Here is a 72,089-nt window from a genome sequence, read left to right as displayed (position 1 = left end):
AAACAAAAAACAACTCCATCATTAAAACAGAAGTGATCAGTAGACGACAAGGATAATAGCACACAAACTAAAATCTTATTCTCCCTCATTGTCTCTCATGGAGACAGAAGCTTTGGCAGTTCTTTCGTTTAGTTTTATCAGACATCATTTACCCACTTCTTAGTGTGGACACTTATAGAACAAACGAGCCATCTGTTAGTCAGAGAAAGATGTGGGTTGAAAAAAGACCTTGATTTATCTAAGAATCTTTACAAATGAAGTGTAAAATTCCAGCTTTTGCATATCGTTATGCAGAGTGGTGTTCCACGGAGCACACTGTCAGTCAACTCATTGGACTTGAAGGATAGTCACTCTTTGACAATTCTGCCATATATAATATGGTTTATGGGCGCTATATCTACATTATGCTGATGCTTAGAACAACATGGGTTTCACATGACAGAAAGATGGACCAAGATTCCCTACCACATATGTGGGGCGAAAATACTGAAGGTCCTTTTATATTCCTTCTCTTGAAATGTAATCTTCTGGGCTTTTAAAATGTATACAGTAAAATGGACAGCATTTTGTTATGGAAAGCTGCTAATGAATTTTTAATTTATAGGAAAGCGGTGCAGCTTTTCCTACATGACACTAGGGGAAGTGAGTCACTGGAAGTTTATTTAGCATTTTAATGTATGGGGACTGTTTGGAATCTTTCCCTTCACACAGCAAATTAACAAGGGCTAAAATTAAAACTCTGCAGAGTCAGCCTCATTTTTAAAAGATTCTGGGCGATAAATAATTGAGTGTGTTACTACCCAGACATCTGTTATTTATGAGACAAAATGACAGGTTTAATTTGATTCTTCATTTGCAGGTTACCTCATACACACTACGGGACACAATACAAAGGGCTAATGTTGCACGTCATTTCCAGCTGAGTTTAGTGCTACTGTATGTTATGGTCAAATATACTGACCTGACATGTTTACTGTCAGAATAATATTCCCATCCCCTTTTTCCTGCTTCACTTCCTGCAGTGTTGAACATGTCAATGATTTTAAATGTGTGTTTTAGATTCATCGTCCATCCCCCTCCCCCCATTTTCCACTCAACTAGTTTACAGAAAAAAGAATAACAAACACTGACCATTTCTCCATTCTTAATCTGGATGCCTACCCTGCTCTGAGGCTTAATCTGAACTCATTGTAGCAAACATAGTCAAGTTAAGAAAATAAAATGTTATTTCATGTTTGCTGTGTATTGTGTTTTGCTTCTGTTAAGAAACACAACAGAACAACATAAGAGTTTACCAGGAGTTGTTGGATGCCAACTCCCCAGAAAAAGGCTTTGAACCTCACTCTCTTTTTATAAGGTAAATCCTTTAAATCTTCAATGCACTGTAAATTTGTGATCTCCCTACAGTGCCCCTGTGTCTTTTTCATTTATCTTTAAACACTCCACACAGTCTATTCCACAAATGAAGAATCTCTAAATAATTTCACATCTGTGTTTTTTGTTTTACTGCTTTATATATTCTTTATTGTTAAGCTGCAGAATGTTTTCTGAATGTTATATGAGAAAGCGATTTGTTAACACTACCCTACATACCTATTTTGCCTAGCTGTTACAGGATAGTGAGTGTTTGCCTATTGATACTTGCAGCCTTATGTGAACTCTAGGGGTTTGTTCAACAGACCCTGGTTAGCACAAGTCTTGGATTAATCATAGTTATTTTAGCCAGGGTATTGCCCGACTGGTACTAATCGGAGGTCTGTGACACCAGCTGCCCATCTGCAGACCACAGAGATGAAGATTGGTTTAAAATGTGGGCTTTACGACCCTGTAGACATTTTCAGAGTGTACTTAAAGTTCTTCTTTTTGTTCTTGTTTTGCCAGGCCTTAAACCCTTTAGGAGCGTTCACAGTATAATTTAAATGATTCCAGCTGTTTACTGTGTAGTAAAACATTGTTGTAATTTTTACCGTGGACTTAAATGTGCTTTTAGAACTCCGCTGGGCCTTAAGATTTTATTGCCAGAGTGGGAGAGTGAAAATTGATTCCTTTCTAACAGGAATCCTGCTGAGGGAAACAATGGAGGAGCTAAGGGTGCATGGGGGAGGAACAGGAGCTCCCAAAAGGAAAATGGGGGTGGAGGCCTGAGCTGTTTTTGTCACAGAACAAACTGTTGTTAGTGAAACAGAATGTGAAATCAATGCAAAAAAGTTTGTAACAGTTGGTGCAAGTCCCATTGATGTCAAATCCCCAGCTTTGGAAACATAATATTAATGAAAATTCTTCATATATAATTACTCATTTGTGTCCTGGTTTGTACCACAGCAGGAACCTGCTGTTTAAAGAGGGTGAAAACTTTCAGCTTTATCTAAATGATTACCCCCCGCCCCAATACTAAGTCAATCCTCTGTACAGGTTTTCTTGGTCTTTGGGGTCTGGCTCTGATAAAGGCCATTTCAAGACATATGTTCTTCTTCTCTGTTTTCCTTTTTTTTCCTTTTTATTTATTTACATTTTTTCATATTAAATAACAGTTGAATAAAGCCTGCATTTCACTCCAAGAATATCCTATGGGACATTGTAAGCTTAACAGAAATTCTGTAAAAAGCACTTACTTTTTGTCTCATGAGATGTATGGCTCATATTCTAAAGTATTAATTGACTGACCTACATCTTTTTGTTAATATGAAGCTTTTAAATGATAAAACCAGTCTTTAGCTCCCATATCACAATAATTTGCCTGACAACAATAAGTGGCAGACCAGGTGGAGCCGTATTCCCAATGCACAGTAGTAAACATTGTGTGTTTCTTGTCTCTTCACAGCAAATAAATAATTTCACTCACACTTGCAGGTGTTTTAAATTTTAAAAAAATCTTAAAAAACAGTAAAACATTGTGTGTCTACATTCCTGTTGTGAAAGAGTAATTTACAGTATTGACTTAGTAAGTGTTTTATGAGGGTCTCTGAGTATGAATACTGTGCCTAATAAAAGAGCTGTATAACTCTACTCTGGTCTTGTTTTCCTCACTTTACTGCAGTTGCTATCCACAATGGCGTTTTATTGTGATTAAGTACTCTATGATGATATGTGGTCAAATTAAAATAATAATACAAAAAGATCCTTCCACACTCATAGCTTCACATTGCATTTTTTAATGTAAACCCCCCCCCCACCCAATAGGGACATCCATAATAAAGCCTGTTGCATACATAATACTTAGTCAAAGCTTTCTACTGAGACAGATTGGTCAGTCCTCCTACTGGTAAGTGCACCAGAATTAAGCATACTTTGCAGCAAATGAGAGAACCGCTTAATTTTTGAGAGTGAGCTGGCCGATTGGTTCAGGTGGTGTCTTTCGCATCCTCACTCTCTGTGGAGGAGAGGTCAGGTGTGGGTGTCATTTAACCGGAGACAGGTTCGTGAGTGATGGGGGGTAACGTGCTTCTGCCCAGTCCCACACAGCTGAAAGACTCGGCAGCACTTCGGCACTCTTGCACTTTTACAGGGCCTAAGTGCCGGCAGCACCCATCTGCTTCCCATCAGGCCTAATTTAGTTTAACATGTACCACTTCCCTCTTGGTTTCCCATGAAGCTTAGTTTGCCCAGACATTGCATGATGATAATTACTCTAAAGGAGTGAATCACAGCCATTGTGGGGAGTACTCTCTACCATTCTGTCCCTTTTTCCATGGTGGAGTACTGGGGTTTTCAATTAATGTATTAAAGCTTTTAAGTTGTTATCTAGGAAAAATGTTAGGTGCCTGCTAAGTACTACCAAGCTGATGAAGCAGATGGGGGAAGAGAACGTCTGTCCCATTCCATGCTAGGAACTGTTCTGACCTCTGCTTGAATCTCTACTGAAGAAGTGTGAGACTGTGATCCTCAAGGCGGGCTAATCCAGGATATTGGAGCACAGGAAATGTGTGGCTTGGTGTTAAAGGAATATCTATATAACGCATGCTTACTCAGGCAATGTTTTTATATATGTATACATATAACATTTGTTTGTAAAGCAGAAAGAACTGTATTGCAGCAGTCCTGCAAATATTACCTCTGGGCATCTTTGTGCCTATAAGGGAAAGCATTTATAAATCATATATGTGTATGAATGCCAGGACTGTGGGTTTTACTGTAACATGACTATTTTTTCTATGCTAAATAAATGATCGATACCGGGTAAGAAAGTTTGTAGGACTTGCAAAAAGAGAAACTGTACTTCATATATCACAAATCTAAATGTGTATGTGTACAAATCATCCTTGTAGTGGATAATTAGTAATAGATTACAGAATGTAATCAGAATGTCACTCACTATATCTAAGCAGATGGGTCAGTTACATAACAGAAGGGAAGGCATTTCAATGCAGGGAGAAAAGTGACATTTCCACTTGAAAGAAACAGCCTGCATCTTGGAAAGGGTACTTCCTTAGCATTAATTGATTTTTATAAAACGCTGAGTGGGGAGTTCCAAACACATTTTTGGTTTAGCACGATCACTGGCAGTCTTGAGGAGGGAATCACATTTAAGTCTTCACTCTCTCTCAGGATACTAGATACAATAGATGTGTGTGTTTACAAACATTTTCAAATGAATCATGAAAAGCTAAATTAATCCATTCAACTATATATATATATATATATATATATATATATATATATATATATATATATATAAATGACCATTTAATCACATGCCTAGGGATCCAAAGGCCTAGGCAGAGTTATAAACTTTGCCCTGTTTGGTAGGCTTTGATCAATCATTTATCATCGGTGCTCCACTATTTAAACCTTCAGATTCTCTCAGGTTACGACTTTGGCCTTGACTTGGTATATTTGAATAGACAGTATTAAGAATGCATTAAAGGATGCACCGAAGATCAACGTGTTATGTGCAGTTAACCTAAGATTATTATTTTATGAAAGGACATCATGCGCGTAGATTGAATTTCTAAAGCCACATCAGCTTTCATAAAAAATAGAGAGAATTATTTAAATCCTCTAAGATAAGATTTAAAGATGGACTCTGTAAAGCAGAATTGTCCAAAATTAACATTTGGCAGCTTATGCCAAGTTTCTTTGCCGTGTGTTTAGAAGCTGTTCTGAATCATGCTGGTGTTCTGTTTAGCGTGTAATTGGGTTTAAAAATGTGTTTTTTGAGTAACACAAGAGCATGTTATTTGAGAGGCACTGTTCCCATTTTGATTGTCCTATATAAGGAGAATCTGGCTCTTGGGAGCATTAGACACTTCAGTTAGATGGTACAATTATTCATACCATCCCCATACTTAACATTTCCTGTCCCATACTTATGGTTTCCCAGTGTATGTGAAATGCCAGTTTTACGTTATGGATCAAATTTGTGCTGAAATGTAGTTACATTGTATATTTCATCTGCTTTTTCCTTCCAAGAATATATATATATATTGAGCAAGTTCAGAAGTGTTTTCCATACCTGCAGTCCCATATCTTATACAGTAGAGCAGTGTTATTCTAAATGAATCTCAAGAGCCTTTCCCGCCAGTGGAGTTTAAGGTGTTGAAATGCACTAATCTTGTGAAGATGTGTTAAGAATTTGATACAGCTAACAAAGCAAAGCTCTCCACAAAGGCTTTTCAGATCACCATGGACACATTGGACTGATTTACTGTCACAATTTAGGGAAGGAACTTGCTGGATTTGTTTCCTTGTGTGAAATTAGTAATGCCGATGTAATAAATGGGGTAGCATAAAATCTATATTTGTCTGCTGCCCACACCAGGGAATATTTTGTTCAGAAATTATGCAGAAAGACAAAATGTTACAGCACGCCTTTCAAAACAAATCTGAGTCATAAAGCTTCAGAGCAGACAGTAATTGCTGGAAACATGAAAGAGCAATGTCAATTGTTTATTAATGTGGTAATTAGTAAATGGATGTAGCACATTACCAGCTGTCCTTTTTTTGTAAGTAATCTAACACTTCTTTAGACAAGATACCAAAGCACGGTACATATTTTGTTCTGGCAGATTCAATCATTGTGCTGAGCTGAACTGATTATGAAAAATAAAAATAAAAAATGCCTTATTTTGTTTTTATTGACCCCAGCAATGATTCCTATAAAGACCTGATATTAGTTTTGAAGCCATAGAAAACCTTCTTGATTTTGTTGGAAAATGTTAGAGAGAAAATGCTCAGTCCCTATTCTTTTTAAATCAGAAATTGCCTCATTGTATATCAATTCTGCATCTGTAGAGAGTTTATTCTGTTCATTACTTGAGCACTGAATTCATATTGATTGAAAGCTCATTTTTGACCTCCATCAGTGTGTTGATACTGAGCTGCATAATGTTTACTAAACTCTCTCTCTCTCTCTTTCTCATTTGCATTACTTAAAAACATTTATCCTTTCTTGGCCTTGTAATAAAAATGATTGGTAATCTAAGTTTAATAATACAAATAATTATAACATCTATACTAATAAACATCAAAACCATGAAAAGCTTCCTTCCTCACAAACCTGGTACAATAATATCTACTGGGTCCTGAAAAATAAGACTCCAGCCTTACTAAACAAACAAACAAATAAACAAACACTTTTGCCTAAAGTGGGAAAGGTTTCTAAAGGAAAGGTATCAACAGGGACTACCAAGTCTTTCACCTTATTTGTGTTTGTTTTCTGCTTTTCTTCTCTTCACCATAAACAGTTCAGCAAGCAGATAGTTGACAGTAGCCCAGTGCTGGATATCTGCACGACCTACTAATTTCTTTGGTCATTGACTTTATTAATTTAATTTCATTCATGTAATAACTGAATAGTGTGACTTGACTGCAGCATCCAGCAATTGGATGTATTGGCAATTTGTGAAACATTTGTCATGTATAAATACTAAAGTAGCTGAATGTATTTATATATATATATATATTCCTGTGAAACAACATCGTCAAAAAGTTTGACTCACCTGCTTGGGTGAGTATACCCAAAAAGGATATACATTCAGGAGTACTTCGACAAATAATTGCTGCAGGGTAGCGTTTCTGAAAAGCCGTTCCACACAAAAGTATGTCAATACCACATTTAGTGTTTGAAAAACTCCACAGAGAGATAGTTCAGCCTATGGAAGGCCAGATTAATAATAGATGAGAGTGTGTAGGCCTAATATTAATGTGCCAATGGAAATTATACTTCTCTCTAGTGCTTCTGACCCACTGCACTCCAGCTTACCCTTTCTACTACAGCACTCCCAAACCACTGACCCCAGATAGAGACAGAATCTGCTGGTGAGATTTCGCTGTATGAGAGACAGTGTCTTCACATACTGTGAGGGGCCTTACTGCTTGTCATGTTACATTTCACTCACATTGTTTTTGTCTTATTTTATTGAGCTTCAGCCACAGAATGGTGTTTGTTTTTTAGATTCGGAAGAGAATGTTGATATGATCTTCCCAGCCTGCCTCAGAATGCAGGAGCCAGTTGGCAACACTAACAAAATTTCAATGTTTATATTGTTCCGATTTACCTTACCCATTTGGCACTATACATTTAACAGCTTGACTTTAATTTCACGGGGAATGGAGAGTGGAATACATAAACATGTAATACATAACTATTATGACTGTATATCAAACATGCTGAAAATGTGCTACTTTCCCACTTTGGGCTAGATAAAATCAAAACGGGTAGGTCAAAGTTTTAATTTGGTCTTGCCCTTAGTCAGTGCAGACCGACTTGGGATTTGAACTATCCTGTTCCTTTTTTTGGGGGGGGTCATCTAAAATAATATAGCAGTATATTTCAAAAAAAGTGAACTCCCAGTTGATGTTATTATTTTAGAATCAAACCTAACCTGTAACCTGTTCTTTCCAAATGCGTTCTCATTATCAAAGGGGGGGCGTGACATTATTTTATGGAATAAATTGTATTTAATTTAAGGATTGGTGAGGTTAATTAAAACCTGCTTCTGTCAGGATTTGCTTGATAGGATTTCTGAGTGGCTAGTGATGATGTAATTTAATAAAATAAAGCACGAACAATACTGATACATCATGCCCTAATTACACAGGGGGGGAAGATAATGACTGAGCTGCAGCACCAAGTTTATTACCAGCCTAATTACAATCACAGAACAGAGCACAGGCCCAGGCAATAACTTGTTATACTCGTATTGTACAGCAAATAGTTATTCCAAATTATAACCTTCTGCTGACACCATATTCTGAAAGTCTAAGAAAAAGAAGGGTTCAGGAAATCTGAAGCTCGCACATATTTTCCACAGGCTGTTGAATTTTGAAGGAAGGGAATTGGACGATGTCACCAGAGCAGGAGACAAGGACCTATCACAGCCGCTGCCAGAAACACACAGCTGGCATCAGAGATGTCTGTTCAAGGTCAGGGATTATGATGCTGTCTTCTGGAAAAGGACCAACCCAGGGTAACAAAGCAGAAGAAAGGCATTCTAATTGATGCACAGAGTGGGAGGCACAATAGTCTGACTTTCATTTTTTTCTAAAAGTCACTGTAAATTAGGCCTGAAGCTTATTTCTCATGTTTTTTTTTATTGTTAGTTGCTGTTAAAGTCTGTATTTATTGTACACACAGTACTTATTTACCAGAATGTAAATATAATTGCAGCACTATTAAATGTAGTTACATATATGTTTGTTTGCATCAGTTCCAACATACATTAGTGCTTGTAAAGGGTTAGGAAAAACTATGTTTTTCAACCCAGATGTTTATAATTTTTTACACATTACTTTATTTAATATACATCAATGTCCCTGATTCACAGATTTCACCTAATGCTGATTGACTCTGAAATGCTCCCTGCAAGTAGCAAGTAGCACAGAGTTCAATGTCTCAATACATACATTTTAGGGGAAGAGAGGCTAAACCCCTTTTCCCTAAGGCCAATGGCACAATTGACTGATTGACAAAGATATGGAAGTTCATTGGTAGAGCTTACTGCAATCAAGGTCATAGAGAAGTCTGGTGTACCCAGCTGATTGGAAAGGTTAATGAAAACAATGCCGTCAGAAATGCTGACTTTAGTTTGACAAGCCTTCTTGGACATCTGTGCACAGATGTTGCAGCTAATATGGCTCCAATTTTCTAAATCTGCTTTAACTTTGCATTGCAATTGACATTGCATGTTTCATATTATTCAGTTTTGTGACATAGTGAATAATGTAGATTTAAGGTAGTTGCTTAATTGTCACTTGTATGGTCAAAAGCCTCACAAATCCCTTCTTTGCAGCTTAGACATCCTGCCTGATAAATAGTCAGATGATCACACAGTAAAAAGGTGGAAATTATAAATATTTAAATTTAGAGAGTGATTAGTACCAGAAAATCCTACAAAATACAATGTCATCCTTAAGTTAGTAAGTAAAGAGCCATGTGTGAATGGAAGCTATACAATGTGTTGTGTGTTCAATTCAAAATGAATGACTTTTAATAATTGGTTCAAATCACATTCTTTTGGCAATGAAACTCATGGGATGTATGCAATATTATATTGTGGAATAAACAAACACGTAAATAGTTCAGATGTTGTTAACAATATTTACTTCTAAATCTCTGCCTCAGAGCTTAGATTCAGACATTATTCAAGAACAGCAGGTCCATTATTGGGTTAATACTGTCACTATAATTTAGTTCATTATGATTTAGCAGTGGTAAGCTCTCCAAAGATGCACTTCCAAGAGAAGACATTAAGTAGAATTACAATTTCACATCTAAGACATGATCTTCTAAAGTGTAGTGAAGCTGGATGCCTAACAAATGCTCCTGCAACTGGGAGCCAGCTATGATTATATGATTACTATAAAGGTACAATAAAACATATGCAATTCAAATGAAAGGGTAGAGGAGCCAAAACCTAAATTGTCAAACAAATGGTCTCCATCACAACGTTTTGACAATCTGTGGTTTCTCCTGTGGTTGCTGTGAAGTTGCCGGCAATGGAAACAAAAAAAATAATCCGTCCAGAAAGAGAGGTCTAATTAGAGGAGAGAGAGAGAGAGAGAGAGAGAGAGAGAGAGAGAGAGAGAGAAGGAAAGCAAAGGAGAGGAGCAACATCTAGTGTTCAATTTAGTGAATACATCCTAAGGAAAGCTCTTGTGAGCTATTAGGACGCCGGGTCCCCCTGTTGATCTATCCAAGATACGGCATGTCTGTTTTCAAACTAAAAAATAACTATGACTAACAAACATCCCTCCTGTGGCCTTAATGTACACCCCCACTTCACTGGGTTTCTTGGCACAGGGGGGATTTTGCCTGAATAAGCGTGTCTCATGTGGTCAGTTATACAGCCATGCTCCTTCTTGAGCCCTTTCTTATTTAATGAGGTTGTTCTGTTGTGGATTTATTTTTGTGTGTTTGTTTTCCTTGATGATCCTGATTGTGGAAGGCATTTCTTCAGAGGTATATATACTGATCGGTGAACTATTGCCCTGTCTAACTCTGTGTGGCTGATTAGAGCCCTTTTCCCCTTTCTGTTGCAATTCATTTGAATAATGCCTGCTATTTAATTACACTGACTATAATAATAGTGGGCTCAACTTTGCCTTCAGTACTTTAAGTGAACAAATATGAATGGCAATCACATTAACATATTATCAGCATGTTGTCCTTTTGACTTGTTTTGCTTTGAAAAAGTGGCTCAAGTTGTGCTCATGAATAGCACAAAGCCGGACCATTATTTGGGTAATGTTCTAGAATGCAGCCAATTTACTAATTTCCTTTCTCTGAGCTGTCTTCCACAGGCTGCCCCAGAATCTTTTCCATTTGTTCTGCCTTTTGTTGTCATTGCACCCTTTGTCTTGCTGAGAAAGATGTCTTGAGAAATCAGCCAGAAGATTTAAAGTTTTTGAAATCAAGTCAATATCACACATCAGGTCTTTTATTGTTGGTGATTAAATTCCACACTAGACCACTACTTTTATGGCTCTGCATTACTCGTCGCAGCTGAACAAGACACATGCACCTCACGAATAACAGCCTTTTCTTTATTTTTTATCCCTCTAATCAGCATGGATCGTTTGCATTTCTTTGATTTGCAAAACACAAAGAAACTTTGAGAAATGCATTATAAATGGTCCTACTGTTTTACATTCTTTAACTTAGTACCCCAATGAAGAACAAAGCATACACTTCCATTTATCCTGCAATTGATGGAGACCTGAAGACTAATTAGTTATATCTGTACTGCTATTATCTACAGGGACACTTTTTCCACTGACATTTCATGCACAGATAGTTCTTTCCACGTCACGGTTTCCTTTTCTTTGTTGCAGTTAATTTTGATAATCTTTCACTTCAAGAATGAATTAAAAACTGTGGCACTTGGAAAAAAAAAAAAAAACAGAATGATGCACAACATATGGCACCATTACTTCTCATGTCACTGTGGGCTGCTCCAGTCTGCCTTCAAGAATTCCTCCCTGTAGAGTCGTACCAAAAACATGACAACAACAAGCTGCTGCCACCGCCTCATTGTTCTTTATTAATTCAAACGCAGAGATAATTTTCCTCTGAGGGAAATTACAATGAGAGGGAGGAACTTTTTGGGCTCCTGCTTTGCATTTGCGAAGATGGGGACCACTTAGTCTCAGAGGGTTTGCAGACTACATGCCACCCACTGCAGAGCTTCAGCAGACATCTCACAGCCAGATCGTAATTGCCCAGCCCACATTAAACTGAGGATATACCCCTGTGATCTGGGGGAGGCTGGGAAAACTACCTCTGGCAGTTTGTCTGTTGCAAAATCCCCAGTCTCAAGCTGTTGAGTTACTTACATCACGAAATGGAAGAAGAATCAATCAAAAGGCCAGGAAATGTTTATTTTAAATGAATGATTTTGACTTTTTGAAGAAGACTTTAACCTTCTTACGTCTGATTTAACTTTACTTTGGGATGGGATAAATCAAAACTTTGACCCACCTGCTAATAGAAAACTACAGAACTGTACTCAGTTGTGGCTTCATTTTTAGTAAGATAACACTTTCTTCTAATCATAAATGTAAACGCCATGATGTATAGGTTTGTAGTTTGCTATTAGTGGGTGGGTCAAGGTTTTGATTTAATATGGCCCTTTTTTGTTTCTCTTTTCCACTTTCAGCATTTTAAATTAAGTCAACTATGTTTAATTAAATCAATGTTACAGTATTGTGTTTTCAATATTATAGTTGAATGAATCTTATGATACTGCCATCAAGTTTTGATGATTTTATATCATTTGAACATTTATTTTTCCTTGATCGTGATTGTACAGGACCCCTTTTAGACCTCCAACAGGAATTCTGCAGGCTGGTAAGTTTCTCTTTATTCATGAAGTGCAGAAAAAAATAAAATGCCAACATAATAATAAATACTTACAAATTAGAAGTGAAAGGCTGTGAAGGCATGAATTGAACTGAAAGATACATGTGTGCCACCTACTGGTCACAGGATAGAACAGTTACAAAAACACATTTACCACTCTATTTTTTGAGTCTATTTCAACATGAATGAATTTGAATGAATGAACCAACGAATAGATGGATACCTAGATGATACATGACTTGACAGTTATTTTATGGAGTGTGCCAGCTGAGGGAAAGACTACAGATTGGTTACAGCAAATATATATATATATATATATATTCATTTTTGATGCATTGGATGAAGGTCGACATTTTTTATTTTTTTGGTTTGTTTTTTTATGGTTCTGACGGATGAAATTGTAGAAGAAAATATGTTTGCTAGTAAACTTGTTCCAGTGTGCAAATTAAACTCAAAATTCATTCACTGCCTTGGTAATATGGAGTTACTACTCCAGTTATTTGAATTTAGTCATTTATATATATATATATATATATATATATATATATATATATATATATATATATATATATATATATATATATATATATATATACATACATACCATATTGAAATCCATGTTCATTATCTTATAGAACTTTTGTGTTTTTTGTTGTCTTTATATTTAGTTTATATTTTGTTGGATGACGCTGCAGAGTTATTTAGTTGCCTATTAGAAATGCAGGTTTTTATGTCTTAACTCTTCTTAAGATCCTCTGATCACTACAACATTTTTATTTGTATTCTAGCTGATTTTATAATTCGTAATTGTATAACCTACTAAAGCCTGGAAAAGTATATAAATGATTTAATAAAGGTGTCGCAGTAGGAGCCTATCAGTTTAAAGAAGCAGTTGCCATTTTGTGGGGGTGGACAGAATGGGACCCATCAGGTGGGTGAAGGTGGGTGGAGGATGTGACAATAAAATGAACTGTTTATGAAATGCATTATATAAACAGGACCCACAGATGAACAGATGAACTGTTTATGAAATTCATTATATAAACAGGACCCACAGATGTCCTTGCAGTTTAGTTTTTGTTTATCATTTTTGTAAAGGTGTCATTAAAATGCAGAATGTATGGAGTATCTTTTTGCTTCAGTTTGAACTTGTGAGACATTACCATGTGAGAAGTTGCATAGACCAATCGAGTTAATGCATAATTTTGAAAGAAATAAAACCGCATTGGATGGTTTGTGGAAGAGTTATACTTTTCACAGGAATATTTGTGTATCCATTTGTGTAGAATGTACAGGCTAACGTGAGCCAAGCAGTGGCTCCGACTAATCACTCTCTTACAGCACATGCTGTTTCACTTCCTGTTATCCATTTACAATAGGGTTCTTGGAGATAACAAAACAAATAACAGATCAATCTCATGCGGATTTTGCACCTTCCAGTCATATGTCATAGCTCTCAGCACTAGATCATTTTACAATACAGCTCACTGACAACAGATTAGGTGATAAAAAAAAGCAATCATGAAAATTATAAAGTAACAGCGCTTTCAGCCATGTGGAAATGGGATTTGAGCACTGATAGGCAGATATGTGATGTTTCGCTGATGCTAAAGCATCTTTGTGCGATGTTGTTTTCACTTTGTGGACTACACTTAGCCAAGAGAGATACACGTGTTAGTAGAAGTCTAAGAATGGATCATTTGGGTGATAAGCTGCTGTGACTAAAACATGCTGTCCCTAAATGTTCCTATGAATGTAGTTTTATAGTAGATATAGTACTGCACAAAGTGCATTGATTAATTTTAATGAATCGGGGAATGGAAGGGAGGATAACAAATTATTTTGATCAGATACACCACCCTGATGTTTGAGTATTTCTATTGAAAAATTAGGATTGCCGTATTTATTAGGTACAGTACAAGGACTAGGGACTCCATTTTATCTTGGACATGGACATGGATTTAAAGGGCATGTTGGGTGGTGTCACACAGCTTAAGTCAACAAAGGCCAAGTAGGGGAGGGTAAATAGAGCTGAAGCAGTCAAAGTAGTCGTGTTGGGGTCGGAGTCCAATAAAAACTGTCCTTTAGTGCTGTGGCTTTTCACATAGAACTGGAATGTACTTGTTTATACCATGTTAAAAGACTGTGTTTGCAGAGATGTGGCGGATAGACTTGTGCCCTTAGTATACAAACCCCAGGAGGAAACTGCCTTTGATTTAGTTCTAGCTCGGGGAAAGGACCCCTTCTGCCTGGTTGTAAATAACTGTGAATAGAAAACCTCCGGCGTTCCCCGGGTTTGTTTATTGCCAAACCTCATTGTTATGTTTTCTCTGTTCTCCTTCTCAATAGTAACCCTCCAGGCATCTGGAAATATTCTTTTCAATAATATTTTCTCCTTGTGTGTATCAATATAAATTTGCGCAATGTGTTGCCTAAGCTTACACTGCTGCTTACCTTTTTGTTTTCTTTCTTTTATATATATATATATATATATATATATATATATATATATATATATATATATATTATGTGTGATTCTTTTATGTGGTCTTGGTAATCTGGGTTTATATATCATCACTGTTCTTTTAAAATAAAATTTATGAATTACACCGTTTACACATTCTATTTTATGTGACTTTGGATATTCTACACCTGTCAGTTTTTGGATTGAAAGGGTGAGTTACAAATTCATTAAGATTAACTGTTTTCAGAAAGGGTATTATTCATTGTTTTAAGTCATATATATAAATATGTAAAACAATCTATTGTATGCAGAAGTAATTAAGGGGAGAATGTACTCTAAGCTCTTGATTAAGATACATTTCTTGTGTGTAACAAATTATTCTGATTCAGATTTTTGAATACAAAAATACATAGCACTCAACCTCTTTGCTATATTAGATTTTGTATTATAGTATTGATCAACACCAGAAATTAAGTTTTAAGCCCTGTATGAAGCTCTCACAGCAATGTTGTCTCCCCTAAGCAAATCCCTCAGCTGTGAGCTCTGTGGAGCAGTGACACACATTAATCACTGGTTTACTCACAGCACTGAGCTACTGCTCTGCATTTAAAAGAATAGCTACATTTTTGTTGTGACAATATGTTGAATGTATGATGCAGCAAATCCACAGGAGATCTAGGCACACACAGGTTTTTGCGAATGTGACCCAGTAACCTGTTGAGATGAAGCAGGGATTATGGGATCTTGGATTTTTTTGTCCCAGTGGCAAAAATCCAACACCTTGATCTCTTCTCATCATTGCCGCTTCAGGAATTTGTACTGTGGTGGTTTTCCCCCCTCTCACCATCTGTGCCTATCCACAGAGATTTTCAGCAGATGAACAAGATGAACAAGATTTAGCCCTGCACACATGGAGGTTGATGTGTAGCCGTTATGAATTAAAAAAAAGAAAGAAAAATAAGTCAGCATATAATGTTATGAAATGAACCTGATAATCTAGGAGTAAAACAGAGGAAGGACAAAATAATCATGAATGAATAATGAGAGCTAAAGGATGCACTGTGATATTGAGGTATAAGCTCTGATATTAAAATTTCTATAACTCACAGATAAACAATTTAGTGACACCTGAAATTGGGCATGATTTATTACCAAAGAAGTGATAAGATATTGCCTCTTTGGGGTATGTAAAATGTCTTTTCTGAAGGAATCTCTATTAAAGGTCCTGGTAATATAATCAGTGTCAAGTTGAATTGTAGTGTCATGTTCAGTTCAAATTGTATGGGTAATAAAAGTGGCTGTTATGAGTTCTGACTTTATGGAAAGCAAGATGCAGAAGAGAAAAAAATGCAGCATACAGCAAGGCATCTGTTCTGAATTGCAGCTCTTTCTGCAACATTATTATTATTATTATTATTATTATTATTATTATTATTATTATCATCATCATCATCAGTAGTGGTATTGGTAGTGTTAGTAATAATATCAATACCCACCCAAAAGCTTTCTGGTTTAAAATGTAATAATTACACAGATATGCAAATAAGCAATATTATCTTTCTGATGAGTTCATATTATCAAATCACAGTGCTAGCAAACAGGCACTAGGATAATGAGTAGGCTGAGATCACAGTCCAGTAATTCATTTTAAAGGATTGAGATGCAGGGAAATTGAAATAAATTGTTGAAATGAAGAGATATAGAGCTGCAAGGAAGAGCTTGTGGTTTTACTAAATGTCAGACCAAGCTGGACTATGAAATAAGAAATCAACATAAAAAATGTTTTTAGTTTGGAATAAGTATTTGGATGCCTTTACAGAGAGAAAAAAATATATGAGCCTGTTGATGGATGCACTTGCTTAAGAAGGATAAGGGAGACTGAAAGTTTTCAACAGCAAGAGTGAGAGATACAATATATCCAGAAGGGGAAGAGACTCTTAGAAATGCATACCATAAATCTCCCAAATGCACAAGAGACAAATAGATTACCAGGCATGTGGGTTGAATTAGACAGGAAAATGTGGCAATGGAAAAACAGAAGACCAATGAATACTTAAAATATATATATTGATGAAAAAGAGCTACATATAACGGCTCCAAATAATAAATGATACCTTTGGAATGCAGCATATCAACTCAAACCCGAGCAGAAGTAGATACTGGGGATTCAGTTAAAATGAATAAAGATCCAATTAAATCTATAAATGTGTAGAATACAACAGACAAGAGACCATATGCAAACTTTAGATATGTCTAGGGAGAGGTATTTGTCAAGATTATGCTCTTCAGCGAATAAATGTACCGGCATTGCTGCATTAAGAAGGCAATGCTCAAGACTGATAAATGACAGTACTGATAACATTACCACTCAAGGTGTCTCTTTGAGAACAGGTGCAACACATAGTCTTAGAGAATAATAAAGCAATTGTAATAGGGGGGGAAAGGTTTATTTTATTGTCTGTTTTGAGAAGTAACTCTGAATGTCCACACACACAAACAATCTGTTAACACTGACCAGTCAGTAACAAATGATGATACAAATGTTTAACCTAGGCTGCTAACCAACACAGTATACTAACTTTTGTGACATCATGCACCATTCCCTGAAGACCAACAACTCTTCACTGTACCTGAGCTCTTGTCTACCTGATTAAATTAATTATTTGAACAGATGATGAGTTTTAAAGGGACATTTGTGAACTGGCTGCAGGACACTTGGCACACTAGGATAGCTGCACTTGAGCTACCTGCCATATGTTGAAATGAAAGCAAAAAAAAGGAAAGCCCAGTACCTTAACCCAAGAATGTCTAGGCAGCCTCAAAACAACAGAACTCTACTAATTAAATTAGGGAAATATCACAAGTTTCTGGGGTAGGCTAACTTATTGTTGTTTTTTTATATTTCTATGCATCACCCTTGGTTTTTAGGTTAGCCTATTTACATTTTAGATTTGATGTTTTTCCATCTGTAGATCCAGTGGATGGTCCCATGCCTCTTTGTAAAGATATCAAGAGACTTTCAATGATCCTCTTGCAGCTGTCACACTAAATGCACATATTCAAAGAGCCCCTTCAGAACTGAACAATATCCATCCCATTGACCCTGCATTAGGATGATCACCATTATAATTCCATTAAATTTTATCATCATTGTAATCAGAGCACTGAAAACCAAAGGCCTTATCCATGACGCTTTTCACACTATGAAATAGATTGACTTCATTTATTCAGAAGGTGAGGGCAAGTTAGCGTGAAAAGCTGTGATAAAGTACTCTATCCCAGCTTTATAGTTTAGATTATCACTGTCTCACCCAGGTAATTCTGTGTATAATATATTAGGAGCCAGTGTGGGAATACGTTTTGTGCCTAATAAATAATATGTTAAGTAGTGGGATACACAAAGGGAATTTTACATTAAAATACCTTTATTTTGTTTTTTCACATTCTGTGCCATTCTATGACATGTTCACCAACTACACTATTGCACAGTAAACATAAACAAATATGCCTACATTTACATTTACACTAATAAAGGAGTGATGTTTGAAGGTGTATGTGTTCGTCTGGTAACCACTGCAAATATATCAAGCTGTAGCCATGACAATTAAATAAAGAGCATGAACAAATAAACATCTACAGTATTTATAGAACACTGCTGTCCAGAGGAGATATGAGGAGTAAAATGTAAAGAATCTGAAAAACCAAAATATTATAATAACATTAAATGAAACACTAAATTGTACATTATATCTAGGGCTTTTTTTATGTAATGCCCTGAAATCAAAATGAGTTACAGGCAGTGCAGGAAAGGGTATTTGAGATTGCCCAGGGCTGTCTGTAATACAACATGCAGACAGTTATCATTTATTGCTTAGTAAAGGTGAGACATGTGAAACTGCCTACAGGTGCCAGGAGGGACTGGACAGTTATGGTTGATGGCTATATATGTGCACTGGCATTCTACACAGCACTGAGATCTCTGGGGAACTTGCTAATTAGCCAGAGTTCATTTGCATGACATGAAAAATCTGTTCTCACATTATACTATAATGTCTAAAAGTCAAATTACATTGTAAGAAAATCACATAGTACTGTGTGATCTGCTGCAGCAGTTTCTTATCTGCAGCCGATCTGTGAACAGGAAGTACTGCAAACGCAATACAGTATTACTGCAGGTGTCCATTGAGCTATCACAGACAACATGGGGAAATTCAGCATGTTCAATATATGGTTAAATAACAGAAAGGCATGAAAATAATCAGGAAGTTATTGTTTTTTTAATTTATTTTTTGGTTCCTTTTTTGGTAAAGCTGTCTGATGCAGCTTCTAATCTCCATTTTATGTGTAGCTAGTATAGGCTACTGTACATTTCAGATTACATAATACAAACTCCTGTAGTAATAATAATAACAATAATATACTATGTAAGATAAAAAATAGTATTTACATATATTAGGAATTTATACAAGGCAGGTTGTAATATTCCCTGGCAGAGCTGTCATTACATCTTTTGAAAAGGTATTGAAATATTTGGGCCTCACTAATCATTTCAGACAGACTCATACTAATGGTTTATTTACAGTTTCCTGCACAGCATAAAGTGTTAGTGATGAAACTAAAAGAGCCTTCTTATTGCTTTGAGAGTTGAAGCAATCCCCGAAGAATTACTTATTTTAGCAGCGTCTTCAATTATTTACTCATAATACATATTTATGAAGCTCAGCCTTGGAAGTGTGTTCAAGCTGCTGAGGACTTTCATTTACTTCAAGCACAGGGCTACTTTTCAGTGTTTATATATCTGTGTAGTTAAATGTTATTTATACTGTGATTGCAGGATTGGTCATTAATAAGGACGTATTGATTATTAGGCTTGGCCTGTGAAAGCTCTTCAATGCACAAGCCTATATTGCTTTATTTCTGCAACAGTGAAACAAACATGTATACAAACAGGATCCATAGTATTGACTAACAGTTTTTCAATTAAGAAACTATAGGGAATGACTTTGAGGTGAAATTGAAAAACAAAAAACAAAACAAAAAGACAAATCATGTATTATAGAGAGGGGGTTATGTTGGGCTTCCCCAAAATTTCAAATGCAATGGGAGTATTTTGTGCTATGAAAACCATATGTGAAAGTGAAAACCCTGATCTTGCATACATTTGTGGTTCTCTCTCACACACACTTTGCTTCTGGTGTTAATAAACATGTGATGGGTGGTGTGAAAAGACTACACAGGGCGATGCTAGAAACAAAGCCTTGCTACATTTCTGCAATATCCACATCAGATTCCAACTCAGTGTTTACTTCCCTGACCTTTCAGGAAATCATTGCGCAGAATCTGCTTGTTCTATGCAGAATTTATGTGTAATTTATGTAATTTACTAGTGTTTATATATGTGTGTGGGTGTGCATACAAGGGAGATGTTCTGCATTTCTGTGTTTTTTGTTTGTTTGTTTGTTTGTTTGCTGTACAATATAAGATTAAAATGCCAATCTCAGAGGACCTGGAGCAATGACTATAGGACAGTAAGTGATAATTACAATTAGTCTTTCTCTCACCCAAAGATGAACCCCTGCAGTGGAACACAAAAAAAGAAACAAGAAGAAGAAAGAAATTCAACATAGTCCTTTTAAATATTCATATTTTTAACAGGGTAAAATAAATAATTTTAAGGTTTATATAAGCACTGGAGTGCTGTTACTACGGCGGATTAAATGTGACAGAATCCAGGCGGCAATGGCAATGTTAACTACTCTTAAATAAGACTAATTATGTTATTACTTGGGTAACTAGAAACAACTGGAATCCAAACATTGTTGGAGTGCAATTCTTTGATGGTACAATATACTTCACTGCTATAAAAGCACAAATGCTCATTAAATTGAGGCTTTATTGGATTAGTGTCAGATAAGAGCTGTGAGGGAAAAGGCAATCCAGCAAGTCAGTCCTTATTATGAATGACCTTTTTAATTTAATTTGTGCACAAAGCAAGGAAAGCAAATATCATTATTTTTTTAGAAGCTGAAAGCCTCTTGGCATGAATGTAAGTGGAAATACAATAGAAAAATATTGGTAAATACTATTTTGGAAACAGGAGGAGTTTTATTTTATAATCTATTACCATATTTGAAATATTGTACATGTATATGATTTTTGTTTAAGATGTTTTTCATTATTTGTAACCCCAGTCAAAGAGATAAACTAATACTATCTAATTTATTCCAATGTAGATCTCTTGTAAAACCACCTCCTTAAATATACAAAATACCAAAATGAATCATCTTTCAGTATCTATCATTTTAACATGCCAGTCATGCCACAGTCTTGCATTAGGGCAGAAGGGCTTGTGGGTATCTTTGCCTCTCTGGATTTTCTCACTGGTTAATAAATTGACTGCATATAAACATGAAGGGTATTTCTTCTTTGGAATGCAAAAATGTGTTAATCTGAACATTGTGGCACCATGTGGGGATGGGCATGTTGCTGGAGCTCAACATGTACGCTCAGTCTAGGAAACAGGCACACACAAAGGCAGGGATACAGTGAAAGCAGGTGATATATATTATTATACAGGTGCTGGTGTAGTCACAACAAAGAGACATACACAAACTGACAACAGCCTAGCTCCTTTCCAGCCTACACACCTTCCTTCCTTTCTTCCTCCCTCTAAGGGGGGGCCATGGGGCCAGTGCCCCCGTGAGAGCAAGCTTGACCCCCCTATGGCCCCCCCAACAAGTACTGCAGACAAAACACTGTCAGCACAACCCCCCTGCTATAACCGCAGACAAAACACAGTCAGCCACCCCCCCCACCCCCAACACACACTAAACACCCCTCTACTCCAACACCGCAGAGAAATTGATGGCCCCCCTAATATTACAACTGGTCCCAGCCAGGCCCCCCCAGCTGAAATGGTCTAGAACCAACACTGCCATTGATGTACTTGCAGTGTACTAGGTCATAAGAGATAAACTATCATTCTTATTCTAACTTATATTTGTTTTTCTGTAAGGCTGATGTGTTGTAGTATTTTTCAAGATTCCAAATAAATAGTAGCATACCAGTTGTTTGCTGTATAGGCTTGGGAAGTGAAGCATTTTGAGTTGAATTCATAGAGGCAGTGAATATCAGACTGCCTTCTGTGCAAACAAGCTGGGACACCCAGGTCACATGTATTTTAGCTCACAGCAAGTTCAGCACATCTGCTAGGCAGGGAAGTGGGTAGGCTGTTTATTGGCTCTTTTTGGCTTTAGGTGATTTCTCTCAGGCTCAAACTGAAATATTGTTGGCTAGGGTCTTGGTAAACTGCACATCATTTGAAGACAAACTTGCATATGGATATTTTCCATGTACATAGTTTATGCAAGTATTTCACTGTGTGTGTTTGTTTGTTTGTTTGTTCTACTTATAAAAGCATGGAAACCTTACATTAAAAAAAAATAATACTCCAAACATAAAATATTGAAACTGAAAAGGTGATCACTGAGGCCCACTGGCTGTAGATGGGAATTTGCAAAACTTCTGAAGATAAAAAACACTTTTGTGTTTTCCCCCAGATCTAAATGTCTTTGGTGTATTATTGCTTCCTCACAGCCTTGGCATTCTAAAACATATTTCATAATTTTATGAAGCATTTTCCTCTAATTTCAGTATTAACCTGATTATTGTTACTTTTTTACATAGTATGTCCTGTTAATTTGACTTACAGCTCACTTGTATACACCCTGTGTGGAAGATGAGTGAGAAGATCAATATGAAAGACAGAACTTAAATAATAAATCAGTATCACTGAATCTCTGCCATCCTTGAAGGAGTTAATATTGTCTCAATTCTAAAATAACAGGTCAGGACAGACTGTAAATGTTATTGCTTTTATTAGTGCAGCTAATGCATATGAGATAGCTTAGAGTACCCTGAAGCCAAAAATGATCCATGAGGAGAAAACAATCTATACATCACATGCAGTAAACTTTTCCAGCTCCAAATCTATGCCTTACTGTTACCAGAAAACAATTTCAGCTGGGAAGTTTCCTAAATGCACCATGACATTGCTACCTTTATATATAATTATAATTATAATTATAATAATAATAATTATTATTATTATTATTATTTATATTATTTGTTTTAGTTTTATGTATTATTATAAACCTTTTTACTTGCTGTCTTTAAATGTTATAGGTTCTGTTATAAAGTTAATCATTCTGAACCCCATAAGAATGAACTCAATTGAATTGAAGTTCTTCTAGAAATAATAAATAATCCTTAAACCAAAGTCACTTTTAATTAACTTCTTTCTCAGAATTGCAATTAATTCAATTGCATTTTGATCATCCCCAGTGTATACTTAAGACACTCCATGGATTAATACATTTCCTTGAAATACAACTCACTTAATTTGGACAATAAAAACAATCAAGATGAGAAATCTTTGTGTTTAATTAATTGAACTCAATATGACTGTTCCACGTTTCCAATTAGGTTTCTCTGCTTATAGAGAAATTTAACTATTTGGTAAAAAGTCATGCAACTTCTTGTTTAATAGATAGCAGAAAATAAACAAAAAATCATGAGTTTTAAAGTTTTGAGCTGTGAATTGTTCTTTTTTTTCAAAAGGTTAAAATGTGTTAAAAAAAGGATTGCAACTGTTTTCTTCATTAAATGAATTCCCATGATGCTTTGTTTGTTCTAAATATTCCATGACAGTTTGTGGTCAAATTGTACAGTTGTCGTGAATTAAAAGAGGTGTTATTTTATATTGTCTGCCTTTCAAGTACTGAAGAATACTATTTGGGCTTAATCAGCAATGTAGCTTTGCTTTTCTAATCAAGCAAAGTTACTCATATTGTGTCTGGCCAAGAACTACATTAAGAAATAATGTGTGAGTCATCCAGTGTGTTATACTGTAACCTTGTAATGCACCTAATTTGAAAATATCATTTAAGTAGTATTCTGTTTTCCTAAAACATTTATTTTCCCAATTTAATTATTATAGTGGTTGTTTTATTACAAGAAAACCGCAGGGGAACAACATATAGTATTCAGGTGTCGTTTACAGCACAATTAAAGCACTTCATGTGAACTGATTGACACAAATACACTAAAATACTGGAAATGCTGTAATTTGCAACATGTTAATCATTTTTAACCAGAACATGAGATTGTCATTCAAAGTGCCTTTAAGTCCTAGTAAGGAACAGAGAGGCGTTTTACAATGTCACTGAATGCTTTGGATATTTGGAAATTACGTGCTGTTTGCGTTGCAATATTGCCTTGAGCTCAGAGTGTAGAATGCAGTTTAGCTTTTGCAAATCAATTGCCTGGATATTTTGTAGGCTATTGTTGTCTGCAACATAATCTTAAGCATGACAAACTGTCTCAACATTAGACTAACCAAGCTTCTGACATATTAAGCCTATCTCATCCTGCTTGCAGGCCATAGCCTCCTGCTCCAGTTCTGTGGTCTTGTGACACTCTGGTCCCTTTCCATTAGACTCTCCTCTTAAGCTGACTCATATCCTGAAAACTTCACTGAAAAACAAAACAGAATGATGTCCTAAAACTACAGCTTATTTATTTATAAAGTAAAACATATTTCTATGGGACCTGCATCACACACTGAACATGATTAAGCAGCTCAGGTTTTACTGACATTAAACTACAAAACAACAAAGAGAATGAATGCCTTTATTTCAAATATATATACATAACAGGCAGTCATCATATACTTCACTTCTCTCCACTCCTTATAAAGTAATGGTTACCCCCCCACTCCATCTCCTGCAAGGGTGTTGAAGTACAGTAGCTAATACAGACCAAGCCCTGTTCATGCCTGCTATTCTTACTGTAGTCTGGAAAGGTTGAGGTCTGATAGTGTCTTTGTGCAAAAAGCAGATGCCGGCATACACACAACCACACATGTTGACCAACAAATTAACATACAAAGACCAGTGGTGTAGTGTGTAAATAAACATTTTTGCTATATGTCCCCTATGACACTTTGTGCCCTGAAGCAACGCCTGCCTAATGCACTGACTCGCTGCTTGTTTTGCATGCTGGGTTGGTGTGAATCAGTCTCAGAGTACTGCTCTCTAACAGGATAATTATTGTTGTTATTATTATCAGCATACAAAACATAGTACATAATTCTGCCCGATGCACAATAGGTTGCATGAGCTTTTTTTTATATACCTGGTATCATCCAAAAGTATTGATGAATAGTCGATTCAAAATTCAAATTCAAATAATAATATTAAAAAACTTTTGATAAGGTTCCACACCAAAGACTGATCCTCAAATTGGAAGCTGTAGGCATTCAGGGTAATGTAAGTAGATGGATTATGAACTGGTTGATGTATAGGAAACAGAGGGTGTCGATTAGAGGAGTCGCTTCTAACTGGAGTGAGGTTGTTAGTGGAGTTCCACAGGGATCAGTACTAGGGCCTTTGCTTTTTCTAATCTATATTAATTATCTGGAATCTGGGATAGTTAGCAAACTTGTCAAATTTGCAGATGATACTAAAATAGGTGGCTCAGCAGATACAATCTTGGCAGCACAGGCTATTCAAAGGGACTTAGATAACATTCAGTTGTGGGCCGACACCTGGCAGATGAAATTCAAAGTGCAAGGTATTACATGCAGGTAACAAAAATGTCCACTATAATTACACTATGGGAGGAATAGAACTAGATGAAGTAACGCATGAGAAAGACCTAGAAGTCTATGTGGACTCCTCACTTTCTCCATCCAAACAATGTGGGGAAGCAATAAAAAAGGCAAACAGGATGTTAGGGTATATTGTCAAAAGTGTAGAATTGAGAACAAGGGCAGTGATGTTCAGACTACAATGCACTAGTTAGAGCTCATCTGGATACTGTGGACAGTTCTGGGCTCCACACTTCAAGAAAGATATCACTGCTCTAGAGGCAGTTCAGAGGAGAGCAACCAGACTTATTCCAGGTTTTAAGGGAATGTCCTACTCGGAGAAACTGAGGAAACTGAACCTTTTCACCCTGGAACAGAGGAGACTACATGGGGACTTGATTCAAGTCTTCAAAATCATGAAGGGCATCGACCACATCAAACCAGAGGAGCTTTTCCAGATCAGCAGGGACACACGCACCCGGGGACACAAATGGAAATTGGGCTTCAAGGCATTCAAGACGGAAAACAGGAGACACTTCTTCACACAGAGAGTCGTCACAATCTGAACAAACTCCCCAGCGATGTGGTTGAAGCTGAACATTTGGGAACATTTAAAAATAGACTGGAAAGGATCCTTGGATCACTTAGTTATTAATGGACACCAAACGAGCACGATGGGTCGAATGGCCTCCTCTCGCTTGTAAACTTTCTTATGTTCTTCTTATGTTCTTATCTTTTACCACCCTGTTCCATCAGCACCCCGAAATGCATACACTGCCCAAGATGGATGTCCCTGATATGCAAACACACATAGAGAGAGAGAGAGAGAGAGAAAGAATGTGTAGTGCACAGCCATCCATTTTTTCAGAGGCTGCTAGTATCTTGTTAATGACTACCCTGCTGATAAGAATGAACACCTGAGTCCGCAGACAGGGACTTTTGCAAGCCAACTTCCAACATAACATTGCGCTGGGCTCTGATTGGATAACTGTACCAGCCAACGTCACACGTCTTTCTGATCGCCGTGCACGCGCGCGCCGCCCAACCTTGAAGGGACTCGGCCGCGCGCATTCCCTGGGAGTGCGGGAGCGCGCATGCCCGCGACGCTGCGGAGGTCCGTCCGTTCAGCGAGAGTCTCATCCGGGCATTTGAGTCTGACACCGAACCGAGACGCGAAATTAAAAGCACACTGAGCTGCGGGCGAGTAACGAATCGCAATTTCGTGATTTGTATGTGAAATAAAACACAGGAAAAAGTGTTTGGTGCAATAATTAGAACGACAGGCCGAAGACGGACGGATGAGGTGCATTTCAATCCCGGCGTTGATGGAGAAACCGAGAGAGAGGACGAGTGTCGGCGTGTTGTAAATAATTCAGTCTCCACCGGCTGTAAAAGAAGGGGAAAATGCATCTCCATCAGGTGTTGACTGGAGCTGTCAATCCGGGCGACAATTGTTATTCGGTGGGAAGCGTCCATGACATCCCTTTCACGGTCAGTATTTCATAATATTGTGCTTTAAATCTGTGTTGTAGGCAGAGCCGGTCGAAACAGCAGGCTAGGGCGATACAGCGTGTATCCGTATGGAGATCAGCAAGTCAAGACTAGGGGTGGCTGTCGGCATCATCATCTTAAACCTCATTCATTCTGCATGACAGCTGTGCTTTTTTATTTATGTAGCGCATTGTCAAGGTTATATTTGTGTTCCCTGGATATTTGCGTTGCCTGTAGTATTGCTTTTACTGAAGTTCCTGCGAATGACCTTTAGCTGGCTACTGTAGCAGTACTACCAGGGATTGTGGCGCGTACACAATATCAGTATATACGATAGTGTGTGCGTCGTGCGTGCTGTGGGGAAGCTCTTGTTTAATCGTGGTTCATTCAGATGTTAAAAATGTTGCACCTGCATCCTGATTGGAAAAGGCTCGACTTAACAAATGGCACGATGACGTCACACATCCCAGAGATACTAGTAGTGTCATGAGAATGGCTATAGTTACCCATCATTGTGTGCATCAGCTGGAGCGATTGGAGATTTAAAACACCCATTTGTCTATGTCAGTAGAAACGAGTTTAAAATGAATACCTAGCTAATACATGTTTGTAGAAATGTAAGAGAAAATGGACTGAAGCCTGACACAGGGACAGTACTAAGTACGCCTGCTACTAGCCTATATCTTGTCTAAAAAAAGAAAGGCCAAGACTGTGGGATATACGAAAATAACTAGATCTACACTGGCTTAAATTTGTGCCTCTGGCTGTGACAGCAGTTGATCTGTGTTGTGTTTCCCTCATAATGGATGTCTTGATTTGTATCTGTTAATTTGAGTGTGTAGGATATATATATATATATATATATATATATATATGTGTGTGTGTGTGATTGTGTGTGTATGATTAACTCTGAAGTTACTAGTATTATATTTCTAATTTATAGTGGCTTCTAGTTTCATGTTTTATGACATGCTTACCATACATTATAATTTTCACAGAACCACCGCCACCTTATTTTTTTTATAAATTAATAAAACAATTGCACACATCGTAGGCCTAAGTCTTTTCATTGCATGAAGTATATTGTTGTTGGTAATCCTTTTAAGGGGACAATAAAGTAATTAAACCATATTTAACAACAAATATGGAAAGAATGAATCTGCAAACTACAATTATTTTTAGTCATAAAATATCCCCCCCTCCCCCCCAAGATGTTACTCAGTAAGTAAAAGCTGAGTTGTACTATACTGATGGGAGGAACAAACAGAATGAAGAAGTGAAATCTCTTTTATGGGTTACTGTAAATAGTAAAAAAAATATATATATTTTTTGTTTTACAAAGTGAAGCAACCTTAGTTTATTGATTTATTTCAAATATTGTTTTCCATGCAATGATCCTACCTAATATGATGTGACTAATCAAAGGTTAGAATAAAAACTTACCTTTGTGGTTTTAGTAGTTTTAAAGATACATCTACATTTTCTTAAGAATATATAATACATTCTTAACAGTATTTGGAGACAAAAGAAAAGCTATATAGTTTGGTTATATTACAGTTGACGAGGTACTTGAAAAAAAGTTTGATCTATCATCACAGTGGTTGCCTGAACCATTAGATACATTTTGCAGTAGCAGTGTCTGTATTGTCAAAGAAAGGCTAAGGAATTATACATCAATGCCAGAAGCTGTCAGAAGATAAATGCATTTTGTAAGGCTTGTGTAAGTGATGATTCAACTTCCAGAAAACAATCTTATGGTTAAGCAAATTCATAGCAGTGTGGTCTTCTGTGATGGCTGTGTGACGTTGTAGTGGTCATCACAGGGCAAATCTCCTGTAGATCTAGTGGCTCATACACTTAAACTCAATGTATTCCAAAAGACTTTGTGATGTAGCTAGGCACTTCACTGTCCTTTTTAACCTCCTCACACAACCTTTTTAAGTCATCCATGATGACTGAGAAATCCAGTGGTTAATTCAGAGGCCAAGTTATGTCTGTATGTTTCCTATAATGCAAGGAAGGTTACAAATATGAGGAAGTCTTTCACAAATCTTCCTCATTTGGTCGCAGAAGATGGAATAATCCACAAATCTCATCAAGTTGTATTGTATAAAGCTTGTTTAAAGGTGTTCTTTTATTGTCTTGTATGTCAGGATAAAAGATTGAGATGGTATTTTTAAAATCCGTTTGTACTTGATGTTCGCTCTGTATGCCTGAGGTCAGTATGAGTATATGTTTGTCGTCTCTATACTGTGTTGCCTCATCCTGGTGATAAGCCCAATCATAGTGGGTAGATTCCACAGTTACATACACATGCAGGACAAGCAGAAACACAACCCACATTCTGCAAACTAACATGCCTTCCCATGTAGAAACAACTTCAATAAAAATAACCTGCAAAGAAAGCCATAGATCGCAGCATTCACATGATAACAATACCACAATCCTACAGCCTTCTGTAGAATGTGGAATAAGAGACAAGAAAATGTATTTTTTAATAGATTTACAGCAATGCAGGAAATTAATAGATATTTTGTTCAGGAATTCTTGAAACATGTTATTCCACAAGCAAAAACACAGTGAAAAAGAATAAACACCAAAAATTGGAAATCTAAGGACAAAGCTTGTATAAATAGATTTTCGTAGGAGTGTTTTGGAGCACAGGAGAGTTTCCGTGGTGATTTTGTTTTTGTTATTGGCAGTGCTGTTTCTCCCATTATTATGATGGAGATTATTTATTAGAGGTTATTTCGGGAATGGCTGTTCTCTGCGTGACGATGACTGGTTTTAATTCTTCTTCTAATGTATAGTGCCTTTAATGCCCTGATGAGATCTGCAGTGTCTCGCTCAGCTGTTTTGCAGAGCTGCTGCTATGCAGGTCTCCCATGAAATGCTAAGGCATGTTTGATCTGGAGGAAATTTTAACTCCCTTCTTCCATATGCAGTACACTATGTTCTCTAATGCACCATAGGTGGGTGCTTGGTGTAATTTGTGAGTGTGTGTTTATAAATACATAATTCACTTTGGATGCATGTACCTTTATTTGCACAACATACATTGCAGAGGTTCCCTGCTTCTTATGTTCTCATTAATAAGTCATGGTGTCGACAGTAACGCTCATGATGTCCTGCGGGTTAGGTGACAACAGGTGCTGCATTGTCTGCTGTCTAAACATATTAGTTCTTCTAACATGCTGCATATTACTCCAATGGACTTGCTGTAAAGACTCATAATGCTGCTTGCCTCATCCATACACATGGAGCCAAAGAACAAATATTGTCTCTGAAACACAGCAAAAACAAAATCAAAAACATAATACTTTGTGTTCTTCAATGTAATATATTATTTTATAATTCTAATGATACATCTGATATTTAATGGTTGTATTGGGTCTGTCTTGTAGACAGGTAGCAATACGTTCACTGGAAGACTGATCCTTTTGCTTTGTTTCTTGTTAAGGTACTTCTGATACTCCAGTCAGAATATGTTTTTTGCTGACACAAATTAATGGGCATTTTTGGCCCCTGTGGTGACTGCAGTTCAGGGTATTGATCAGTGGTTTTGGATGGACATTGATAAACAGCTCTGTGGTACCCATTCCTTAAGAAGGACACTGTGCTTTATTGTTAAATGGCTTAAGCAAAAATGTCATACTGTGTGCTGTATGTTTTCATCATATACTGTATGTCAACAGTACAGATGCTTTGCACAGATTATATACAATATTTAGCCTCCACTGACGATCATATAGGATTATGATCTATTTCAATAAAGCACAACCTACTACATCTCAAAATGTGCATTCATGCAAATAATTTGTATTTTATTGGTGCTTTAATTTCAGGCATATGGATCAGGTTGTGACATTGTAATTTTGGCAAGTGACTTTGAGTGCGTTCAGATCATACCAGGAGCCAAGCATGGGAACATTCAAGTGGGCTGCGTGGAGTGTTCACATCAGCTAGGGAGAGTAAGTGTCGCATATCTTTGGAAAACTTCCTGGAAAAAAAGCATCTTCATAATTTGTCCATATTCTTCATATGACACATTTTTATGTTTTAATTTATGACTTGATTAATAAAACTGAACTGTTCACAACATTTAAAGTATTTTCACTTTACTTTATGTGTACTTGATTATGTATTTTAATGCTTTTTTTAGATTGCAGCCTCTTATGGAAATACAGTTTGCATTTTCGAACCAATTTCTACAAATCCAAACACAAGACATAATGTAAGTATGCCTTGATATCAAACTTACCTTTATGCTTGATGAGAAAATTTGTTTTTGAAAGATCTACTAATAATCTTAAACTGTTATTAATTATTAACTTTCCCCACAGTTATGGCTTTACTTCTGTTTGTAAAATATTTTGTAAATGACTTAAAATTAAAACACATCATGCATATATCATACGTATTGTATAAGTAGGATATTTTTATTTAATACAAATATTGTCTGAAATTGTACTCCTTGAGACAATCATGTCAGTATCTTTTCTTCCCAGTTTTAATAAAAGTATTTCATATAGCCTAGTACGATGAAACTAAGAAAACAAAATGAGGTGCTCAATTTAGGTAGAACTTTATATTAATGTAATTTTATATTACATTATTTGCATGTGTTAATTCATTTTTTTAATTAACTTATTCTTGTGTGTGCCATTAATTGAGAAGCTTTATGTATAGGCTAATAAGATGTTGTGAATCACAATTCATGTAAGAACATGTATCTGCTTGTGTGCTGAATTTACCTTTGTCTCTACTAACTAACCTGTTTTCACTAACAGCAGCTAAATTATCAGTGGCAAAAGACAGGACAATTTTTCCTGAATTCCATGACCTACAATTTGGCATGGGATCCACAAGGTAACTGAGGCCTATGCATTTATCAACACATTTTTTATCAACTTTTATTTTCTCCTTCATGTTGTCAGAAGCCATAATGTGTGAATGTCTACAATGATGGATTCCCTCCTACAGTTGTTACTGAGATCAGAGTTACACAGACTATTAATCACTTATGTACAGAGCTGGGTCTTCAGGAGGTCTCTGAGCAGTGGAGACTTGACTAGAATGGAAGATTATGCCAGCCTCCAGATAACACTATTTAAAATAACATATATATATATATATATATATAGTAAAAATAAAGAACACTTTAATTGTTTGACATTGTTCATTTTATTATTCACTCCAGAATAATACATGCAGAACATTCATTGTAGAAAGCGTGGAAGACTTACAACATGAAAGAGTTCAGACTGGAGCAGTCACTATCTGCTAAAACCCTTTAAATGAAAAAAAAAAAAAGAAAAAGAAAAAAAAAACAATATTCGTGATTTATGAAAGATTGTTAATAAGGGGCTATCTTACTGTGCTCATTCTATAATTTGTTCTTAGATTATTTTATTTCTGTGTGTGTGTGTGTGTGTGTGTGTGTGTATATATATATATATATATATATATATATATATATATATATATATATATATATATATATATATATATATATATATTATAGAATCAAACATTTACTTTAGAGTATTCATTGCATTTAATATATTTCCCTAATGTATTTGTAAAGATCATATTGCGTGGTTTCGATTGAGAGCCATGAACTTTTGTTTTTGTACCATTGTAGTCTGTGAAATACAGAAGAAATTCTACACCTTGCAAACTGTTATTTTTTTTATTCTTTTTGCAAGGCAATCGGATATTAACGGCAACCGAACAGCTGCAGCTCTGGGCCCCTCCTTCTGGTGATATACTAGTGGAGGAGGAAGACGGTCAGACTGCAGATGACAAATTACCACCAGTCTTAAATGATTGGAAATGTGTCTGGCAGTGCAAGTAAGTATTGTTTATACAATTAGCTTTCTACACCCAACTTAAATCACAAAGAGAGTTATATGTTTAGACTCATAGCATTGGCCAGATGGTAAATCCTTTTTGTCTTCAGTCAAATTTCCTTTTTTTTTTTTTTTTGGTGGTGGGTGTTGAAATGTATAGGTACGTTTTGTGTTAAGTACAAACATAGTTTTTTGTAGAACATGTTACAGCTCTACTGAGTGTGAATATATATACACTCACCTAAAGGATTATTAGGAACACCTGTTCAATTTCTCATTAATGCAATTATCTAACCAACCAATCACATGGCAGTTGCTTCAATGCATTTAGGGGTGTGGTCCTGGTCAAGACAATCTCCTGAACTCCAAACTGAATGTCTGAATGGGAAAGAAAGGTGATTTAAGCAATTTTGAGCGTGCCATGGTTGTTGGTGCCAGACGGGCCGGTCTGAGTATTTCACAATCTGCTCAGTTACTGGGATTTTCACGCACAACCATTTCTAGGGTTTACAAAGAATGGTGTGAAAAGGGAAAAACATCCAGTATGCGGCAGTCCTGTGGGCGAAAATGCCTTGTTGATGCTAGAGGTCAGAGGAGAATGGGCCGACTGATTCAAGCTGATAGAAGAGCAACTTTGACTGAAATAACCATTCGTTACAACCGAGGTATGCAGCAAAGCATTTGTGAAGCCACAACACGTACAACCTTGAGGCGGATGGGCTACAACAGCAGAAGACCCCACCGGGTACCACTCATCTCCACTACAAATAGGAAAAAGAGGCTACAATTTGCACAAGCTCACCAAAATTGGACAGTTGAAGACTGGAAAAATGTTGCCTGGTCTGATGAGTCTCGATTTCTGTTGAGACATTCAGATGGTAGAGTCAGAATTTGGCGTAAACAGAATGAGAACATGGATCCATCATGCCTTGTTACCACTGTGCAGGCTGGTGGTGGTGGTGTAATGGTGTGGGGGATGTTTTCTTGGCACACTTTAGGCCCCTTAGTGCCAATTGGGCATCGTTTAAATGCCACGGCCTACCTGAGCATTGTTTCTGACCATGTCCATCCCTTTATGACCACCATGTACCCATCCTCTGATGGCTACTTCCAGCAGGATAATGCACCATGTCACAAAGGTCGAATCATTTCAAATTGGTTTCTTGAACATGACAATGAGTTCACTGTACTAAACTGGCCCCCACAGTCACCAGATCTCAACCCAATAGAGCATCTTTGGGATGTGGTGGAACGGGAGCTTCGTGCCCTGGATGTGCATCCCAAAAATCTCCATCAACTGCAAGATGCTATCCTATCAATATGGGCCAACATTTCTAAAGAATGCTTTCAGCACCTTGTTGAATCAATGCCACGTAGAATTAAGGCAGTTCTGAAGGCGAAAGGGGGTCAAACACAGTATTAGAATGGTGTTCCTAATAATCCTTTAGGTGAGTGTATATCTTAATTATATGGCACTTGGTCACCTGCCTGTGTTATATCCTACCCAAATTAATATTGGACTTGGATGATAAGAAGGTTAGTTTGAAATTATGATGTGTAATTGGCCTGAAGGCCTGCTTAAGCGAAGAGCTGAGTCATATCCATAGAATAGGGGAAGTGTATCACTGAAAATGAAACTAACTAGTCAATATGTAAGGTACAGCTACATCTACAGCACTGGAAGAACTTCAGTGGCATACATAAACCACAAAATCGCAGAACAATATGAGGTTAACACTTCAAAAAATATACCTGGTTTCAAAATTCTGTACATTCTTTTTAATGTGTTGGCACTCTCTTATTTATTTCATTTTAAGGACTGCAGTGTCAGTTCATATTATGAAGTGGTCCCCTGACGGTGAATATTTTGCAACAGCAGGGAAGGTAAGGAGAGAACTTTCACAATGTAATCCAGAATGTTTCACTTCCTTTAATGGCACATGATGTGTGTCAGAAATGCATTTAAAGGCCAGCCCGTTTACCCTGTTTTAATTGTTTGCCCACCATTTCTCAATTTCAGTGCTGTTTATCACTGCTTTCCTTTATTGTACTATTTTTAATCTACTGTGTTGTGTGCTTCTTGCTATTTATCTTTTCTTCAGCCTAAGTGCATTTGTATTCTGGTACTACAGTGTGAGAAGAATCAGATATCTTGATATCTTGGAAATGCATGTGTGTTTTAATCTCTCTCAGATCAGAGTGGGAGTCTGCGGCCATAAATCAGGTTGATTGATAATAATGTGTTGTAGAAACAGCACTGTCATTGGCACAAATGTGTATTTTATTCACATAAAAGTTATCGGGTCTCTCTGGAATGGAGTCGTTCGAGATGCTTTCACTCAGGTTGAACAAGCGGACTTTCATGTCTGTGCAGGACGACTGTCTTCTGAAAGTGTGGTATCCTACCACAAGCTGGAAGTCTGCTGTTGTTGTGCCGGAGCTGCCAGACAAAAAGGCCCCGCACGTTCATTTCTCCTTTGTGTACCTGGCACATCCTCGTACTGTCACAGGATTTTCATGGAGGAAGACCAGCAAATACATGCCCAAGTTAGCATTTACTTTTCTTTGTTGAGTAAACAGATCTAAAATTGGCAGAGAAAAAAGCATTTTTTGTTTTGTTTACCACTCCTGCTAGAATTAAAAATAACATGTATACCCAGTATCTCCCAAAATCAGCCTCTTTCAATTATGTTCTTACTGCCAAGTTATTAATCTTACTGACAAGATCTGAAAGGCTTTAAAGGTAGCATAGTCAACATTGTTTAAGTTTGCATGTGGAACATGGATATTTGCAAAACATCTAACAGAATAACACCCTTTAATCCTGATAATTACTCCAACAAGAGAGCATGGACTTGGGAGTGCAGGTTTCATGCCTTGATTGTTACATTGTGTATATATATTAACATTTTTATATTGTTATTGTTGCATTTTTGCATTTCACTGCAGTGAGGTAGTTTCCTTTGTGTGTGTATTTCAACAGGGGTTCTGTGTGCAATGTGCTGCTGACCTCGTGCCAGGATGGGATCTGCCGGCTGTGGTCAGAGACTCTGCTGCCCGAGGACAGTCTCCTCGGGGGGCAGATCTCGGATAGCAGCACGAGCTTCAGCAGCAGTCTTCCTCATCTAGGGAGCCAGAAGGATAAAATACAGCATGCTCTGGAGGTAAACCTGTCTGTGCCAAACCATAAGAATTCAAGTGAATGACAGGGACAAATGTCAGTATTTTTTAACAAGAGGAAAATCGTGTGTTTCTTGCAGCCTTATCTAACTTAGTTCTACAAGCAAAAGCAACATGATGTAATTTTATCTTTTAGACAATCCACCATTTTAAACACCTCAGAAGGGGCCGCAGGAGATCCTCAGCTCTGGTCGCACACACAGAACTGCTACCCAGCCAGCTTGGTTCACATGAAGTTCACAGACACATTTCTCACCATGCTAATGCACTCTGCCATTTTCACATCGCAGCCAGTATCAATCCTATCACAGGTAAAGAACTGTGTTTTTTTCTTTCCTTTTGTCCCAAAATACAGTTTGTGGTTGAGTCAGATGCTATTTCTACCCTGCCTTCATTGTACTTCCCCTTCTCCTTATCGTCACACTGAAAAAGCTATGTTTCTAAATAACTAATTGTTGAAAAAGGGAAATAAAATGTGATGTGAAATACTAGAGGAGTGGTGGGAAGGTGTTATTTGCACATTTATGCATTGCAATTTTTGTTCACAGTGTATGAGCTTTACCTTTACAAGCTAATGTCAGCCTGCCATGTCTTAAATTAATGATAAACTTCACTCTTCACAATGTCTGTATTTATGGTCCTGTAACACACCATTGCACTCTCATTTTAATGGCAGGAATATTTTATGTCACGTCTCTTGCTATTGCACACACTGTTTTGTATTTTGCAGATATTCCGTCTGTATTTGCTGGTACAGCCTTTTCATCCGATGAAGGGAATGGTGGCTTTGTTGTTCATTGGCTTAACAACAAAGATCTGAGCTTTACCTCTTCCATGGATGTGTTCATGCAACAATTGAGAAAAATCTCTGAGCAGCAGTTGGAACATGGAAGTGAAGAGTTTGACCAGGAAGGTTTACACATGAAGTTTGACTTTGGTATGTGTTTATGAAAGTGTTGCACTCAAAATACAACTAGCTCCTAGTATTTAATGTCTTATGGATCATGTTGTCACATTCAAGAGTTGTATTATTATGTTTGTTACCTCAAGGCAACTTACTAAAACTGAGTAAACAAGTTTAACTTGCAGATCACTTGAGACCTTGCTGAATTCCTCCACTTAGTGTAAAGATTTCATGTTCTAACCTGTTCTCTGAACCTTTCAGATTTGGATGAAATGTCAGACAGAGGTTCTTCTGAACATGATGAAGGGGAACAGGAAGGAAGTACAAAAGCATCATCTCCTGGCTCCAGCAGCAGTGTTCCACTTCCCACAATGCTGCTCGACAGGAAGATGGAAGCACTTGTTACTGAGTGGAACAAAAACCCTGACATGCTTTTTACTATTCACCCAGTCGATGGTTCGTTCTTAGTGTGGCATGTCAAGTACTTAGATGAATACATCCCAGGGATTTTCAGACAGGTCCAGGTAAGACTTTTTCTTTTACACTGGGCTGTTCCCTCTTGGTATACATGGCATCCACTGTTGCTTCACCTTATTATTTCCCTTGAGTGACAGTGGACATAGGCAGGATTTTAGATCAGGATAATACTATTTACTCTCACAAAGCATACCTGTGTCTGAATGTAAACAGAAATTCAAAAATACATGTATTATTTATTACTTTTAGGTCTCCTTCTCCTCTCGTATTCCTGTGGCTTTCCCCACTGGAGATGCGAATTCCCTCAGTAAGAACATCATGATGTATGCCTGTACGTTCACTGAGAAAGATTCAAGTAGTGTTCTGGAACCTAAGAAAAACAGCAAGAGGATTCCACAGAGTGCATCGGTGGCCGCTGGACTCGACTACGGGATGGCACACTCTCTGGCGGCTGTCATCGGACCCGCAGTGATGATGGTGTCAAAGCACATCGACGGGTCTCTGAACCAGTGGGCTGTCACGTTTGCGGAGAAGTCTTCTTTCTCGTCAGTGTTAACCGTTTCCCACAAATTCAGATACTGTGGCCACCGCTTCCACCTTAATGACTTGGCTTGTCACACGGTGTTGCCTCTGCTGCTGACGTCCTCCCATCACAACGCGCTGCTTACGCCCCAGTCTGAGAACAAATGGGACTCAGAACAAGAGAAGCACATGCTGCACACTGTGCGGCCCCTCAAAGGCTGCTCCAGGAAGCAGCTGAAGAACGCAGCGACACGCACCTTCCACGACCCCAACGCCATCTACAGTGAACTGATCCTGTGGCGTGTGGATCATATCGGGCCTTTGTCATGCACTGGTGGAGTGTCCGAGTTGGCGCGGATTAACTCTTTACATACCTCTGCTTTTTCTAACGTGGCCTGGCTTCCAACGTTGGTGCCCAGCTCAGTCCTAGGTGAGCGACTCTCTCTTTGTTTGTCTCTCTCTGCTTTTTAAACAAACATTGTCTTACAATATGTCTCTCAAATGATTCCTTCCTTACAATTTGTCTCCGTACAACAGGTACTTACTGCAATTCTGCAAGTGCCTGCTTTGTGGCTTCCGACGGCAAGAACCTTAGACTGTACCAGGCCGTAGTGGACGCTCGGAAACTTTTAGATGAATTGTCTGATCCAGAGATATGTGTAAGTTAATAAGCAGCTCTCACCAGTCTTATACATGTTCAATTAGCCTTGGCTTATCCAATATTTAGATTTGAAGCCATACATATTGGGGAGGGTCTATGGGGTTAGGTAATGCCTTTTTTTGGTTATTTCGTATCAAAGTTAGAATGAATAATAACTACCTGTTTTATCATAGAAACTTGTTGGCGAAGTCTTCAATATTGTTAGCCAGCAGTCCACTGCTCGACCAGGTTGCATTATTGAACTCGATGTCATTACTAACCAGGTGAGTACACTCAAATTGCTCTTTTTTATATTTTATTTCAAATGTAAATTTAATATCCCAACTAAACTCATGTTTAAAAAATAAATAAAAATATAAATATTTTTGATTATAAGTTGTCCTATAACGTGACCTTTCCTAACACAATTTCCCTTTTTCCTCAGTGTGGTTCAAACACACAGCTTCTTCATGTATTTCAAGAGGATTTCATCTTGGGTTATAAACCGCATGCGCGAAATATGGAGAAGCTGGATCCTTCAAGTTTTCCCACAACACAGGGTATTTTGCTTTTGTTTTTGCTGCAGTTTTAATGTATTTTTAAAACACAGCCTCCAGAATTACGCACAGACTTTTTTGAAATTAGGAATTACTATCTTAATGTATCTTTTTTTATTATCATCATTTACAGGATACCAACCTCCCCCTTTTTCCGAAAAGTTCTTTCTTGTAGTAATTGAGAAGGACAGCAATCGAAATTCTGTTCTTCAAATGTGGCACCTGCATTTGAAATCTGTGCAAGCTTGTGTAGGTATGTACCATGTTGTTTGTTTGTCTCTTTATTCTCCAAAGTTCATTCCCTTTTATATATACAACAAACACACAAATGTCTAACAGAGTGCCCTTTGTTGTGCAGGTAAAACTTTACCTGAACAGCTGTTTGAAAATCTGCTCACAATACCAACTCAAAACAATGCAGAGTCCTCTCCGGAGACCTCCCCTGGTCAAAGCCCCCTTCCCCGATCGTCTTCTACAGCTAACCTGCAGTCTGCCAGCAAGCTCATCCTCAGCTCCAAACTGGTCTACAGTCGGCAGCTGGAGCTCCCCCCCGGAGTGGAAGTCATCCGCGCTACCCCTTCAGCTGGTATTTTCTTTTCACACTATTTAAATAAAATGTTGAAGAAAGTGTTCTGACCAGATTTAGTTATACCACACTCAAGGGGAGAATGTACTGTCTTGCCTAACTGAGTGTATAGTTGGAGGACAGAGAAGTGGAGTATTATTTTGCGTTAAATTAATTGGTGTTCAGGTAGAAAACGCAAAGTTTTAGGTGCTGGAACCACACAGGATATGGAAAATTATATTAACTTTGAGAACTATACATAGTGCATGTGCATATTCTCATAGAGATGTTTTGTTTTACTCTCTCCACAATTTAAAGGGCACCTTAGCTCCTCTTCAATCTACCCAGTTTGCCTGGCACCTTACTTAATTGTGACAACGTGCTCTGACAGTAAAGTGAGGTTCTGGCGATGTGGTGTGGATGTGGATCCAACTTTTGAAGATCCTGACGACGGTTGCACTTACCGATGGGAGCCCTGGTCTTTGATGAATGAGGAGGAAGACAGCAACAGCGCAGTGTGTGTTTCTGGGAGACCAGTGGCTGTTAGCTGCTCATATACGGGACGTCTCGCAGTGTCTTATAAGCAGCTAGTGCAGAACAATGGCTGTGTATCTAAAGAATTCTCAATGCACGTGTCTATTTACGAATGCGAGTCAACTGGAGGATCGGAGTGGGTACTTGAACAGACTATTCATTTGGATGATTTTGCAAAAGTGGGTAGCGTGCTTAACCCCAGAGTCAGTGTTGACAGTAACTTGTTCGTCTACAGTAAATCCGATTTATACCTTAATGAGGAAATCTGCTTGAGTCCAAATATAAAACATTTCGTTCACCTTGATTGGTTATCCAAAGAAGATGGATCCCACATACTGACAGTGGGCGTGGGGTCCAATATACTAATGTATGGACGGATTTCTGGCATTGTAAATGAGCAAACCAGCAGCAAAGATGGCATGGCTATCATTACTCTGCCTCTAGGTGGAAGCATTAAGCAAGGAATAAAATCCAGATGGGTTCTTCTGAGATCTGTCGACCTTGTGTCTTCGGTGGATGGTACTCCTTCCCTGCCAGTTTCTCTTTCATGGGTGAGAGATGGTATCCTTGTTGTTGGAATGGACTGTGAAATGCATGTCTATGCCCAGTGGAAGCAAGACAAACCCACTGCTGAAGTAGAGGGGGATAGTCTGTCATCCACTGAAAACTTAGCCAGCCAAACTGTAGGAACTGACATCAAGGCCAGGGTGAAGAAGCAAAGTGTGTTTGAAGGGACTGGGGGTATGGAAGATGCTTTCAGAGCTCCTGCTGTCACTCAGGATGGGGGTCTTTTTGAAGCTGCCCATTCCCTTTCTCCCACTCTGCCCCAGTACCATCCTACTCAGCTTCTGGAGCTCATGGACTTGGGGAAAGTCCGAAGAGCAAAAGCAATACTCTCCCATTTGGTGAAATGCATTGCTGGGGAGGTCGCGGTTGTGAAAGATGTCGAGGCAGGAGAGGGAGGAGCAAGACGCCACCTCTCCAGGACCATCAGTGTCAGTGGCAGCACGGCAAAGGATACCATCATAGCAGGGAGAGATGGCGGCCGCGATTACACAGAGATTGACTCCATTCCTCCGTTGCCCTTATATGCTTTGCTGGGGGCTGACTTGGACACCTCCTATAAAGCGAAATGGGAAATGGGAAAAGGTCCTAAAGGCTCAGAAGGTCAAGCCCAGAAGTCTTCAGAGGACCAATACACAGACCTGTTTCAGGTCCAGTCTGTGACCACAGATGATTTTGTCAGCTTTGCTACTGAAAAGAAGGAAAGCAAATCCAGAGTTATTAATCTGTCACAATATGGACCTACCTACTTTGGCCCAGAGCATGCTCAGGTTTTGTCCAGTCATCTGATGCATTCCAGTCTCCCTGGACTCACTCGTCTGGAGCAGATGTTCTTGGTGGCACTGGCCGACACAGTGGCCACTACGAGTGCAGAAGTTAGCGGAAGCACCACAGGTATGTAAACCTGGGTTTGAGAAGTATTTTAAGAGGAGAAAGTTATAGCTTTCTGTTTATAGCTGTGGTGTTACCTGTGAGTGAAATTTGGCATGTCGTCTTTGGAATACACACAAGCTGGTGTTCCAATTAAACGAACTGAATACAGAGCAGAAGTAGGTTCATTGTTCATAATGGAAATGCAAAGTTAAGTGTTTTGTCTGGTCATGTACTATAGATGGAATTTGCTACATCACAGCTGTGCGAAACTAAAACCAATGCTAAAATGTTACTGCTGGAACATTTTTATAGACATTTGCATTTTCAATATTTTTTTAGTGAACTCTGTGAGTTTGAGGATTACAGTATACACTTTACTGCACAGTCAAAGCGAAAGAAGTCAGATTAAACAATCCTCTGTTTATCTGATGTCTTTTACCTCAAATATAAAACATATTTATTTAGTCTTTTCCAGAGTCGTATAGAACAGACGTTAACAGAGCGTTCCAGCACTTGAAGTTATCATTCCTTTGGCCTTAGAAGCAGGGATCAAGGGCACATTCAGCAGTCGGTGCAGGGTTCAAATGTAATTCCTCACAGTATTAGAAAGTCTGTATTACAGTGCAGCCAGTTTTCTTAATTGGATAAAGGCATCTGTGGAATGAATAAATGATAACCATATATATTGACGATTTACAAAATGTTTGCATTAAGCTAAAACTGGATGTTTTATTAATAATCTTGCATCTTCAATACAAATTTTAAATATGATCAGTATCAGGTAAGCTATGTTAAAGTCTGCTATTTTAACTTCAATTAAGCACGCCAGTTAAAATTAGCTTGCTTTTGTGTGATTATCTGGATTTAAAGATAAACCTTTCACATCCTAGATGTATAGCACATGAAAAAGGTGTTATTGTGATTTGTGCAGTGGTAAATTATCACCCTAGATACTGTAAATTGCACTGTTACTGACTTGCTATGCTGCAGATATCAGCCTTGCTAATCATACTGAAATCTAGACAGGCCCCATTATAAAATGCATAGCTAGACAGGCTGTGTCACGACGAAAACAGCAACAGAGAAGAAACAGAATGTGGGGTGGGGGTGTTCAGTTCGCCCGAGGCGCTGGCACTCGCTAGCTTATCCCATATGTTACTGATTTTTGCATGGCCTGGTTTTCTTTCTATTCAATATTTTGTTTATAGGAGGAGAGACTCTGGATGAATGTGGGTTGAGGTATTTGCTGGCAATGCGGTTGCACACCTGCTTGCTGACATCCCTTCCACCATTGTATCGGGTGCAGCTGCTACACCAAGGTGTGGATATATATTAATTTTCATGTTTATTTTCTTTTTTATTAACATAAAATTACCCAATGTTAAGTAGTGGAAAGTGGCAGCTGATTCTTCAAGTAAATATTGATGCAGCATTTTAGAATCTTAAAAACTATAGTTTATTATTGAATATTAATTACATAACAACCGTATAAATAAATAAATAAACAAATTGAAACATTGTATATGGTATCCTGTGAATATAACTAAAGAGTGATAATGTATTATAAAAAGAGATTTGCAATATTCCAGGTATGGTTTTATATCTCTGGTATATTAACATGCCTGTTCCGTCTCCAGCTCTTTAAGTGTTTTGTTGTTTAAAGTTGCAGCTGTGAAATTTAATGAAGCTTTAGTCCTGCTTTTCAAACACAGGGAGTCAAAGTACTAAGTTTCTCCCAAATGTTGTCTGTGAGTTTATCCTGGGTCTTACCTTCACAGGTGTGTCCACTTGCCACTTCGCCTGGGCTTTTCACTCTGAAGCAGAGGAGGAGCTGATCAACATGATCCCAGCCATGCAGAGAGGGGACCCTCAGTGGTCCGATTTAAGAGCTGTGGGAGTGGGTTGGTGGGTCAGGAACATCAATACCCTTCGCAGGATGATTGAAAAGGTATCTGTAGTTAGGGATACTTTTACTATTATAATTAAATGTGTGTGTGTGTGTGTGTATATATATAATATATGGGAACTGCAAGTATTTTTGGCTCTATTTTGTCTATCAATTCATCTCACAGCCCCTGAAGGAGTAGGGTGACATGAGAGATGAAACCCACATACAGACGCCTTTCAGAACTTTAGCTTTTTGGACACTGCAAGCCCCCAGTGCAAACAGTAGAGTGGAGGTGTCAGACAGAAGACTGGAGTAGCTGCCCCCGCAAGATCATATTTTTCAGGCTCTCAGTGGGTTGTTCATGCTGACTGACTCTGAATTTACCCAGATACTGTTGTGTATAGCCCCCGAGGGAATCCCGGTCACAGCTGGCTGGGCACACAACACAGCAGTCATCTCAGCAGAGGCACTCACCAGTTAAGCCACATGGGACAGAATGTAAAATTATTTTGAATTTGTGACTGCAGGACCCACACACTGTTTGTAGCAGTGTTTTTTTGTTTTTTATTTTATAACCTGTCCTTGATCTCCAGCCATACATTTCATCCAGAACTGCTGACTGAATGCAGGGTACAGTTAGTTGCATGTTGTATTGATTTCTTTTTGAATGCCAATATTTCATGTTTACTTTTTGCTGTTGTATTTTTTCTTTCAAGGTTGGGAAAGCAACATTTCAAAGAAATAATGATCCCTTGGAAGCTGCTCTCTTCTACCTTGCGATGAAAAAGAAAGCTGTTCTCTGGGGTCTGTTTAGGTAATGGTATCAGTCGTGCACAGTTCAATGCTAAGTGAGGTTTAACTGTATGCTGCTTTATGCAAAGGTCAAACTCACACAGCTGCTTGTGAATGACTTGCATGTGAAAATGGTTCCGGAAATGTTCAGTGTTGTTCTAAGTGTGCTGTCTTGATTGGCAGGTCTCAGCACGATGCAAAGATGACTGAGTTCTTCAGTCATAACTTCAGTGAAGACAGATGGCGTAAAGCGGCTTTAAAAAATGCCTTTTCTTTATTGGGAAAGCAGCGTTTTGAGCAGTCAGCCGCCTTCTTCCTACTGGCTGGTTCTCTGAAAGATGCCATTGAGGTTAAAAAGCACTTTATTTTTTATTTTTTTGATGGAATCGTAGTTGGGATATGAAACATAAATACTGAAGCAATACATAAATAGTGAATTGAAAAAGGTCTTCTACAAACTCCATAGATGTTTTTATGATCTAGTATTTGTAGTGATCAGTGAGAAGCCACTAATGCACAGGTGTTAGTGGATATTTTATGTTGATTATTTTAATCAATCCAAGTCTTCTACTTTACCCTAATATCTGGCTTTTACACAAACCACCCAGAGTTTAAATGTGCATATATCTGCATGCATGCCAGGGTACTGAGACTGAGATTCTTTGCAAGGTTGTAGGAAAGTTGTAGTTGGCCTTGATACTCAGTCAGTTATGTTAATATTCTTTTGGATAAACTGCGTCATAAGGAAAACTGACTTGAAATCTGTTTAAGGAAACTAATTAAGAGAAGACAAAAACTTTGCTGACTGAAAAACAAAAATTGTAATTTACCCTATTTTGCAGTGATTACATTTCCTATACAACCCTGAGACCTGTGGTTCTTGAAGTTGATATGGTCCTGTGGTGGAAAAATCCAGATATCCCAGTATATATTAGTCTAAACCATTAAGATAAGTCAATGGATGTACTAGGAAAATACCCAGTTAATGTACCTTGAGCAGAATGTTTAGCACTGCTTTCAGTCAAAACAACAAGATTAGACATGCTACTATATGTAGTTAAATGTAGCTCTTTATTTGTTTTGTGGAAGATCAGTTATATAATTACTGGTTAAACTGATAAAGTGATGTTGTAATACTATTTTATGAGATTGTGCAGAACAGTACTGGTTTTTATATTTTACAAATGACAGTCAATTTGTCTTATTGACTGTGATCATTGTTTTCCATAGTTTGCGATTTAAGCACAAAATGACCACATTATGTTTGAGTCTTTTTACTTCAAACCTTCACAGGTCTGCCTCGAGAAAATGGAGGACATCCAGTTAGCCATGATTGTTGCCCGTCTCTACGAGGCCGATTATGAGACGTCCTCCACTTGCAAGAGTATTCTTCACGAACGAGTACTTGGGTGTAACAGAGATGGCTCGGGCTTCTCTTGCACTAAACTGCACCCGGATCCTTTCCTGCGCAGTATTGCTTACTGGATAATGAAAAACTATACCAGTGCTCTGGATACTCTGCTGGAACAGATACCAAAGGAAGATGATGAAAATCCAGGTAACTTAGTTTAGATAGGTTGCTGTGCCATGTATAGATGTTATTTTCCCTAAGACTAAATAGGGACTCCTGGCAAGGGGGAGAACTTCTGCCTTTCTTCTGAATGACTTAATTAAATCAGTCACTGACCAGATTAACACTGATGCCAAGTATTAAGCTGTTGATGATGGTTATGGCAGTGGCTCTTGGGAACCAGAAGTGAGGTTCACTGAGGTGGGGTATTAAAAGTCTTCATGTAGGTACTTTGGATCTGGTTCTTCAGAATAAAACCCAGCGTGAACAATGAGGGGACATTCCAGTTTAGAATATTCAGACTTCATGTTTTTCTTTATTCTTTACATGTATTACTTTGATGAAGGGAACCACAAATTTGTAGAAAAATAATAATAATAATAATAACTTTTAAATCAATGTCTTCTATGTTTTTCAGATGTGATGGTGAAATCTTGCAACCCTGTTGTTTTTAGTTTCTATAATTACTTACGAACCCATCCACTGCTAATCCGACGCCACTTCGCATTACCGGACAGCACGGTAGCTACACAAGGTCTGACAGCTGAGAAGAGCAATGCAAATGAAATCAATCTTATCGAGAGGAAATTGTTCTTTACCACTGCTAATGCTCACTTCAAAGTTGGTTGTCCAGTCTTAGCCCTCGAGGTCCTATCCAAAATCCCCAAAGTCACCAAGAAGTCAGGATCCTCTTTAAGCAAGGAGCCCTCAATGGTAAATATTACTTCATCTCAATTGCAGGAAAATGGCGGAAAGGCTAGCGATTTTAATTGGTCAGTGTCAGACACCACAACCACTGGTGCCGTCTGGGGAAGCAGTAGCGATTCTGCAGCTGGCCTTGACTGGAGTCAGCCTCTTGTTAAAGTAGAGGATGAGGGTTTGCAGCTTGACTGGGGCGAGGACAAGGACGAGGATGAAGATGACGACGGAGGCTTAACCATGAAGGAAACCAAATCTGATGAAAAGATTGCACAGCTGAGCCAAGGGGTAGCGAAGCCTCCAAGCCTTCAAAAGGATGACTCCGGCTCTGCCGATTCAGAAGTAGATGTCATCGCGGAGCAGCTGAAATTCAGAGCGTGCCTGAAGATTCTGATGACTGAGCTCCGGACGCTCGCTACAGGCTATGAGGTGGACGGAGGCAAGCTGCGCTTTCAGTTGTACAACTGGTTAGAAAAAGAAATAGGGGCCATGCATCAAATCTGTAACTATAAAGTGGAAGGAAAGGACGCCTCTACAGAGATGGAGAAGTGGAAAGATGGTGATTCGCTCGATCAGGATGATCCTTTGGACAAGACTGATGCAGGGGCATATGAGCGACACCAGCTGGAGCGGCGCAGGCTGCAAGCCAAACAGCAGCATGCAGAGAGGCGCAAGGGATGGCTGCGGGAGAACCAGGCACTGCTGCGAGTCTTCCTCAGCTACTGCAGTCTGCACGGGGCTCAGGGAGGGGGCGTGGCCTCCGTAAGGATGGAACTCATATTTCTGCTGCAAGAGTCGCAACAGGTCAGCTGCCTTGTCGCATTCAATATTGAAATGGGAAGATGTTCTTCCCCCACTTTTTCTTAATCCTTTTGTTTCTTTGTTTTGTTTCTTACTATAGGAAACTACAGTTAAACAGCTTCAGTCGCCTCTTCCCTTGCCAACAACGCTGCCTTTGCTCTCTGCAAGCATTGCTGCTACCAAGACGGTCATCGCTAACCCAGTTTTGCACCTGAGCAACCACATTCACGACATCCTGTACACAATAGTGCAGCTGGACTCACCGCCGCATCCAGACATTCATGATGATAGGGTAAGTAACCCTAAGGGGGCTTCAAGATCTTATCTGTATGGCTTCCAGATCGATGGGTGGATCGCAGTCAACTGGGTCAGGTTGTGGACCACTGGTCTGTTAGTCATTTAAGAGTTCTTTTCATTTTGTACGATTTTAGTTGTTATGGAAAACAAGTTGTCCCGCTCCTGGGTGTAAAAGTATTTTTATTTAGGAATGCCTAAATTCATGATTATTTCTTTAAAATAAGTTTTATAAATTGTATTTTATATTATGTTATAATATGTTGTGGTTTACAGTTTTGGTATTTCTCACTGCAGGCCTATTTACTACACACTTTGGCTGCTTCCCTTTCTGCTTGCATCTATCAAGCTCTGTGTGACAGCCATAGCTACAGGTAAGCCTTACAGTACCGGTATGCTTTACCAGAATTTATGGAATCAAAAAGAACATCATGGTAAATCAACTTCTTTTCCATATGAAGCAGTCAGACAGAAGCCAATCAGTTCACTGGAATGGTTTACCAGGGCCTGTTGTTAAGCGAGAGGCGGAGGCTGCGCACAGAGAGCATTGAGGAGCACGCAACGCCAAACTCTCTTCCTGCACAGTGGCCAGGTAAGGCTTTTTGCCAACTATCTGCTAGGCTGAGTGCCAGGCAGTATTTATCGAGTTCCATTTCAAGTGTTTACCAGGACATTGCTACAGCTGTCCCCTTTTTTTTTTTTTTTTTTTCCTCCCTCACTCTTTGTGTTTGAAGTGTACCATTTAAATATGTTGTTTGCCAGTCCCATGATCGTAGCATTCATGTCTGTCTTCACATTTATAAAAAGGTGCAGCAGTACATCCAGCCTCCCTGGAACAATGTACGATCCAATTTCTTAGTGTTACCAGATTTTCCATTTTCCGCAAACCAGTCTGACAGAGAGAGATGGCGTGCGGCTGTGAGGATGCTGTTGTAAGGAAGCAGAGGAAGGAAAATGCTGCAGATTAGCACCCTACTAAAAAATACTCCACATATTACTGTGCATAATTACTTGTACATTTATAAACCACACACTATGCATAGAGAGTTTTTTATAGCTTGTTTTATGTACATTTAACAGACCTCAAACCTCTGTGTGAAGCCATGGCAAAGCACAGTAAGTGCAAAGTGTAAGTATGGGGAGATGCAAAACTTCCTAGGTGTCCCTTCACCATTGCAGGCCATAGTCATTCATGCTGTGTGCAGGGAAGTACTGCGGTGTGATGGGTCTCGCGTATCTTTGCACAGGTGTCAGCTCACTCATCAATCTGCTGACGTCGGCCCAGGACGAGGATCAGCCCAAGCTGAATGTGATGCTGTGCGAAGCAGTGGTGTCCGTTTACCTCAGCCTCTTGATCCACGGCCTCGCCACTCACTCCAGTAACGAGCTTTTCCGATTGGCCGCCCATCCCCTCAACAACCGCATGTGGGCGGCCGTGTTCGGTGGAGGAGCCAAGCTCATAGTCAAGCCAAAGAGGCCCCCGGAAATAGCACCAGGTACGGTGTGGATGCTTCTGTGTGTGTTTACAATTGTACTTGATTTACTAACTAATTATCTATTACAGTGTACTGTGGAGTATAAATATTTTTAAACAAGTATTTAAGTAACAAAATTATTATTTATGTCTGGAAAAGTAAAGATTTGAAAATGCCTCAAAAGGATAGGAGATATACACCAGTCAAATAAAAGAAAAGTTCAGTTATTCATTTTACTTGTAGAAGATTATTAATGAAACGCATCGCAGTCATGCGGCAGAAACAAAATTAAAATATTTGTATTATCGTTATGTGCTAAAGGTATTTCCTGGTTAATCATTTAATGTGACCATTTGTATCATAAGAAAACAGACAGCCTATTTTCTCATGATATAAATGCTCACATGAAATGATTAACCAGGTAATAACTGTGATGTGAAGAGGAAATAATGAAATATTCTTCAGTGGTTTTAGGCTGATATGGTGAAACGCAAACTTAGTATAGATATACATACTGAACAATCTCCATGCCTACCACGTGAAACCTCTAAAACCTGGTTTATTTAAAAATGTGCTGCACAACGTAGGGGAAACTTGATTGTATTGTTTTAAAAAATGAATAGATTGATACACCGTGACATGGATTTTGCCTTTAACAGCTCTATTCCATGCAAGTAAAAAGGAAAGCTTACAGGTAGTAGGGACTGAACAAAGTAAACCAGCATTAACTGAGCAACAGCCTGCATTGCAAATTACTCCCACCCCTGTGAGCGCCGGGGAAATAACTGTGGAAGTGGCACATCAATTAAGTTGTGAGTAGTTGGAGTTGGTTGCAGTGCAGTGTCCATATTTTCTCATTTATATTTTGCCTCTTGTTGAGTTATTTTCAAAGTCTGGAACAACATTTTACTGATTGAAATGAAACTGAAGATGAAGATGTTTGAGACATTTTTCCACTTGTAGAAAAATGCTTAAAAAGTAGCATGATGCGTGTGCCTTTGTTTTTGTGTTGCATTAGTATAGTAAACGTGTGTTGTGTCTTTTCAGTGAATTGTATTTTAACATGCTTGTATTATTAACAATGCAGCCAGTGCTGATAAAACTGCAATGGATTCTGAGGTCAAGGGAGATCAAAATTCTGATTGTAATGGTTCTAATACAGGTATATTTTTAATTGCACCGCACTAGTTTAATTGCTTTGATTTAAATTAAGTACAGATGGGTACTACAAACACAAATAATAGCCCTTTATTTTAAGCAGAACAATTTAAAGTCGAAAATTCATCCATTACTGAAGAACATTCAAAGCTAAATGTCACAGATGACTCTGAAATTGCAAACATAATGAAGAACACTTTAGATTCATTTTTTATTGATTGATTAATACCTAAATCATTAAGTGTCCTAAAACTATTATAAAAACTACAATGTAAGTTAGCAAGTAAAAATGTTAGTCCTTTAAACTTTTTCCCTAACTTTGAAAATGTGACCTTGATTCCAGTCTTCCCTGTGGAAGTGAACACACTGCACAAATTAAATATTTATTTTTCAAATGTAGTCATCTTCTTTGTACCTTATCTACAATCCAAGTAATAGGGCTGTGTCAGGGTACAGCTGTACAGGGTAATCAATACTCATAGCATTGAGCATCTTAAGGTTATACGTCATTTTTATAATTTTTGTTCTGTTTTAATTCTGTTTCAGTTTTTCATATTCTTACCTCATAACCTGTTAAAGTTGGTTGATTTGTTCACAGTGCTGTATTAGGCCATCTGTTTGTCGTACACAAACACTTTTAGTTTAGTCCTACATTGTGCAGTCCTAATAAGTAATTCAGCTATGAGATGTTGTAATCTACAGATTAAGTATGCATGTTGCAAAACCATAGGGGGAGAGGTATATTTTAATTCAAATATTATCCAGTTTAATAGGATTTTCAATTAATCATTCTATTTAATTCACATGTGCAATGTGAATTTAAATTAACATAAAAGGCTTCTATTTAAAAGCCTCTTTGGGTAGTTTTCTCTGTACTTCTCAAATCCTGTGAATGGTTTTTAAGAGGGATTGAAGATATTGTACAAGCAGATGCACAAATGCCAAGCAGTCTATCTACATTTTCCCTCTAAATGTTAATGCATTGGCCTTTAGCAATGTTGAAAAATTAAACCTCCAGAACCTCCTTTTTTCTTTTTCTTTTTTTTTTTTTCTTTTCAAGCACTTGAACTAGTAATCAACCCGGACGTCAGAAACAAAAGTGCAGATTTTTTCTAGAATGGTTTTATTGATAGTTTTATTGGCCTCTTAGATATGCTTTGTTTGTGCATTTATTCTTAATACATGCAAATGTATAAAATAGTTTTACATCTCCTTAATGAACATCTGGGTATTTGCAGTTCTGTTCACAGGAGAGAATGCATATGAATCTGCTGTTTGTTACAGGGCATAGGTTTAGATGGAAATATTACATAATATTGTCTTTAAGTAATGTAGAATTTAGGCTGTTTGTTTCTTACATGTATCTCATGGCCAAATATAAGAGTGTTCCTGATTTTGGATGAGAAAAATATTATCTGTTGAGTGTGCAATTTGCTTTATACAATAAGTTTGCGCATTAGATTTTGCAAATGCATGTTCAATCAAGAAAAGTTAATTCAAGAGGAGTGAGACATGAAATGCTTGTTATGTTTGTGTTTTTCTATTTATGTATTTCATTTTATTTTCAATTGCCATTGTTAGCCGCAGGGGTTCCTGAAATAGTGGCCCAGGATAATCCCCAAGGTTTGTAACCCTGCATGTGTGCAGTGCCCTTCCATATGCAGTGGCTGCTTGGAATTAGATCTTAGAATTATTGTAGAAGTCACCTGTTAGAGTCTTAGTCCTTTTCTTGAAGTACAAAGCCCCTTGTAGAAAACCGAAGATAGGAAAAATCAAACAACTGTTTATTTATCTACATAGACAAAACGTTATTGAGTTGTATTTTCATGTTGGAAATAATCATACAAATTAGTTAAATAGCAACAAATTATATAAATTAACAAATTTGATCACTTGCAGTGATGTTTACACATTTAAGCAAAAGGTCTATGTTTTTATTTCTAGTGAAACAGACTTCACTTATTTCTCAGTAGCTAGTTACATTTTTTTTTTATTTATGAATTCTCATTCACACCAGCAATTAATATGTAAACTGGAGATGTTACTGTGAAGGCATAGGAAGGTAGTCATGCAGCTCGAAAATCTGTGCAGTGAAATTTTAATGACTAATAAAAATGACTGCTTTGTGTGCTGTTGTTACGAAGCAGTTTAATTGAATACAAAATTAAATAAAATCTATTTACAATGTTTCAGGAAGGCATGCAGGCATGAAAGAGGAGAGAATATGCCGTTTGATTAATCACTTGACTTGTCTTCAATTTGTTTGGTTAAAAGTGTGAAATGTCCCCTTCGGTGCTGTAGTTTGATGCAGAAGAGAATTGAATTAGTTCTTAATTCTTATTAGGAATACCAGTAATGGTTGTGATCATGAGAAGTGATTGTGGAACAAAGATGGGTTTTTCATTTTACATTGATATATACAGTGCATTCCTATGCCCTTAACAGTTTATTTATTTTCTCTCTAATAGCTCCTCCTGCTCCAGCTGAGGAGATGGATAAGCATCGCCGGCGGTTCAACATGAGGATGCTGGTGCCGGGTAGGCCAGTGAAGGAGACTGTGACACCCCCTCCAGTGCCGGTGGAAAGGCCTACATACAAGGAGAAGTTTATCCCCCCAGAGCTCAGCATGTGGGACTATTTTGTAGCCAAAGTAGGATTTGTGTTTTTGTTGTAATGTAAAATGCCAATGCCACAACAGTATTGTTATTATTACTACTACTGATAATAATAACAACAACAATCGTAATTCATAAATACATTACATAATATTTTGTATTTTTCAATTGAATTACAACTTATGTTTTTCAACTGCATTAGATCATGTCATCACTGTGCTTTTTGTTGTCATATATCAATATAGGCCTGTTCGAATAACAGTGTAGTACAAAGGTGTCCCTTGCTCTTTCTCGTAGCCCTTCCTCCCCCTGTCAGACAGTGGCGCTCTGTACGATTCTGATGAAAGCATTCCAAGTGATGATGAGGATGATGATGAAGCATTCCTCTCCAACACTCAAATCACAGAGCACTCTGATCCTAACTCGTACAGGTTGGTTACCTATTTGTTCTGCACAAATTGAACTAGTTTCCTAATCTGGTTAATTTGAATACAAAATCCCTGGATTATATAATTTCTTTCTTTCTTTCTTTCTTTCTTTCTTTATTCTTTCCCGCAGCTGGACACTAATACGTGTAGTCATGGTCAAGTTGGCTCTACACAACGTCAAGAACTTCTTTCCCGTCACTGGAATTGAATTCTCAGGTACTGTATTTTGCCACAGCATTTACTTTGAATGTTTTCTGTGCTGAAATCTTGAATCTCGACTCATCTGTTCCATTTCTCTCCTGGTTAAAGACTTACCTGTAACCTCACCTTTGGGAAATGCGGTTATTAAAACACTGGAGAACTGGGAACAGATTCTGCTGGAAAGGATGAACAAGTTTGAGGGTCCTCCACCCAATTACATAAACACCTATCCCAGTGACATCAGTGCTGGAGGAGGACCTGCCATACTGAGACACAAAGCCATGCTTGAACCGGAAAACACACCTTTTAAGTAAGTCCTGGCAGGTTATTGGAGTATACAATATGTGGGCTATGCTTTTTGTGACCTACAGGACAACCTGAAGGGTTTTCCTTCTGTTTGCAATGCATAAATAGTATTATATAGTAGGGTTGGCAATATTAAAAATTAAATATCGCCGATGATGGATGTTGTGATATCCGATATTATCGGCTCATGGGGCGCGGTTAGTGGAGGTGCGCAGCCGCCGGGGGATTTAAGTGTTGCGCCTATCTTTTATATGACTGGTATTTGTATCTTTCAATTAATTTGCATGTTGTATATTTATTTTTTGTGCAGTGACAATATCTGCGTTATGTGGTATGCTTCAGTATGCTCTTTCCACTCCTTACACATAGTAACCCATCTACATTGTTTCTGCCAAACAGTAGGTTATTTATAAATGCTTTTATTGGATGTCGAGTGCAAGAAAATAGGTCCCTTTCATGTATTGATCAAACGTGATTTGGGACAACGCGCTCACATAAACTAATTTTAATTATTGCATAACACTGCATGCATTCTCATCCAAATTTGTATGAAACTCACCCTATATCTGTGTGGTTATATGCATCTGATAATATATCTTGACTCTGAAGTTCTATTCAATACTATGTTGGGCAAAAAAAATAGGAGTTTCAAACTCAACGTGGGAATTAAAATGGTAAATAATTATCAAAACGTTTTATTTCGTTATTAATGAATGTTACAATAACAGTCTAAATTATGCTTATAATGAATAAGTAAGGCAGACAATAATTCTGAGCCATTTTAGTTGAAAAGTATACTCGTGTGTGTGATGACTACAATGCATGTGACAAAATGGCATGAAACAAATGAAACTTTTTGTGATCAAATTATTAACTACATGAAAATGGTAAGGATTTCACTATTGAAACTATCATATTTATTTCTTCATTTTGTATGCATTCTAACACTGTATTAATGTTTGTGTTTTTTAACTATTACCAAGTTGGTGCTCACCCTCAGTGGTATGTGTTTTGGGAGAATGTCCCATATCTATACTCCACAGTTCCCAGGTTTGGATATATGCGCCCTATAGGAAAGTCTTTTAATGTAAAACATTTGTTTTTGCTTCCCCAGGGCAAAGCACCACCTGGCGTTTCCCGTGAAACGGCTCTGGCACTTCCTAGTGAAGCAGGAAGTGCTTCAGGACACGCTGATTCGCTACATCTTCACCAAAAAGAGGAAGCAGAGTGAGGTAAACCTGCGGTGCATGCAGCTCTTCCATTTTGTCTCTGTCTCCTTCGCCTCTCCATAACAAAATAATGGGCTGCGGACGTAGCTCCTATTTTGTTTGGTTTCTAACTGACTTTCCTATGCATCTTGGAAAGTGATTCCTTTAAATTGAGTCCTACATGAATAGAATATATGTCATGTAGCACACATATAATGCCAAGATGCAACCCCCCCTTCACATTTTTTGATTTTATACAAGCGGCACAATTCATATAGCATTCGATTGTATAGACACCTTCAGTATCCTAATAATCATCTGTTAAGAATAAATGATGTAGAGGCACAGAGAGGGCTATACCCCTTTTCTTGGAAAACTAATTGAGATACCAAATTGTGTGTGTGTACGAACATATATACATACAGTGCCTTGCAAATGTATACTCTCACAATACAGTCAAGCATGGTGGTGGTAGCATCGGCGAGCACTGGAAAGCTTGTTGGCATTGAAGGAAAAATGGCAAATAAAAACTACAGGCAAATACTAAAGGAAAACGTGTTTGTGTACCAAACGTGCTTCCACCAAATATTGAGTTGATGGGACTGAATACATATGCACTGAACATATTAATTTGTTTTCTCTTTAGTTCTTGCTGACATTTACTGAAACTTATCTTACCCTTCAAAGTCTTCAGTTTGAGAATTCAAGTTTTGAATAAGATATTAAGTACAAAAGCATATAAAATGTGTATGCATCATTTTGTAATTTCTGAATAGTTTTGCAAGGCACTGCATATTATATTCCCCCTGTAATCCATTGTTGGGTGCACTCTGTGCCTTCTCCAGTAACAGTCTAGTTTAAGGTAAGTGTCAAAGGGAAATCCATGCATGTGATCCTTGAAGGAGAACAAAATCATCTGGTAAGACTCACCATTGTTATGAAAAAATAACATGGTGCGGGAGATCAATTATAGCCCATATGTCTGCTTTATTTGCTGTCGGAAATTCTTTTCATTTTTTCATTTCATGTTTTGTTTCTGTGCATGTGTTTTGTGTTGTGACTGTGTGGTATGTTGTGTAGTCTGTAGAAGACCATGTGGAGCAACTCAAACAAAACTGCGTAGCAGGAGAACGCAGAACCCACAAGGTAGTATCCCTTTGCCGAGACCCTTGCCTTGAGCAGCTTCCTGTCTTTCAGTGGCTTTGGGCTTTGTTGACTTGATTATTAACCCGGGGGGATAAAACCAAAACAAGTGACAACAAGAAAATAATAAAAAAAAAAAAAAAGAAAAAACATGATAAAAAAGCATTCAAGAACATAATCACCTAACAAATACTAACAGACTGTTTCAAATGCATATCATTTCACATCTTCACCAACTGAGAGTGCTTTTATCTTCAATTTAAAAAACTGCAATGCATCAGGCAGGACCGTCCATTTAATCCAAGGTCTGCACAGCATGGGTCATGTACTGTGTAGGAGTATAAGGATTGGTCAGCCTAGTGTGGAGAATGCAACCAGAAAATGCCAAAACCACTGAATAGATGACAACATGGTTCTTAATGTGCATGGTTTTCAGTACTTATTTCATAAATGTGTAGAGATACTGCAGTGCTGGAGTAAGAGGTTGAATGTGAATATAATTTGACATTACAGTATGTTAATTTGTATTTTAGGTGGAGGCAGATCTTGGCTATCCAGGAGGAAAAGCTAAAGTTATTCACAAGGAATCGGACATTATAATGGCATTTGCTATAAATAAGGTAGTTTTTTTTTTCTTCTTCTTCTTCTTCCTGAACCTCACACAATGTTATCGACTGTAACATAGCTGAAGAAAATGACCACCATGCTGTTGTATTTTTTGTTTTAAGGCAAATAATAATGAAATAGTTCTGGCCTCTACCCATGATGTGCAAGAAGTGGACGTCTCTGCTCTGCTGGCTGCTCAGCCCTACACCTGGATTGGGGAGGAGTATGACCGGGAGTCACGCAGGTAGTCTCCAACCTTTTTGTCTACAACAAATGTAAAGCATTTTAATTCAACCAAATGTGAAGAATATGAATGGGGGTGTACACTCCCTATAGGCACTGTAATTTGTTATGCAGGTCCTACAGATATACAGATGTTGAAGGTGTTACAGTTCTTGACCTGTGTTTTGTGGGTGCATTTCCTCAGCTCGGATGATCTTGACCATCGCTCTTCACACACTAACATCGCCCAGGCTAGTGCCCCTCCCTTTGCGCCCCCTCAGATGCCCGCCTCCGCTTCAATGCCATGGCTTGGCAGTGGACAGACGAGCACTGGAGCTAATGTGGTGCGTAATCTCACCTATTGTAATGTACAATGAGGTACATTGTATATCATAGTGGAAACATCTTGGGGAGGCCTTTATCCAGCAGTGGATCGATATTGGCTCATGGTGATGTTGATAGTTAGGGAGATATTCAAACACACATTTATATATGAATGTATTTTTTTTAACAGGCATCATCAATTTAGTGTTTTATTATGCATTTTCCAGTTATTTTCCAAATGTTTTGGTTCTTTTCATTATCTAAATAACAAGACTCTTAAACAAGAGTATTTTTCTCTGTTATTGAAATAGTCCTTAACTTTAAATTAAAGATAGGATATTTTTTAAATGTAGCAGCAATATCAAGTAACAAGTCATCTCCAGGTATGATACTCTGGTACGTGGTATTGTATCATTTCTGAATGTGCATGTGATTGTCTAAATAAACAAATTTTTACTTTCCTAATTTACAAATTAATAATCTCTCATACTGGAATGTAACGGTTTTTTTTTGTTTGTTTTTTAATTGACAATGATTGCAGATTATGAAAAGGAACCTGAATAATGTTAAAAGAATGACATCACATCCAGTTTACCAGTACTGTAAGTATTTAAAGGACTGTGCTTATATTGTTTTTAGTACAGCTTTTATGCTAAGGTTTGTTTAATCTGTTATCTATAAACTTCTTGTTCTTACACATGTTCTTACACCAAAATCTTTAAACAAATGTATGAACAGTGTATTTCATATAGCTATATAACAGTGTTTGCTCCCCACCCCACAATTTCTATTAGATTTAACTGGAGCCCAGGACGGGAGTGTACGGATGTTTGAATGGAGTCGACCTCAACAACTGATATGTTTTCGTCAAGCTGGCAATGCAAGGGTTACTAGACTGTACTTCAACTCGCAAGGAAACAAGGTCTGAATGTAGTCCGTGATTTTTATATACAGTGAGGGAAAAAAGTATTTGATCCCCTGATGATTTTGTATGTTTGCCCACTGACAAAGAAATGATCAGTCTATAATTTTAATGGTAGGTGTATTTTAACAGTGAGAGATAGAATAACAACAACAAAATCCAGAAAAACACATTTCAGAAAAGTTATAAATTGATTTGCATGTTAATGAGGGAAATAAGTATTTGATCCCCTATCAATCAGCAAGATTTCTGGCTCCCAGGTGTCTTTTATACAGGTAACGAGCTGAGATTAGGAGCACTCTCTTAAAGGGAGTGCTCCTAATCTCAGCTCGTTACCTGTATAAAAGACACCTGTCCACAGAAGCAATCAATCAATCAGATTCCAAACGCTCCACCATGGCCAAGACCAAAGAGCTGTCCAAGGATGTCAGGGACAAGATTGTAGACCTACACAAGGCTGAAATGGGCTACAAGACCATCGCCAAGCAGCTTGGTGAGAAGGTGACAACAGTTGGTGCGATTATTATTAAATGGAAGAAACACAAAATAACTGTCAGTCTCCCTCGGTCTGGGGCTCCATGCAAGATCTCACCTCGTGGAGTTTCAATGATCATGAGAACGGTGAGGAATCAGCCCAGAACTACACGGGAGGATCTTGTTAATTATCTCATGGCAGCTGAGACCATAGTCACCAAGAAAACAATTGGTAACACACTACGCCGTGAAGGACTGAAATCCTGCAGCGCCCGCAAGGTCCCCCTGCTCAAGAAAGCACATGTACAGGCCCATCTGAATGATTTGAGCAGGAAACGTGTAGTCTACGAGGGATTTAGATCATTTTGCCATCTGTGCGTGAAGTGAAGTCATTTACATTTGACTCTTACGCCTCTGCTACTTAGAATTAGTCCAGAAATTGGCCCTTCCTGTATGTGCTATACCAGCCTTTGAAATGCAGTTTTATTTGATGCGTGGTGAAAATCAAAAAAGCTAGTGTTACAGCTTTTTTTTGTAAGTGCCCCCCCCTTTTCTCATGACATCCAGTTAACCAGCTCAGTGCTACCTAAGCTATTATTTCAGAATAAAGTATAGACATGCTGTCTCAAACTTTGGAGAACATGCACAGAGTTGTCCCTGTCACACAGTATCCTGGTGTGCATTCCGTTTTTATTTCTGTAGGTTTAAGCCTTTGTGTCTTTTAGTGTCAGCAATGTAATGAAATGCATCGATTTGTTTTTCTGCAGTGTGGGGTTGCAGATGGAGAAGGGTTTTTAAGCCTTTGGCAAGTTAACCAATCGGCATCTAATCCTAAACCTTATTTGGTAAGTTGAAAGGAACAAAAAAAAAAGATGAAAATAACATTTTAATCAAGAATCTCTGTAATTGTAGACGAGTTTCTAACAGAGTTATTGAAGTATGTTTAATCGAATCCATTTGCTCAGTAATGTATTCAGAATGAGCACCATGCTCTTTTTGTGCACTTTTCAGCTTTCTTTTTGTATTTTAATTAATTTTGGAAGCTGACACAAATGCTGTACTGTAACCAACACCTAACGGTCTTTCTTTTATAGAGCTGGCAATGTCACACAAAGGCCACTGGCGATTTTGCATTCATAACATCTTCAAGTCTCATAGCCACAGCAGGGCAATCTAATGACAACAGGTAAATATGACCAAAACCTTTTAGCAATGTGGGAACCAAACAAAGAATTATATATTTAAAAAAAGAAAAAGTGTAGAATTGATGATTAAATTATGCTTTAAATGATCAGTAAACCAATCAAACATTGGTGTCATTTCTGATAATTCTGTTGTGTAGTCTTTGAAAGTTTGAAATTCTGTGTACTGTACTTAATCTGAGATTAAGTTCTACTGGGTTTGATCTTTTTATTCTATTTTATTTAGAATATTTATTGTTTTGTTTTTTCTGCAGAAATGTGTGTTTATGGGACACTCTGATTTCGTCCAATAATAGCCTGGTCCACGGTAAGATAATTTGCTAAAACATAAGTTATTGTTCAGAATTGAAATGGGAATTCATTTCCTGTGTCACCTTGTTACTGTTCCGTTCCGTTCCGTCCCGCCCCTGTTCCCTTCCCCATCACAGACTTATGTGGAAAACTTTATAACTTTATAACATCAACCAAATTGACAACTCTCTAATTGTACCATTTCTCCTTCATGTATGCTTTTAAATCTGAACTGATACTTAAATAAACATGCTCCTGGCATTTGCCAACTCAAGGCCTTTTTGTATCGCATGTGAAGACCTGAGTAGAGGCTCAAGATCCTGTGGATGAGGACTCTGCTATGGTGCCTGATGGGTTTTATTTGTCTCGCCAGCTTTCCCGTGCCATGACAATGGGGCCACGGTACTTCAGTATGCTCCTAAACAGCAGCTCATTATTTCTGGAGGGAGGAAAGGCTTCATCTGCATTTTTGACATTAGACAAAGACAGCTGCTTCACACTTTCCAGGCACATGACTCCGCTATAAAAGCCCTGGCAATGGACTCTACCGAAGATTTCTTTATTACTGGCTCAGCTGAAGGAAACATGAAGGTAACAGTTCTGTCCTTGTAATAATTATTCATAGCGGTTAAAAGTTCAGTGCATTTTAATTATTATTAAGATGTCCTGTATAAACTACCTGATGAGATTAAATGTGTGGGTTTAAAAAGCGGAACATAATTTGTGTACCACATCAAAATGGCCTCACCTTAGTAACTTTTCTAAGCATTAACTTACAGTCTGAAGTGATGTGTTTTAACAGTTCAGCGTCCGGAAAAATGATTTTCTTATTTTATGTGCATCGATGATTATGTAAAATGTGCTTGTTTCAACATATGTATATATTTATATATGTATATAGATTACAGTTTCTGACATTTACCTTGCTTTCTGTGCAGGTGTGGAAATTAACAGGTCATGGACTGATTCACTCGTTTACAACTGAGCATGCGAAACAGTCCATATTCAGAAACATCGGCGCAGGAGTCATGCAGATCGAGACCTGTCCTGGAAATCGCATCTTTACCTGTGGAGCAGATGGTACCCTTAAAATGCGAGTTTTGCCTGACCGTTACAATATACCTGCAAGTATATTTGATATTTTATAAATTGTAAGATATTAACACAATAAAACAAAAGTTCCTTCGCTGAGGATATATTAAGAAAAAAAAAAGCTTACAGTAAATATTTTCCCAAAGCCTGAAAAGAGAAGCAACGTATTATGAGTTTTTCCAGTTAAAACATCAAACAAAAAAAAGCAAAATATGTTCCAGAATCTCTTATAGAGTGTATTCCTAGGGAAGCTATGCATGTACTGTAATGTTAAAGCGGTGCAATCACAGGTTATTGGTAGTGCTCTGTAAAAGTACTCAATGCAGAATTTTAAAAGTGTGCATCTGTTGTCATTTCGTGCCCACAGCTGAAAAAAAAACAAAAAACCTACTACAAGCACTGTGGCCCTGTATTAAGTCAGTTAGTGGTTTCCAGTGTGATTTGATTTGTTGGATCTGCGTTTTGTTTCTGCTGCTTACTCCATATATTAAACAACTCCTAGCTCCATTCGTAACTGTTCAGGGGAAGGTGAAAGGATAAACGCTGTGTTTGTACATGCAATCATAAATGCTGTTATGAAATGCATATTTAAGGTCAGTGCAAGTCTGCAAAAATCTAAATTGGAAAATGTGACGTACTGTAAATGTAATTTATGTTTCATCGGTTAACATTTTCATTGATAACACATGAAAATGTTGATTTTAACCAGAAACACAGGATTTTATTTTATTTTTTATTTTTATTTTTTTATTTTTTGGTTTGCACAAATGTTTAGTTTTTTTGTTTTTGTTTGTTTGTTTTGCAGACTTTTATTTTTATTTAAAGTATTGCCTTTACATTAGGAATGTAAGGGGTATTATATAGCAAACATGGACGAAGGACAACACTAGTGTAATTTTTTAATGATTTATCCATGAAAAGAAGGAACCTTTGCACTGAAACCTTGGGGCACTACAAGACATTTATTTAAAGATACAAAATACTATGAAGGAAGAAACTGTTACATTTACAAATGAATGTCTGGCTGTACTTGGCCATGTAGTAAATAGTTTGAAATAGTTTTAATATATATATAAATAAATGACCACAACAGCTTGTACAAACATTTCAGCTTTTCTTTGTTATTTATTCTGTTTGTAACAAATTAGTTGTACTTTGGTTAAATGTATGGTATTCATTAAGCAGATTTGTGTTTCTATCAGAACTACGGAGTACCATGTCTACGTGTTAACTGTTAAACCAATTGACCTCCTTTTACTTAATGTCTGTGCTGTGTATTTACCTTTAGCATTTAATGCTCTGTTCATGAGGGAAAACAATGAAATTCACGCTACAGAGTATGAGTGCTCTGTGCAAGACTGGGTGGTTCTGTCATCGTCCAAGTTTTACAATTGTAAGTTAAATAAATTATTTTTATTTCATGAGAACACTGCTTTGTTGATTTGTTTTATTCATAAATATACTAGAGAAGATGCTGGCGGACTTACTTTAAGTTTAAGAATATAGACATCATCCATTGGGTCTATAATACAACTCTTTAGAGATTCTGTATTTCTCACAAGAAGATCAATTAGAACAAGTGTTGGAAAGTAAGAATAAAAAGTGGTTTATTTATCTAGTGACCAAATCGGCATAGATCCGAATTCACCTCCTCGATGTAAGGTAGCGTTTCTCAAATGATCTTGTCTTTAGTATGGTTGTCTCAAGAGAACAACATAGAAATCATGTCAAATAATGAAAGTCAAAGCAATAGGACAAAATGTATTAAATATATATAAAATAAAATAAACTTTAGGGCTTAAATTCATTTTTGAAATTAAACTCATTTCAGATCAATTATGCAATTAGGCTATCCCCTTTCAACTTGAATTCCGACAATAAGTTTGTATGTATAGATTGAAAAGTGATCCATTTGTACATCTCACAATCAGTTACAAAATAAAGAATATATAGCCTGCTACAACCTTAAAAAAAAAAAAAAAAAAGTATTACATTTTTTGTACGAAAGGAAAAAAAAATATATATAAAATCTCAGTGTATTGAAACTCCCATGATACCACCATGCTCATTCATTTTATAAAAAATGAATGTCATATACTCTGACATAGCTGTTTTCCCAAGAATACAAATGTTGGTTTCTGGGATTGTATGATAGCATGGCCAAAACGCCACCATGTGTAGACCTTAAATCAAAACTGACGTTCACAGGTTTCCCTTTCAGCAAATCAAAGGCGTAAGTAACTTTGATGTCTTTAGTATCAGTGACATAAAGGACTCCACACGCTATGAAGGCATTGCCGGCTTTTGATCTTGGGTAAGTGGTGTTAATGTAGTGCATGACAAAAAACGTTTTCTCATCCAGTTGAGCTACCATAACATTCTCATCAATACTCGAAGCAAAGATGATCCAAAGTGCATTTTCATCTGCTGCGATCTTGAAATAGGTCTTCGAGTTGTGGAAGAGATAGGTGAGATTGTGATGTAGGGCATTCTCAATCTCCACAATGTTAATCCCTTTGGTACTGAGTTCATACCTGCAAAAAGAAAAATACACAAATATTTTAGAAAAATTTTGAAAAGAGAAATGGGTAAAATAAAAAGATTTGACCTAAAAAAAAAATATATATATATATATATATATATATATATATATTTACTTTGCGATCTTGTTAGTTCCAGCAACGTGATAGTAGATGCATCCATTATGTACAGTGTGACCACAGCCCTGGAAAAATTTCTTTATATCCATTATCCTCCCACTGTTATTGTGGAATTGGGCCATGTTCTTATATTCCTTCACAAAACGACCTGGAAGCAGATAGATGAATACAAAAATAAATAAAACTATTTTCTGTTGATAAATGTCTGTTGAGACATTGTCTTTAATGTACAACCTTAATACATCTAACATCCATTTAAATATAGTATATGTGGTCTGTGTAGATCTAAATATGTATGACCAAAATTACCTGAAAAATGCTCCGCAACCCAAAACCGCTCATCATTTTCCAGCGCAGTATCTTGCATCCAAGTCCCAAAAGTGCTTAAGGTTTTCGTTATATTTGTAGGAGAGCATACTGATTTAATAATGCATTCTGTGAGACCAGAAACAAAATTGTGTAGATATTTTAATACCATTAGAGAATAATAAAAAACACAAGAAATGCAATCTATTTGAAAAATGTAAATGCATACCGTTTTTCTTTAATGGCACTTCTGTCACTTTTTCAGCAACCTTCCCAGCTAATGTATCATCATTTGGGACAGTCTGGGACAACTCTGGCCAAAACAGAATACAGATCTTTTTAGAACACATGGCAGTCGAGATGCATTTTATTTAATTTATTTAGAGATCACTGAATTGTGCATTTTTAAATATTGTATATCAAACCTTTTTAATAAAACCACATTTTCAACATATTATACTCCAGCAATATTCAGTAACATCATTCACTACTGTGCATTAAAATATGCAGTGTATTACATGATTTACACATGTTTTTGTGCAATGATGTACATTGTCCAAAAGAACAAACCTCTGACATATATATTTTTTAATATAAATTACATGTAAATGGAAGATTAACTGAAACATGTTTGCAGTACATTTCAATCTCAAATGCTCACTAAAGTTATGTTAGGTGGGTCCCCTAGTACAACAGTCCACACACACTTACTGATGGCCTTCTCAGCCCTTGCTCTGCGGCTCCTGTTTGCCAGCGGTCCAGGTGGTCCCGGGAGCCCTGCAGGACCAGGGGGGCCAACTGGGCCAGGGAGGCCTGGGGGACCCTCAGGGCCAGGAGGACCAGGAGGACCTGCCGACATAAGACAACAACCGACCGGCAAAGGGTAAGCAGAACCACCTATATCTTCAGAGAGGGATTCCCAGGAAGCATTTAGTGCCTAATTCCATTCTAGCATAAACTGTCTGGTGTTAAAGGGGGAAATATGTTTTCAGCATTAAAAGTATGAATAAATAAATGGAAATCTGCCAAGACTGTGACATGCATTATGAGGCTTTGTGGCTTTACCCTCTGAAATGACATCATTGGAAGTTTCCCCCTTTTCTCCCTGTGGCCCAGGATCACCAATGTCTCCCTTCTCTCCTGGATCTCCTTTTTCACCTGGAATATAAAGGAAAAGATAAAGCAAGTATAAAGCTGCTCAGCATGTTTGATGTTTCAGTAAGTAAGCTATAGTCCATTTAAACTTGTTTTAATGCCACTTTTAATATTTCAGTTTTGTCTGGAACGCTGTGGCCCAAGATAATACTTCAGGATTGAGCACATTGGACATTTTACACCAGTGGTAAAATAGCTCTTCTAGGCTTTGTTGTGCCAACAGTAAATTGTGTCAAAGTGTTTTAGGTTTTAAGACAGTGCATGTTAAGGAAGAAAAGGAAGCGTTTTATTGTATTTTCATCTTCTGCCTAGACAGGAGTGTGAGAGCTTCAGAAAGAGAATTTCCCATTGAATATTGGTCTTTCCATCTTTTTTAAGGAAGTTCTGGAATTTTGCGTTTTTAACAAAGCTCTACGTTTATGCCCTTTACATTCATTGGTCCTGCATGCTGGCCTGTTTCATGTGATTAATCTCTGAAGAACTTAAGTGGGCCGGGAAATTGCGTTACAATACTCATTGAGGTTTTTCACTGAGAAATGTCAGCACATTCAGCCAGCTGAAATCACAGCAATGAATAACATTTTGTTTGACAGGAAAACTTGGATCTTCACACTTTTCATGTCCGGTAAATAAAAAACGAAAGTTGAAAAGGACTGTGGTGCCCATGTTTGATAAAATGCGTAACCACAAAGCTGGGGAAAATGGGTGAATCATCTAATCATATTGCTAAGATTGTGAGTCGAGGCCCAACAGCATTACAAATAAATGTACTCGGATTAAAGGCATAAAGTAAAATAAAATGTAAAATATTTAAAATTTGAATGAAAAAATGTAGGGAACTTCACCTTCTTCAGGGAATATGTTGTTTTCATGCTCCATTCTGGTAATTAAATATTGTTCTGCACTATATATATATATATATATATATATATATATATATATATATATTAGGTAAGATTCTGCTAAATCTTCTGCTGTCGGCTCATCAGGGACATGTTTCTGGAATATTCTGCTTTTCCTTTCAGCTGAGCCACTTGGGGAATATGGTGTATTATCTAGTGAACACCACCCTCTTAGCAAGTGAATATATGTGTGTATGTGTATATACACTACCAGTCAAAACTTTTAGAACACCTACATTTTTCCAGTTTTTATTGAAATGTACGCAGTTTAATGTCTTTATGTACTCTGAAATTAAACCATAGAACAATTAAATATTTGGAGATAAAAAAGAAATCATGGAATCATTTTGTTTAACAAAATGTAACCCTTTAAGCTGACAAACCCCTCTGGTACCAAATCACCAAATCCATGTGCTTCTCTTTAATCCCATGTGTACTCTTCACTGTTGTGTTGTTTGCCAAGTGTTTGGTATCCCATTTCTAATGATGTGAAGCATTCTCTGATGTGAAAAAAATGTTTTATACCCCCCCCCCCCCGCATTTATGCCCCCCCCCTTCCCCCCACACACCTGAAATGGGGGGCTGGGGGGATACTTGGTCTGAGCAGGAATACAAAAACTAAAAAAATATTGACAATTATTACATATTCTGGACCCAGACAGTCTACTGATCAAAAGAAACAAATGGATTGATTGATAGGTTGTTCTGAACAAAACAAGCCTATTTGCAAAGAAATCTGATCGAAACTGAGTGATCTGTAAAACTTTTCACCAGTAGTGTGTGTGTGTGTATGTATGTATGTATGTATGTATGTGTATATATATATATATATATATATATATATTATTACGCAAAGCTGGTCTAAATACTGAATAAGTGAGAGTGCGACTACAAAATAAAATTGTCTTTATATATAACGCCAAGTAATACAAGACATTGTCAGCAAGGTTCCCAATATGAGATAAACCACGTGCTTTCATGCCAATAGTACCTTTGTGGTAATGCCCCAATTCTGTGTTTTTCAAAGGGCTAAATTTCACAGCAGCCCCTTACCTCTTTTCCCACGTTTTCCAATCTCTCCTTGGTCTCCTTTCAGTCCTGGCAACCCATCTGTGCCATTGTAGCCTGGCATACCATCAAGACCAGGGGGGCCTTTAACACACAAACCAGAATGTACAGCTGTGGTAACACGTTTGAGCATTTTCATCTCATAAATATACTTAGTTAGCCATTACAGGACTCAATACAAATGTACAATTTGTCAAATGTTTGTAATCAGGCAATTAAAGTAAATATTGAAATTGCATCCATTGAATTGAATTTGAAAGTTTTCTTGCTCTTTACAATAATGTTAAAGTTCACCTGATGAAATACAGAATTATAATTGGCTGTTTCTTACCAGGGGGTCCTGGAGGTCCTGACAAGGAAGAAAATATTAATTGTATTAATTAATTATACCATACAGTAATGTTTAAACTTACTTACTTACTTTTTTCCTTTATCCATCTCTGTTTCTGTCTCTTAATATATTATGATTGATATTAAGAACTAAAAAAACAAAATCCTTTTTATTTCTTGCCTTCGAACATTCAGTTCCTTGTAATGCATTGGATGTGTGTTTGTAGCATTCATTTGACATTTTGCTTCATTTAGCTCATTAATTTCCATATTGCAAAAAAAAAAACCATACCTGTTAAACAAATTCCTTTTGTGCTGTTACAGAGATCCACCAAGACTCTGACCTGCAAGAAGCATAAATTGACAGTGAATACATTTGTTTTAAATATGGTTAAAAAAAAAAAAGCTGAAATGATCTAAATTAACAGAAATAGAAGTACGTTTAATGAACTGCAGGTGTCAGGGTGGAGGCAATCAAACTCTAGAGAGATGTACATTGGACAGAAGACAGAAATGGAGAGCAATTCAAATCACCCTTTTATTCATGTAGTTTTGTCTTAAAACGTTCCCTTTACTTGCCCAAACTGTGAAATGACGTTCCTAAACCATCATAACCAAGTACCCTGTACTTTTGGAAAGAGAAATTATGATTTTAAGTTTGTCAGTGGAATATAATATATGTATTAAAATGTATTTCACCATTACACCACCATTGTACCACCAGTACAATAACATGGATGAGCTTCATGTCCTTAAGTAACCGTAACCCCTCCCCCCAAAAAACATCCAACAACAACATTAACCCCAGTTCATTTATCAAGACTTTCAGTTCTGGGGAACAAAAAACAAGCCTTCATTCCCATGTGAAGTTGCACACAGTTATTGTTCCCTAATGAAATTTGCAAGCATTGTGTCCTATTCTGTCTTAATTACTAGACATTTCCTCACAAGATTTGCCCCACCATGGTGGGCTTTAAGCATGAATAAATACACATCGAGTTGTGTTACAGAAACCACAACCAGTTGATGTACATTATTGAATCTTCACATGCCAGAGAAATTTAACACTGATGGAAAGTGTTTGAAAGTCTAAGTTTCCGTAACAATCTTCTTCTTTTCCAGTTGGTTTTGGAACTCGGCCTGTTGTTATTCTGCCTGTGGATTTCTGTGTTTGCACGAAGACAGTTATATTTGTTAACAGTTGGCATGCAATAATGTCTCTGGAATAATTGCGTCCGTGTGGAAGCCAAAGAGAAATCACTGTATACCGTTTGGCATTTGTGTTGGAGTCTTTTAGCAGAAGACTGACACAACCAACACACACAGAACACTATCCTTTTCTGTAGAACTGAAATATCTACCACTTATTGAGATTATTTAGTTTGGCCCTGCATCCAGCTCTCTATATTGGGCTATAAGTCTGTACTGTAGAGACAGGCTCTCTCTTTTCAGCAGCACTGACAACAATGATGATCTCTGTTGTAAAAGTTTTTCTTTAAAAGATACTGCAGAATTTGGTTACATGACATTTACATCAAAAAGATGTATAAATCACTTATGAAGGAAGGCATGTATAATAGTGTATGAACTTAAAAAATGTACAAATGGAAAATCATGTCCTGTAGTTAAAAAGATTGAAATGTGAAGACAGGCAAAGCATAGACAAAAACCTGATTACCATTTTCATTCTACCAAAACTGCATGGATCTGTTAAGCCTATTCAGCATAAATAAACAGAGATACACTGACAAATGGAAAGATGTAGCCAGGTATATATTTTCAGTAATGACAATATTTAAATATTTTTTTAAGGCTGGCAAAATGTATATGTTGGTCTGTTTATATATATATATATATATATATATATATATATATATATATATATATATATATATATATAAACAGACCAGCATATACATTATTAGTCCAAATATGACATATTATGTATAAGAGAGACATACTGGGACCATGGAGTAGGTCATCATCATGAGCATGTCCTCCTTGTCCTCCCTGATGCGTGCCTCGCTCCTCTTGTTTCGCGAGTACTGGTACTGACCCGGCTCCTCTGCCTGCTCCCGGGTCACCTCCGAGAGGAACTCCACCACCGAGCTCTTGGAGAAATCCTCCAGCCGCCCTTCCAGGTCAGAGAGCTGGGTTGACAGATGGCCATGCTGTAAAATGAGGAAAAGCAGCCCGGCGCAGTTCAGCACTGTGAGCACACACAGTCCACAGAGGAGCACGCGGGACTTCCAGGAAAAGCTAGAGCTGCTCGGCTTCATTTTCCAGCTGGTCTTCAATTGAAATCTGGCTGCCAGTGAATGCAGATAAATACATCAATTGTAAAAGAGAAAATACTTGGTGCAAACTTTCACAGACAGTTGGAAGCAAGCTCAAAGAATAGAGCCGCTGTGCTCCCCAAACGGACACAGTATCAATGTTGCGCAATCCCAGAGCACTGGAAAGAACTTGAAGCCTGTTTGGGCACCTGATTTATATGCAGTAGTGCCCATTTTTGCACTGTGACTGTGACTATAGCTGTGGGCAGTTTTTGACATAATTGACATTCATAGAAAAGTTAATGATGTGGAAGAAGTTAGGAGGGAAAGGGGTCCTGGGGCAAGCTTCCTGCTGTTTCTTGAACAATGACTTAAACCTATACACTGAAACCTATGCACCGAAGTGCTTCCAGTGAGTCTGAAATGCTTTCAGTGATCGTGTTGAAAAAGTGTACAGACAATAGATGGGAAAACACACACATCAGCTTTCTATATTGTAATTTTACTATTCAGTGACAGTTTAAAAGAATCATTGCAGAGAGGAATCGGTTGTCACTACTACTTTCATTCTTTGTCTCAGGAGTCAAATTGAGAATTCAAGAATTCAATTCAATATCAATTGCTTGAAATACATTTTCATAATGTTAGTTTTCACAGGAGAATAATGTAAAACGTTAGAGTATAAGAAAAGTACAAATTCTAATGAATCTCATTATTTTCACACTGACTTTTCACCTGTGAAACCTAACTGGGACTATATTTATGAGTTCCATATACAATTTACTACTAGGTTATGCCCTGGAATATTGAAAAAAAAAACTTTAGACTAAATGTTCTACTGTTTATTTCACCTTGACTTCCAGACATGGTGGATCTTCATTTCAGCCCATTGTCTAGACAGATGAGAAAGATAAGAAATGGAAAATTAAGAGGTGAAGTATGAGAACAGAGTTAAGCTCTTGTGAATGTATTAAACTTTCTTATCAAAGTCATAGACAATAACACAATAGTGTGTCCATTTGTGTGAGCTCTCGACAGTCCACGATAAAGTAATAGCAAAAACACAAATTCAGCACTCTGTACGAAGAAGAGGAATCTAAACCACTACTACCACTACACTAATAATGACTTAAAACACATTGCTGGTTTAATTTAGTATTGAATAAATTAACCAAAATAATAATGATATTAATAATAATGATAATGTTCTTTTTCCCCAGTCAGAATCCTCATGATTTTGGAATTCACTTCTGCACTTGACTTGATGATCTGTTAATGAATGAAATCTTCAAAAGTCAAGTGGTTTTAATCGATCAAACAGATGGTGCATCACTTCCAATTATCTAAATAGCTGCCAAAATTGTACCCCCTGAGAAGAATACATCTGTGTAACTATGTGACTTAAAACGTGTGTCACACAAACGACCATAACGGTCAATGAAATCTACATAATGTTATTTAATAGATAAAGGTTTAAACACTGAAGATCATCAAATATTTTGCACATATTAGACAGGATGTTTACAAAGTTTTCACTCTGCTATAAGATTAATTAATATCTCCCTTAGAAAAAATACAAACCTTAAACTGACTGGAATCCCCTCTGAGATGCTGGGATCTGAATGAAAGTGATTACTTTGCCAGGAGTCAGTTCTTAACAGCGCAATCACCCCTGACAGGGGAGGACTAGCCTGTATACTTGAACTGTAGGCTGATGATAAAATCACTCTTAAAAAAATGACCTATTTCTGTTACTTTGATTAGGTCTCTTAACGAGAGAACCAGTTGACATTTTGTTTGAGTAGAAGAGTACCACACAGAAATCTGACAAAAGATATCAAGCACTTTGCAAAACATGCTCTCATTCACATGCCCGAAGTTTTTTTATATTTAATAACTCAGACTATTCTACAACAATATTCTCTGCATTCATTAGAGGAAGTCGTGTACTGAGGGTCATCTGTCAGGGTTTGGTACAGGTTCCTACTATTAATATCTAATGTATACAATTCATGTATGTGAAGTTATTACAAAATTACCTCACCACACACGTTTTGGTGTTTCATGCCAATATAAGCAAGGTTATTATCAATAAGATTGTACTGGAATATT

General features: G+C 37.5%; 2 protein-coding genes across 3 annotated transcripts; one reads left to right on the top strand and one right to left on the bottom strand.

Annotated features, from left to right (window-relative positions):
* Nucleotides 1–26,509: 26,509 nt before the first annotated feature.
* dmxl2 (Dmx-like 2) lies at nt 26,510–62,707 on the top strand. Of its 2 annotated transcripts, XM_066701388.1 has the most exons (44): nt 26,510–26,901; nt 30,747–30,872; nt 31,064–31,135; nt 31,692–31,770; nt 32,610–32,754; nt 34,571–34,637; nt 35,128–35,300; nt 35,737–35,917; nt 36,070–36,244; nt 36,664–36,870; nt 37,099–37,361; nt 37,564–38,266; nt 38,374–38,495; nt 38,671–38,760; nt 38,922–39,036; nt 39,167–39,286; nt 39,392–39,619; nt 39,917–41,590; nt 42,778–42,888; nt 43,348–43,517; nt 44,174–44,271; nt 44,433–44,598; nt 45,543–45,807; nt 46,238–47,322; nt 47,420–47,611; nt 47,911–47,987; nt 48,075–48,205; nt 48,861–49,109; nt 52,715–52,896; nt 53,159–53,292; nt 53,420–53,505; nt 53,599–53,800; nt 54,911–55,028; nt 56,085–56,150; nt 56,681–56,767; nt 56,876–56,997; nt 57,181–57,319; nt 57,841–57,901; nt 58,094–58,221; nt 59,463–59,540; nt 59,790–59,881; nt 60,152–60,204; nt 60,562–60,779; nt 61,127–62,707. In XM_066701388.1, the coding sequence occupies exons 1-44, from the start codon at nt 26,815–26,817 to the stop codon at nt 61,334–61,336; spliced, it is 9,147 nt and encodes a 3,048-aa protein (XP_066557485.1). In that variant the 5' UTR covers nt 26,510–26,814; the 3' UTR covers nt 61,337–62,707. The 2 variants fall into 2 exon arrangements, with proteins under 2 accessions (XP_066557485.1, XP_066557486.1); XM_066701389.1 differs by lacking the exon at nt 56,085–56,150.
* Nucleotides 62,173–70,146, bottom strand: gldn (gliomedin). The gene is made up of 10 exons (XM_066701390.1): nt 69,663–70,146; nt 67,994–68,045; nt 67,703–67,720; nt 67,357–67,455; nt 65,312–65,404; nt 64,958–65,095; nt 64,476–64,559; nt 64,250–64,375; nt 63,938–64,088; nt 62,173–63,814 (listed from the first exon to the last, which is right to left on the bottom strand). The coding sequence occupies exons 1-10, from the start codon at nt 69,978–69,980 to the stop codon at nt 63,355–63,357; spliced, it is 1,539 nt and encodes a 512-aa protein (XP_066557487.1). The 5' UTR covers nt 69,981–70,146; the 3' UTR covers nt 62,173–63,354.
* Between the last annotated feature and the right edge of the window lie 1,943 nt (nt 70,147–72,089).

Source organism: Amia ocellicauda, chromosome 4, assembly GCF_036373705.1.
Source record: "Amia ocellicauda isolate fAmiCal2 chromosome 4, fAmiCal2.hap1, whole genome shotgun sequence".
NCBI lineage: Eukaryota > Metazoa > Chordata > Actinopteri > Amiiformes > Amiidae > Amia > Amia ocellicauda.
The sequence above is the reverse complement of the archived record's forward strand: the minus strand, read 5'-3'. Positions and strand labels throughout refer to the sequence as shown.

Excerpts from the sequence above, each read along its gene's own strand:
- dmxl2 (XM_066701388.1), top strand. The coding sequence starts at position 26,815 with ATGCATCTCCATCAGGTGTTGACTGGAGCTGTCAATCCGGGCGACAAT. Across the intron at positions 26,902-30,746 it reads TCCATGACATCCCTTTCACG|GCATATGGATCAGGTTGTGA; the intron begins GTCAGTATTTCA and ends CTTTAATTTCAG. Across the intron at positions 57,320-57,840 it reads CGAGCACTGGAGCTAATGTG|ATTATGAAAAGGAACCTGAA; the intron begins GTGCGTAATCTC and ends CAATGATTGCAG.
- gldn (XM_066701390.1), bottom strand. The coding sequence starts at position 69,980 with ATGAAGCCGAGCAGCTCTAGCTTTTCCTGGAAGTCCCGCGTGCTCCTC. Across the intron at positions 68,046-69,662 it reads TGACCTACTCCATGGTCCCA|GTCAGAGTCTTGGTGGATCT; the intron begins GTATGTCTCTCT and ends TGCTTCTTGCAG. Across the intron at positions 64,089-64,249 it reads GGTTGCGGAGCATTTTTCAG|GTCGTTTTGTGAAGGAATAT; the intron begins GTAATTTTGGTC and ends ATCTGCTTCCAG.